The following is a 54,735-nucleotide window of genomic DNA, read 5'->3' on the forward strand; positions in this document are numbered from 1 at the left end:
TTTGTAATAAATAACAAATTTTGTTAAGTACAGAAACCTGGCCCATGCTCTATTAACCAGGGTCATAAGAGACAGCTAAATTGGAGATTCTGCATGCTTGGAATACATTAACTTTTGTGAGGGCTCCAGAAATAATTTGATTTCCAGCACATAATTCAAGTGAGGTGGGACACATTTTTCTATGTTAAGTCAATGTACATAGATTTCAGAGGCATTCCTTGGCATATCTTCCAGGATTCACCCAGTCTCTAACGATGCAGAGCCCAGAATATCTGGGCTGTTAAGTGATAGTCATGTCCCCCATTAACACAAATTTTGGAATTTTTCCTTCACTTTACTCTACCTTAACTACAACCAACTATTTTTTACCACGTAAAAAGATTGCAACAAAAAGAAAAGTATTTATTCAAATATACAATTCAATTGTATTAAAATAAAACAAAATAATATACAGAAGGTGAGACTTTTAAAAAACTCTTCCATATATACTCAAAGTTAGGAAACAATTCCAACTTATTAGTCCTCCAAATCTCAAACTTCAAAATTTCCTAGAAGCACAAACACTTGTAATTCTTTTGACAAGTTTTCTTTTTGCTGCTTTCTAAAATAACACATCTTTGTAAAACAGACAAGTTTTTTTTTGTTAGATTTACAGTCTAAAATACAGGGTCACTGAAATTTTCACAGATCACCTCAGTTAGTATAATACACTGGGGGCCTTTTACAACAGTCTGTTTTAGGCAGAATATTATTACAGTGGCTTCTTGTATCCCAAAGTTTTCATATAAATTTATCTCGACCAACAAGCAATTGAATAGAATAAAACGGTGCCAAACTTTTTCATTTCCAGTCACATTGAGAATCAACCATTACAATGGCAGCCCAGTGACAAATTTAATAGTTCAGCCAGGGAAGTGTTACCATTGTAATTGTAAGAGGTTTTCCTCTGTATAAATAAGTATTGGTCATATTTAGGATACAGCCATGTGTACTTGTACTGTCAGTCAGACGATTGGCCAGTATAACAGATCCAAATGTTCAAGACATTGAGTAAGCTGAAGCTGATTGTGATGATACCAAGACCAAACCTCTGGCCCCATCACATACAGTAATCCATGACATTGAGGAATCACAGAGCTGGTTGGAAACAAACCAGAAATCAATTGCTGCAACTTCAAAATATCCTACATCAGCAAAGGAAGAGGCAAGGAGTAAATGTACACAGTTGAAAATGATGGATTTTTTCAATAAATGGCCATATAGTGTAAAAATGTATTGATTTTGTTACTGTACACTTTAAACACAATTTTGTGTTAGCTGTAAAAGTTAGAACTCACCATCTGTGAATTTGAATTGCCTGATCATACGTGTATATTCACATTTTGACATCAGAGAAAATATTGGTAATTGAATAGGATTTCATTGACAATCAGATCCAATTGGTTTAAGGAGCTATTTTGTTCAACTTATCTGCAAATCTTCATCATTCTTTCTACTACTTTTGTGCTTTTAATGGCATTACCTGGTCTCATGATAGGTCTCCATGGATCACAACGTAGTGGTGCGCCAGTATATTTCCTCAAATATAGAGAACATTTATTCTTCATGTTTATAAACATCTATATATCTTTAGAGGTAAGCTGGAATTTCACATGAAGTGCTTTGTTTTTAAAAACATTGAGACAATTTTAAACTAGCACTTGACCATGAATCTTTATCGCCATAATTTGCCCATTCTAAAAATCAGCACAGATGACAAGTTTTGTCCGTCCCATGTAATTAGCTTCTGTTGCAAAATCACATCTCAAACATGTCTTAAAACCATATATAAATTGGCCTTTGGTTCCATCCTCAAATGTACATGATGAAAAGTTCTGCTTAAAAAGGAATGTCGCCATCTATGTTACAACCCACCCTGCAGATATGGAGTACAATGAGTGGAGATTTCTTCAGATCACTACACTTCTGCCGCTACGAGAACTGCCCCGATCCTGTCAATAAAAGAACATTAGACTTCAGTTTCATCTTTTTTGTGAGCAATACTAATGCTTATAGCTACCATTACATGCAGCCTCATTTTCACAAAATTAATAGTCATAGTATAGAACAGAACTTCAAATTGCAATACTGACAATAAGGAAATCATCTTACATCTCCAAACAATAACATAACAACTCTCAGGTGTATATTTGTCATTGTTTTGTGTAGCAAGATTTCTACTACTGCCTGGCTGGAATTTGATGTTGCTGATATTTTTGTTTAACTGATTTCATTAATTAAATGATATATTAAAAAGAACCTCAACACAAGTGCAAAATAATTTTACTGTAGGGGGTGATCCTATACATAGCCCAGTCAAGATCCAGAACACTTTAGGTAAGATTCAGAAGTGTTAACTTCTGTTCTCCAGACTGTACCCAAGAAACATAATATCACTTTCAAATGTACAATACACTAGAACATGAATCTGGTTTTCATTTTAAGAAAAAACATCGAAGTATAAATTACAATATTGCAACACCAAAATAATTTAAAAACTTACCGATTGTCGTCCATGATTGGATCTTCTTGCACTGCTTTCCTCTGAACCACCATCTACAGAATGGTAGCTTGGGGGCTTCTCATGATACTTAAATGGCTTCTTCAAGGTATCCAACCAGTCTGCCATTCGATCATCCGATCGCACCCTGTTATATCGAGAGCGATTATCATAATCATCCAGGGAGCTCCATGATCCTTGTCGTCTTCCACGAGGTGGAGGAGAATAGCTTCGGTCTCTGCGCCTATTTCTTCTTTCAGGTGAATAATCTTGATTGCTTCGGTGATGTGGTCGTCTGTTCTCCTCGTAACCTCTTCTGCCATGCCTCTGGTTTGAGCTGCTGTGTCTTGACCTGTCCTCATAATCAGAATTATCACTATAATCTTCAAAATGCTGTCTTCTTGAGAGCAACTGACCTCTCTGCCGGCCCTCTTCAAAGTCATCTCTGCTATTCCCTCGAGATCGATTAGTTCTTCGGTCTTGAGAGCTCCTACTGGACCTCGATCCTTCCTGAGACCTTTGACTTCTGGGAAGCCCCATATCCAAAATATCCTCATGACTTCTAGCCCTTCGTTGATTATTCCTCCGTGATGAGTTGCTAGTTCGTTGTGATGACGGAAGACTAGAGTCATGGATTGCCTCCATTATTGGAGGTAGGTGGATGATACGACGATCTATTTCTCGAACTCCAATTTCATTTAGTGATGAAAGCACACTGGGAGGTGCACTACCACTTGTACGGATTCCATTTTGAAGAGGCTGTACACTGTTCAAGTTTTTCACCTCATTCTCTATATAGTCCAGCATCTTAACAGAAGAATTTGGGTGACCACTGTAAGGGACCACAGACAATGGTATACTGTTCTTCGTGGAAAAATCTACACAATGGAAACAAAAGAGAAAGATTAAACTACATATACAAGCTTCTGAACTACTTTCAATGTGTGAGAATAAAGTAAAAGATGATATTGACAAAAGTGTACTTAGTAGAGTTACAAAATGAATGGAAATCTAAAAAGGTGGCTGAACATAAAGTGAGAAAAAAATCCCATTAAAAATAACAAAATGCAGTGTAGCAACATACAAAGAATCCAGGGGAGCTAGAGGCTAATCATGCTTTTAGAGTATTGAGATATGGTACCAAGAAAACTGGAAATTAAACACTGTAGAATGCAACATGTTTAGCAAACAAAGGAAGGGAAGAGAGGGTGGTGGAGAAACCTTCACCATAACAGAATTGTTGTAGATAAAGGGTTACAGTTATCAATGTGAAAACTAGAATCATATGTAGATAGAGATCATTTTTTTAAGAAAGTACTTAGTATACTAAGTGTAATCTACAGACCATGCAATAGTCGAAAAGAGGTGGGGTAAGAAATATGCAAACAAATTTGGGAATTGAGAAAATTAAATAATATTATGGAGATTTTGACAACCCTGAAATTATTTGGATTGAAGAGCTAGGTACAGGGGATAAGGAAACAGAGTTCCTACAATCTGCACAGATTCCTTTCTAATCCAATATGTAAAAAGCCCAAGAAGGATATTTTACTGTTGGATCTAGAATTGGATTTCCCACAGTCAATGACCAGCAAGTTACCATTGATCAGAAACTGAACTGGACCAGCCAAATAAATACTGTGGCTATAGGAACAGATCGGGGGTTTGGATTTTTTTTAAAAAGTTAATTTACTGGAAGACAGCATCACTGGCAGGGCCAGCATTTATTGCCCATCCCTAACTGCGCAGAGGACAAGTAAGAGTCAACCACATTGCAGTGGTCTGGAGTCACATGTATGTCAGACCAGGCAAAGATGCTAGTTTCCTTCCTTAAAGGGCATTACTGAACCAGATGGGTTTTTCTGACAATGGATTCACGGTCACCATTAGACTCTTGATTCCACATATATTGATTCCTCTCAGCCCCAGAATATTACCTGGGTCTCTGGATTATCAGTCTAGCAGCAATACCAGAGGCCATTGCCTCCCTTTGTCAACTATAACTCACCTTCTGACATTCCAAAGCCTTTCCACTATCTACAATACATAGTCAATGGTGTAAAAGAATACACTTCACTTTCCTGAATGAGCACAGCTCCAACAATATTCAAGAAGCTTGACACCATCCAGAACAAAATAGTCTCCTTGTTTGGCACCTCATCCACAAAAATTCATTCTTTCCACCACAGATGCACAGTTGTAACAGTATGGACCATCCACAAGATGCATTATAACAATGCACCAAGATTCCTTCAATAGCACCTTCCAAACTGGTGATAGCATAAGAAATGGGAAGGGCAGTAGACCCATAGCGAGCTCAATGAGAACAGCAACTAAACCTCAAATTGGAACCCTGTCGGAATTCGAAAAGGCTGGCAAAAGTGGCATCAGATCAAAGCTTTGAGCTGCTTAATAAGTAATGGTTAAGTTGTGTGTTTACTTTAAAGTTGTATGAGGAAAGGCAAGAATTCTCATTTCTTTTAAGAAACTTAATAAATTTTCTACTTGGCTCAAATGCCTTTTTTTTTAAAAAACTTGACCTAAAGGATACAGCAGCAAAGCTCAGACCCATGTGATACACAGCCTGGAGTACATGAGAAATACTAGAGGCTCCAGTAGCCTGGACCAATTCTACAGGAAGTGCAGCCTGTTTGATCAGCCTGACTGCCAGGCTTTGGAGATGAGCATCAGATGGAGGCACTGCAATGAATTCATGAGGCTGAAAATTATAAGGATAGGATGTTTTCAGATGTCATCCTCTTGCAGCCGAAAACAAAGGGATCAGGGAAGGAATGGATGACCATCTGTAAGGAAGGAAGCAGGCAGGCCCCAGAGTGCATGTCACTCAGGAGTAGTTTATTTTATGAATGGATTTAACATCCTCTCTGCATCTACCCTGTTAACAGAGAACTCAGGACTATATTAAGACAAGAGATTTCCCACTTAAGGTGATGAGGAATTTCTTCTCTAGATGGTTTACTGGCCTTTGAAATTCTTTTCCACAGATAATAATGGATGCTGGAAACTGAATATATTTGAGGCCAAGTTAGAACAAAATTTTGATTGACAAAGGAGTCAAGGATTCAGGGGGGTGGAGGCAGTAAAGTGAAGTTAAGACCACAATCAGATCAGTCATGATTGTATTGAATGGAAGATCAGACTTGATGGACCAAATGGCCTCGTCCTGCTCCTACTTCTATGATCTGAATTGAGTAGTTTATATGCATTTAAAGGGAAACCAGGCAAAAATATGGTGAAGGGAATAGATAATTCCAATGAAATATTTAAATGAGAAAAAAAATGGGAAGAGGTTCAAGTGGAGCATAAATACAGGTTTGGTCTGATTGGGCTAAATAGCCTGTTTCTGTGCGAAATAGTCCGATGTATATCTGTTAAATAGACCTCTAATCGTCCCAGTTAAAGAGAGTTTGAATTTGTTCGGAGACGTTGCATTTTTTGGATGAAGTTTTACAGTGGGATGGTTAACAATGTTCAATTATCCAGTTGGCTGCACGAACAGGCAAGTTTTAGAAATAGCAATAATGTTTTATTTTAAAAACCGATGGTTAGAAGTAGAAATGGAGCCCATATGTGAGTGAGTAAACATGAATACAGCTTTGTTTTTCTTTAAGTACAGCTTTTCCATAAAGCTGTGTCTAGTTCTTGCAAAATTGAAATGAACTTGAAGATTCTACATGACTAGTACTTGGTGTAGGACAACAAAACACAATCAAAACGTAATATCATCATAAAGTTTTCTTCAGTGCTTCATCAGCTTGAGATTACTGATGCATAGTGGTGAAAAGAAAATACTAGCATAGAATCCCAACTCATTTTTGTTGCCTTCTCAGTTATCATGGATTTTCAGTTCAAGTATACATTAGCACATGAATACTAGAGACTACATACCTCTTTGTGTCAGTCCATTCATGTAGGTTGAGTTTAGCTGAGAATTCCTTCCATCCTCTCCATACATGGGCCTGTTAAACATCCATGGTAACATACCCTGCTTTGCCTGTTTAACAAGTTCATGTCTTAGAAGAGCTAAATTTGAAACAAAAATGTGTCCTAGGTAAGTATTTTATGCAAAAACATTCATTGGCAAAACTTCCGGAAATATAAAGTTACTAATAAATATATTAATATTAAACAGTTGCTAGTATTTCATTTAGAAGCGAAAGATTATGTTAAACTGTAAAAGCAAAGCATGAAGATGCTGGCTATTTGGAAAACAGAAAACGCTGCAGCATTCAGCAAATCAGGTAGCATCTGTGGGGTAGCAGCTGAGTTAATCAGCTGAATATTTCAAGGAGTAGCTATCATAGTCAATTGCAAGCCACAGAGTTGTGTAAAAGCATGGAGAAATAGGAAATAATTACCAGCCTTCTCAATGATGACTGTGTCTAATGGACAAAGAAACTAAACTCAAACTCTCCATTTTTAGAAATGTACCACTACTGACTATTGCATGACACGAGCCAATTATTTATTGGATTGATCACAGCTTGGTTGGGTAAAAAGAAGCATTTTGGCAAAGCTTTCCATCTTATATTCAGCAGTAAAATTCACAAGGAAACCAATTCAAGATGAACACCAGTTCAAGGGCAAAACTAACATTTATACAGAGAGAGGAGAATCCTGATTGGGTAGCAAGTCACTCTGATTGGTAGAGGTGTTGCCATGGAAAATGCTTAAGTTAATGATAATTGATAGTAAACTGTCTGGCCTTGTAAGCAGGTTGACTGAACTGAACCAGTGAATGGCATTCACATGTCTGGCTGAGTTAAAACAGGCGCAGTGCATGTACATGTTCTTTTTACCTGCAAAGAACAGTGCCCTGTGTATTTTCTTCAGCAATACTTGAGTTTGGTACTAGCATTGTTTCTATGGATTGATGTTGCAAATTCTTCGACATAGTTAGCTACTTATTTAGGGAAGGCCTGGAAAGAGAGGTAATTAATTTTTAAAAAAAGGCTTTACCTTCCTCTGGGCAACAACAACGTTTTGGGCAGCAGACACATCGGAGATAACAGCAGCACCTTTGTGGGCAACACTGGCACCAACAGATACTAATCAGTATGAACAACAGCAAAATGCCCATGATAATCAATATCACTGTGAGCCAATCTGCAACAAAAAGGAAAAACAACAGGAATTAATAGCGCTGTCGGAGAATCTGTTGAAAAGGAGGACTCTCAGTGTTAGGCTTAATGCATTAACAAGTGCTCGTGTTACGTTAAGTGAGGGGTTGTATTTTCAATACACAGCTATCCCTTCATTTTATACATGCACTTTATCAAAACATTCTTATTGAGTTTGTATGCAGTGTATGTACATTCACAAGCACATGTTTGGAAAATCGTCAACTTAGGCACCCACTCTATCACCTACATTTCTACATATTGATATGCAGTCAGTATGATCAATATCCTCTGCACTGCTGCATTGTGCTAAAGAGAAATTCAGAATATTATAAATAAAATGTGCCTGAATGCTTCACTGATATTTTCACAAATTACAGCGTTCCAAACATATGCATGTTTCGGAAGCTAACAGATGGTTATAAGAATGCTCCAAAGACATTCCACTGAAGATGTTCTCATTACAGAAACAGAAAAATTCCTCTCAGATCTGCTGACAGCTGCAAGGTAGGCAGAAGAGAAGGGAAGTGAAACTCAAGGGAATTAAGGAGTGTGGTGTGGGGATCCTGATGGAGAATCAGAATGTGGGAGAGTGTGTTCATGGGAGACAGACCTTGGGGTAAGTTAGGGTTACCCAGTTAGGAAGAGATTCTTGAGGGAAGCGTCTGTTGTATTTACCTTTGAGGGGAGAGTAGGGTGCCCTGCTAGACTTCTCCTCCACCCTAAACTTGTTCTGCAAGCCTCAAAAATTGAAGTCAAGTAGGAAAGAGCCCTTGAAGGTCAGACCAGCTGCCTGTAAGCTGACCAGCAGTGCACATAAAACCCTGCCCAAAGTCATGTTTCCCAGAATTGTGATATTCATCTGTATTGATGTTATTTAAAATGTTGCCCTAGATTTTTCTATTGCATGGAATTGAAGGATGGTTGTTATTTCAACTTGCCCACCATCTTTCAACTCTAATTAATTCCTCCCACCAAGTTGTTGAAACTGCAAACAGTTGACAAAGTAGGCAGAGAAACACATCATCTGAACCAAGAAGATTTAAGAATTAAATAAACAGCATAAGGAGATGGAAGGAGTGTGAGTTGAGAGAGATAAATTTGATGTCAAATCAGCTGCAGATAACTATATAAACATCAGAAAGACTGTCTAGAGAAAAAGAAAAAAGGTAAGGAAAAGCAAAATTCTTTAAAGTTGACATTTTAAAAATCTCTTACATCAATACACAATACAAAAAGATGGAGGGTCTACTCTTAAATTTAAATTTCCATGCCATAGCTTTTGACTGGCAGTTGTGAACAGCTATTATATAGTATTAAAAGGGGACTCACACTTGTTAGTTCTAAATATCTCCTGCAGTTTTAGTTCATTTCTACCATAGAAATGCAGTAACAGTAACTTCAAGATGAGGCAAATAAAGTTATGAAAATCACTTTTAATTAACTATTTGGATATTCACATTTCTTCACTGGCCTCTTACTGAGGTTACTATACCATTTACACCAATAAAAAGGCAATACCATTATTCTTACAGAAAAATAAACCAGGGTCCACTGTTTTATCAGCTGAAGAGTTAGTTTTGAAAGGAAGGCAGATAGTTGTGGTTTGAGAGAAATATTAGACATTTGACTGCCTGCATTGATGTAAGTTACTGATTATAGATTGATAATGGTGTCATTTCATACCCATAATTGCAACTATCAAGAAAAGATGAGCAAATCAGTGATTAAAAATGACAGTCATTATGTAGCAGATATACTTCAGTGAAATGATTTAGTTCTAGAAAAGGGTAATTTAGAAAAAGCTTAACATGCAAACAAGTTTTAAAAAAACTTACGTAAAACAATAAGGCGAACTTCTTTGTCTGAATCTCCTGTTGTATCTCCTGGTGCCTCAACTGTACAGAAGTAAACACCATGGTCCCACCACATCACTTCACTAATCCACAGGTCAGCCCCTACAAAATAAATACACGTAGAGTGCATTACACAAAATTGATCTAGATTTTCAAATCAGTATTAACTAATGGCTAATTCAAAGCAATTTTCAGGAAATGAAATGATACAAAAAAAAGCACTTAATTTCATTCTGGATCTGTAATGATGCTGCAGTAATTTTGCATTGCTGCCAATGTAGTGTTTGAACTTGGTTTGTCCACAAAGTTCCACTCAGCATCCTAAAGCAGATACTCATCCACATTTGAGTAAAATGGACAATGGTTATCACTTTTCTCCAGATCACAGACCGGCAAATCTGCTAAGTTTGTTATGAAACTCTCAATAGCTACACAGGTGGTAAAAAGAAATCCAGAGCTCAACCTTTTCTGGTGCAGCCTATTATGATCATCACATCAGAATGACATAAAATATTGATGGGAATACCAAGGGGTGGATGACATAGAAAGAAGATGACAATGGGAATGCAATGAATGGTACTCAATGCAAGAGTCATGACATTTTATAAAACAGCTTTAGGTAATTTTGGGACACAAGTTAAACACCATTCACAACTCATCTATGGAAGCAGTCCATGTCCAAATGAAGCAAGACCTGGACAACGTCTAGGCTTGGGCTGACAAGTGACAAATAACATTCATGCCACAAGTGTCAGGCAATGACCATCTTCAACAAAAGAAAATCCATGATTCCATGATATTTAGTAGCGTTACGATTACTGAATCCCCATTAACATCATCCTGGGGTTAACACTGACCAGCAACTGACCTGGGCTGGCCATACAAATACAGTGGCTACAAGAGCAAGTCAAAGGCTAGGAGTGTTGCAGGGAGTAACTCACCTCCTGACTTCCCAAAGCCTGTCCATCACCCACAAGGCACAAATCAAGAGTGTGATGGAATATTCCCCCCTTGTCTAGACGGGTGAAGCTACAACAACTATCAAGAAGCTTGATACCATCCAGGACAAAGCAGCCCACTTAATTGTGATAGTTGCAATTCACAAACAAACATTCGCTCCGTCTCCAATGTGCAGCAGCAGCAGTGTTTGCCATCTATAAGACACACTGCAGAAATTCACCGAAGATCTTTAGACAGCACCTTCGAAACCCACCACCAATTCTATAATCGAAGGCCAAGGGTAACATATACATGGAAACACCACTTCCCAAAATTTCCCTCCAAGCTACTTACCATCCTGACTTGAATGTATATCACCACTGCCTCACTTTTGTAGGATCAACTGCCAGAACTATCTTCCTAACAACATTAATTGTACCTATACCCAGGACTGCAGCAGTCCAAGATGGTCACTTTGTCAAGGGAAATTAGAGATTGGCAACCATGCTGATCCAGACAGCAAAGCCCACATTCTATGAATGAATAACAAAATAAAGTTCAGCAAAGAATAGAATAGGAGGGACAAAACATGAAAGGTATATCAGGCATGTTGAGATCAGATTATATTTAAGTTTCTTTCCATGGGTATTTTTTAATAAAGGTTGAGTCCTTCACAGCCCGACTCCGGACAGTCAGGATTTAAAATTCTTGAAACCCTTTCCCCAAACCTCTGCTGATTTTCCAAAACAAATTCTGAAAGTATTGTCATGTAAACATTTTCCATAATTTTCATTTGTTAGTTTGTATTAAAACAACTGGTGGGCTTCCATCAGTATTGCTCACAGTCTTGTGCCTACAATGCTGTTTTAATGCTTAGATAGTGCTTTTATCAATAATATTTAAAGGAATTATATTTGATTGTTCGCTACTGAGATTGAAGACTTCAGGCAATGACAGATTTTCTTTTTAAAAAGAATTATAGGTTCCTGCAACAGTGAGAGGTTTTGAATTATAGTAGATCCAAGATTTAAATCTAGTACAGGTCATTCTGCTATAACATGCGTTTCATTAATGTAAATTCGCTACAACACAATTGACAAATTGGGGACACTGTTTCTACTGTGTGAACTTTTAAAGTGTGCATTGGTTATAATGCGATTTGGCCCCATTAGTTTAAATGGTGCTGCTATTACACGATTTTCTTATAACACTGGGTTGCACGAGAACACAACTACCGCGTTATTGCAGAATCAATTGTCTCATCTTATGGCATCAATTAGGCAGTAATTTTCAGTAAAGTGGGACTACATTGAATATCTTTTCTCTTATTAATAGATGACACACTTCCACATACCAAGGAACCTTTTCTTTAATAAGGACTCCCTGATTGCTATGAATATAAACATGCATCAGAATATCCCAAAGAGGCCAAGAATTTAACAACTGTTCAAACTGGCAAGGTCTTAGCTATGCTCAGTAAATCAGTCTCTCATGAGAGTACAACATAGGTGAAACTTTAGCCAGTTAAGAAAGTCATGAAAATGTTACGTGAAAATGTAAACAAATACATTACAATGATTGGTATAGCTTGCCCTCCCACTGATTGAAGTACAGTTATTCTCAATATGTGGCTTACTGTTCTGAATAGTAATCTTCCGTTGTCTATATTCATGCCCAAGAATTGGCTCATTCTGTCCCCGTTTCTGAATAACGATTCGCACAGTGCGTTGGTCGTCCTGGCAATCGTTGGTAGGATCTTGGCCCATACTCAACATAGCAATGTATGCTGGAAGAGAAAAGTAACATTTATAAAGATAATCACCTATTTCTTTTTTTCACCTCACCTAAAGTTAATGGTTAAATGGTTGCACAAGCCTCAGCAAACACTGGACTATGTAAATTCATTTAAGGCATATTCCAACTGTTTTATAGACCACAGAACTACAGTAATTGGAGGAGCAGCCATTTAGTATATCACATGTCTATGCCAACTCGCTTGACATCCAAAACGAAATCAAAATATCCTCCATGCTCCCCACCACTTTCAAATAATTTTCTAATTCCTCTCAAATGATTCACTGATCACTGTCCCAGCCCCTTATATCTTTAAATTTCTTCATAGGTTTTGCTTCACTGACTTTGTGTACATAAACAGATTTCTAAACTAGCTTGACAAATTCTGTAACTTACCTAGTAAATGTAATTAAAATACAATTACAATTTCTTATTTACATCTGCAAATTTTTAATCCCTGAAGTATTTCTAACATCCTATTAAAAAGAATCAATTAACCTTATTCCTTAGATAGTTCGCACCAATTTCATGCACAACTAAATATTGCTTTGATCTCATCAACAACCTGCCTTTTAATTTCTAACTTTATTACTCTCACGGCAGATTCTTTTATGACTTGCAGTCTGCACAAATTAAATCATTTAGAGTTCTTCTCATCACGTGGATAATTTCTGGTTTCTTTGTATGGTGAGTATTATCTAAACAGTGATAAGATTGAGAAATGTTGATGTACAATGAGACCTGGGTGCTAGACACTAGGTCACGGATAGCAAGCATGAAGGTGCAGCAAGTACTGAGGAAGGAAAATGATATATTGGCCTTTATAACAAGAGGCTTCGAGTACAGGAGCAAGAAATTCCTACTGCAGCTGTGCCAGGCCCTGATGAGACTACATCTGAAATAGTGCATATAGTTTTGAGCCCTTTACCCAAGAAAGGATATAATTGCAATAAAAAGAGTGTAGGGAAAGTTTTCTAAATGGACACCTGGATGGCAGGTTAGACTTACGGGAGAGGGAAGATATGGAGTAGATTGGGCCTAAATTGCTGATGTTTAGAATCAGAGTGGAACTCGTTGAAACATCTAAAATTCTAACAGGGCTGAACACACTGAATGCAGGGATGATATTTTCCCTGGCTGGGGGGCCAGAGCAAAGGGTCACAGTCTCAGGATATACAGTAAACCATTTTAGACTGAGATGAGGAGAAATATCTTAATCAGAACTTGTGGAATTAAATGACCACATGAGGCTGTGGATGTTAAGTTACTAAATACATTCAAGAAAAGAACAGATTTCTAGAGACAAATATGTCATGGAGTACGGCAGAGTTAGGAATATTGCATAGAGACAAGGGGATGCTGAGCTGAAAATGTGTTGCTGGAAAAGCGCAGCAGGTCAGGCAGCATCCAGGGAACAGGAGAATCGACGTTTCGGGCATAAGCCCTTCTTCAGGGCATAAGCCCTCCCTAGAGACAAGGGGATCACAAGGGTAAAGCAATGAACAAACAAGTGAGAACTGAAAGTGCAAGGCTTTCCCTTACAGTGCTGTTTTACTATGTGAATCAATGTTGTTAAGCAAGCATATTTAGCAGATCCTGAAACGTGATCAAAAGCCAGTTCTGGTAATTATACTGGTGACCCTTACACTCTATCTGCACATGAGCAATACACATGATCATGCTGAATGGGCTTATTCCTGCTCCTATTTTCTACGTTTCAATGTTTTCAAATATAGTTTAATTTTGCTATTCCTCAGAATCCAATTATCCACAGTATATTTTTAAACACCATTAAAATTTTGTTTTTATAATTCGCCCTTTTGGTCCCACTTAAATCTTCCTGCTTCGCTGGAAAATCTCTTGTTGCGTATTGCACATCGAAAATACTGCTGATCTTTGTGCTGATAGAGCAAAGGTCACCAATATAATTACTAGGTCTAGTTTTTTGATCACGTTTGAGGAACTGCTAAATATACTTACTTAACACACTGATTCACATGTTAAGATGGCACCTTTAGGAAAAGGCCTGCACTTTCAGTTCTTTACACTCTCCTTGCGATTCCATGTGACTATCACGTTTACTTCAGCTTTGAATGCATGCCCAACCAACAACTAGCTAGTTGCCCAGTTGTCTTGAACTGACTGAAATAAGCAATATCTCAAATACAGTTGTTAAAAACAAGTTTATCAAGCTGCAGTTTCTTTAGGTTCCTTTTTTTTTTAGAAAAAGCTGTTGTTGCATCATTGCATATCATAAATCCCCTTCGCAAGCCTTTCACATTTATCTTACTCCACTTGGTGTTTATATTTTACATCAGCAAATGTAAAATAAAATGTCTGTACCTCAAATGACAGCAAGTTATAATGGAAGACAGGTTTGCCAACTCTCATCCTAAAGTTTCCAGGAATTAAATACCTATTTTCAGTACATGGCTGAGAACAACCCGTGAGAAAAAATAACAAGAACAATAACTAATTGTCCTTAAAAACAAAAAGCTGTTGAACAGTTTTGTTCACTGGTTACAAAAACAAATCATCTAAATCATGTAGTGACATCAAAGTCACTTTCTAATTTTCACAGAAAGTTATTGCACCATGGGGTTAGGCATGGGCCAAGAGTAGAGATGAGATGGTTGGCACTGGGAGATTGCGTGACAAAATCTGTGGGAGTATGCCCAACAGGAATTGGAAACTTGAATCATGAGTCATTAAGGCACTCAGACATATTTCTACTTTGAGAGCAGATAATTAATAAAAAAAAGGCCCGCGCGACATTTATTTTAAAATCTAGTCCAAGGTTGCTGAGCAGTGCTTTTACGAATACCAGAAATCTCCTGTTCCTGTATTTTTCTACGATTATGCTAAGAATTAAAATGGGCACTGATTAGATCAGTGCAGCCACATCCAGTTATCCTCCAGCCCTCTAATCCCAAATTGTATCAAGTGCAACAACTTGAATTGATATAGTGCCTTTATGGAATGAAACATCCCGAGGTGCCTTTCCCCTGAAGACTACACTTAGTCTACACTCCCTCTGTGCAAATCCATTGGAAATGATTCTGTGTTTTTATTTTGTCCACATATCGGACGTCACAAAAGTTCACACACTGTTCTTTCTCCTGTTTGAGTTATGTAAACTTTTGAGTTTCAGGGTCTACCAGCTCGCATAATATTTTGCTCCAGTGAATTTAAAATATAAAATTTCCAAAAATCTATTTCATTGCAATGCACACGTTCATGACTCTTTTCAGTTTAATTATATTTCTATATATTTCTCCAACCCTGATTTTGCAACATAATCATCCCACCTGGCCATCCTTTTAAAGTAAATATGATTTCCAAAATAAAAAAGTGGAAAAGGAAAATATATTGCCAAAATATATTACTTTAAAAATTTTAAACTGATAACAAGACTGTAGGTCATATCAGGAACCTGCAGTGGAGCTCTTAAAACTCTCAAGTGAGCATAAGACTTCACTAATTTATTCTTTTTTGATAAAAATGGACAAACAGAACAGCTTGCATTTATATAGCATCCCGTTAATATACAAAAATGTCCCTAAATGTATTCATTATATAGTCTCCCATAGCAATTGTTTTACACAAACCAAATCATAAGATTAGTAACACCACAAAATAGCATTTGTTATGTTTAATGAGAAATGTTGATGAGAATCCTCCACCTATCCTCAGATAATATCACCCAACTTTAAATATCGATCTAAATGACTGGAAGAAGCTGCGTTTCATTGAGGTATGGCATCTCAACAATGAAGAACTCCTTTAATTATTGTAACTGAATAGGAGTCTGAACCACATGTCAAAATCCCAGAGTGAAATCTGAACTTTCTGATTCAGCAAGGACTGTTGTCAATTATGTCAAATTGTTAATAGAGTCTGTTAAGTTTTAGAATTATTGTAGATCAGAGATATGTAGGATTGTGTTCAAAGTGACTGAGATCGCTGAGTGGTGAAAATATCCTCTTTATTTGGCATCTGCAGTGGTGCATTTCAAGACGGCGATGGAATCCAAAGTACAGTTTTACAGTAGCCTCTTTTATGCAGTTTTTACATACGTTAAAATTTTAGCACTATGTTGTTACATAGTTGTATCTATTGTACACAAGTTTATGTGACATCTGTCCTGGGGAAGCAGAAGGTAGGTTAAGTACTTGCTAAATGCTGGCTGTTACTCCTGATGGGATTAGAATGTCTGTCCAGTCTAACTTGCATAATTAAGAGGTGTTAGCCCCTTTGTCTTTAAAGTTAGCAATGGTAGTAAAAAATATTAGACCTATATGATCTAAATAAGTGAGAAATTATACGTGTACTTAATTAAAGTACAGAAGGTATTAAACTGATCTCTTGCAAGTGGGTCATAAGATTTCATTTACTATTGCCAATTCCTACATGTTCATTCATGCTGTTTTGATAGCAAGTTTTTAAAAGGGGGTTGCGCACCTATCTAATATGTATTTAAAATGTATAAATCCATACGTTAGTACAAGATGGTAATCCTTAGTAAAAGTTAGAAATTGGTACTACGGTATTATAGAAATAGGTAGCATATAAGGAAATGTCAAAGTGATAAAAAGCAGCACACTGGAGGGACTTGCTGGTGGAGGAAACTGTTTGATTTCCTGAAGCCTGGGAGATGGTTACCAAGGGCTAATTAGTTTATAATCTTTCCATAATTTCGAGTGAGTTATGGAGCCAAGGTGGCATTATTTGAAGTAGATTACAATATTAACACTTATTTGGGGTAGCCTTTTATACAGAAACAGGTCTAAACACTGCTTGCAGCATGGAGCAGATAAGAATTGAAAGATATAAAGAAACAATAATGGGTTGGCAGCATAGGAAGGGATGCTTAATTTAGTTTATCTTGTAAAAGTAAAATGTACAACAAAAATACGGTTTTATGAATGAATGAATGAATGGAAATGTGGTAGAGTGAACAGAGCACTTGCAAGTGAGTTAGTAAAGAGAATCTTAATCCAATGTCTCTCAGATAATTACTTATATTCAATGTTCAGAGCAAAATATTACATTTCCATTTTCAATATCTCCTTTTGTTAAAACACAACATTTATGAAATAATGCCTGCAACTTAAATGTCTTATGTGTAAACACAGAAAAGCAAGCTGCAGGACAAACTGAATTGCTGTATATTCAATCTTATTCTTATTACTAAAAAGTAAAATTTAAAATTTCAAGAAAGATGCAAACCTTTGAAATTTATGTCTACTTGCAGTGATAAGTAGAAGCACTATTTCAGCATGAAGTACTGAAATAACGGAAGACAGGACATGCTTCTAATTAAGGAGTACTGTTTGTACATCTTTGTGGTGTAATTCCACTTTCTCACATTAGATGGTACTGTTGGTCAGTTTACCATATATTACAGCAGACAGCTTTTATTGTTACCAAGTGACCCACTTATTCAAGCAGGAGCAGGTTTCTTCAATAGTCATTTTGCAAGAATACAAAAAAAATGGTACTTGACCTGAATAAAACATATTGTAAACACAAACTATATAATAATGAGGATGATAATGCTCTCATATCACAAGACTATCAATAGGCCATTTATGTTTAGCTTGTGCCACCTCTTCCCGCTCTTAAACTGGACAGTTACAATATCTTAGAATTCAACAATGAGTGTTCTGATGGAAAGCATCAACTTGTTAAATGCCAGCCTTGTTTTAAGTCCACAGATACAGCATGACTTGCTGACCTGCAGCATTTCCAATTTTTATTTCTGATTTCCAATATCCAGAGTGCTTTGTATTTATTAATGAAATTTACTGCCTGGGCTCAAAAAGAATTGTCACTTAAAAGGTATCAGAGGTCACTGGTACCATGCAAAGCAAACAGTGCCAACATGAGAGAGGGGGAATAAGGTCTTAAATCTATTTTCCTGACATGGGGTCTTTAGTATGCTTTATTAGTTAGTATATGATACAGCAATAGGACTTTGTTTCAATACCTGTCACAAAATGAATTATAAAATGTGACATACCTAGTTTTGACAATTTATTCAATGCTTTAAAAAAATCACTATAGAATTATATTAAGTTGACAAAGTAAAGTATTACATATAAGGGTCACTGAACAATTCTCTCACAAAGTCCAGAGGCAGTAGAAATGCCAAAAGAACAATAGTAACACTTACATGACGAATAGTACTCCATGATGGGGTCTTTGCAAAATGACTTGAAACGCCAGGTGACAACGACATCCTGAGACTGAGAGGACGTTGAATAATCACACCTTAGAGCAATGGATGAGAAAAGCATTGTGACACGTTGGGTTTCCTGCACCGTCACCAACAATGCAAGGCATGCTGAAAGAAAAGGTTACAGATAGTCAACAGAATAGCTCGATGAAGACTAAAACATTAAATTGGTAGCTACTTTGGTTGGAAGGGAAGTACATTAAAATCATGCAAATGGTACAGAAATAAGATATTAACAATACACCCATTGGTTAATAACTCCCTAAGTGATGCTCCCATTAGTGTGCCTCAAAAACAACACTATCTTATAACTGGGTAATGGAGTTTTGCTCCCTGACTGGATACAGAATCTGCCAAGTCTTCAATTGATCACTAGCAGCAGATCAGAGATGCTATAGAGAGTGGATGCACAGGAACCCAGTCAGATGTAAGAGGTCAGAACTGTTTCATTAAGTGACTGGGCAGATATTTCAGAAATGCCTATTACAGGGATAATTCAGGGAATATCGTGTCATTGATTTTCAAATTGTATGGATTCCACTTTGAAAGAATGACTGTTGGATAATCTCAGAAGCTGAGTGTTTGCAACCTCTACAGAAGCAAAACATAATTAATATTTTTAAAACATATTTGGAGCGGTTACTTTTGAATTGTGCAAGGAAGGCTGACTTTCTAGAAATGTTACAATGCTGGATTGAAAACTAGAGACTGCTATATCACAAAGAAATTGGTAAGGGAGTAAATATGCCCGGTCCAACTTTGGGGTCATATTTAATAATCACTTTTGGTAAAAGAATAGTAATGTTAAAATTCAATTAAATGGAGATAATAGTATATAGATACATCTCTAATCCATCCTAGTTTAAGGGCACTCTTTATTGGTAAAATATTTGGGTAGGAATGTAATTGTAAACAGCTTTTTGATTAGAAAACCCATATATAAAAATGTACAAATCCATTCATTTGCTTACATATGAAAAGAAACATTAGGCAGGTCAGCCTTTGCTGTCCAGTTTTGAATTGTCAGGATTACTTGACAACCATCCACAAGCTAGTTGTGCTGTTACTATGGTATAGTGAGGATATCCTTTAGAAACCCAACATATCAGAGATAAGAAAGTAACTACATGCAGTGTAGTGCAGCAGATGTTACATAGTCATGATGATGTAAAACATGTACTATTGGTTTTCAAATTACATCATCTAATTTAATATCTAAAATTTCATGGACTTGAAATTGTTTAATCAAAAACTAAAAGCATTGACTTAAAATAGCATCATCTGATGTTTTTTTTAAACCTATACTGAGAATGTTTGTTTGTTGACAAAATTGCAATAACTAAACTTGGGCTTATGGTCAAAACGTCAATTCTCCTGCCCCTCGGATGCTGCCTGACTGGCTTTTCCAGACTCTGATTTCCAGCATTTGCAGTGCTCACCTTCTCCTTGGAGACAATTAACTCAGGAATGGAAATTCAGCTGCATGTGGCAGAAGAGAGAAAGTAGAGCTTTGATTGCAGAAATGAAACCAGCTGAGAAAAAAAAACACTCTCACAAGAAAACATGTTCGGCAACAATATGGATTTTAAAAAATCTGTTTGTGCTTCGGCTAAGGTGCATACGTAAAAGCAGTAACATTTCTGAAATAAATTGATTAAAAAAAACTTAAAATGGGAGTATATAGCTGGAGAAAAATGACTTCAAAAATACTTTTTAATTTTTAAAGATCTTTAAGCAATGCATGCATCCATGCATTTCCAAAATTAGAGGTCAGCACTAGAGTTGGATTTTAAAAGATATTTGAGCGCATGGGGCGTGTACAAATTGGGGATGTGTCTGCACGTGTTCATGTGTGCATCTGTGTATATGGGCATGCGGGATGTATTGTGGGTGTTTGACATCACATCCTTATTATTTTCATAGGGGTTAGGTTATAACATTGCTCTCTGTCCCAAGAAAACCTCGAGTGGGTCCTTACTGCGGTAGAAATTAGATACAGCAGGTCTTCAGTTAAAGTTGTAGTTGCATTCCTAAAAAGCATGATTAAACAAAATGACTTGTGTGAACGATGGCTTCCCACAGAAATCAAATGTTAAAGGCAGAGTGAAGTTCGCTTGGACATTGTTCACCCAAACATAAATTCCATCTAATAGTTGAAATATGTGTGCAATATTGCATTCCTTGCTGAAATAATTGATGCATCACTAAATACAGAAAAACATATTACAATGCTTAAAACTGCATACAAATTTAAATTTACCAGGTCCCATCCCAGAAACTACTTGTCTGACTGACACCTGCTACTAGATGAATGCCAGGGAATCGGTGTAAATTCTGGAATGAAATGAAGTTGACTTTGTTATATGGTATTGGGAGCTGGATTGTATTGGAGAACAGAGGTGTGCCTTTTAACCAGCCCTGTGCCATGTCATACTCTATCAAAGTCTCAAAATACATTGTGAAGCTGACCTCTACATAAAAAGGACACTAGTAGTCCTTGGCAATGATACACTTGGGTCAGGTGTACATTTTGAAAGACAAAAATGGGTGATGGTTGGGTTTTACAAATTCTGCATGAAATCCAGGCCATGCACTTACAAGGCAGTTTAATTAATCACTTATAAATTGCCCTTTGACTTCCATTCCAGATGCTACACTTGCAACACACTATAATCACTCAATAAACAGTCAACTAGAGTCAGACCCAGAGTCAAGGGTTGAATACTGGAATTCTACAAAAGAAATGTGCCTGATTTTGCTGCAGAATGCATTCTATGTGGAAGTTGTTTTCACTTTAAAGCTTAACTTATTGAATGCAAAATTGCAAGCTTTGAAACAAAGGACAAATTCACGGATGCATACAAAACCAAATCGAACCTTGTGTATTTTAAAAAGTATTATTCAAAGTGGCTGGTGAAAGGTACTTCAAGTTCCACTTTGTCACAAACAGAAATTTCAGCACAAATACAGGTCAGGTCTTGGTCAGGTGATATTCGCCCCAGATTTCATCAGGGTTCTATCAACATAAAACATATAAATAAAGGACAAAAGTAGAAAATCAACTACTGTCTACTTCTGGATATTTGCTGAGCACCTTTCCCCCAAAGAAAAATGCTACTTGGTAAAGGTAAAAAAAAGTCCTTTACAAAAGGAGACTGCCATCCTTACCAGGTCTGGCCGACATGAGACTCCAGGCCCATGGCAATGTGGTTGACTCTTAACTGCCCTCTGGGCAATTAGAAATGGCCAATGAATGCTGGCCTAGCCAGTGATGTCTTCATCCCATGAATGAACTTTTTTTTTTAAATTAAGAAGACCATAAGACATAGGAGCGGAAGTAAGGCCATTCAGCCACTCCGCCATTCAATCATGGCTGATGGGCATTTCAACTCCACTTACCCGCATTCTCCCCGGAGCCCTTAATTCCTTGTGACATCAAGAATTTATCAATCTCTGCCTTGAAGACATTTAGCGTCCCGGCATCCACTGCACTCTGCGGCAATGAATTCCACAGTCCCACCACTCTCTGGCTGAAGAAATGTCTCCGCATTTCTGTTCTGAATTTACCCCCTCTAATTCTAAGGCTGTGTCCACGGATCCTAGTCTCCTCGCCTAACGGAAACAATTTCCTAGCGTCCACCCTTTCCAAGACATTCAATTAAAGAGGAACAAAACTTCACCACTAGAACAGTCAAGTTTAACTGTTGAAGCCTGTTTACCTGGTCTGGTCTACATGACTTCAGACCCACAGTAACAGGTTAGATACTTAAATGCTCTCTCAAATGGCCTAGCAAGCCAGTCAATTGTAACAAACCACTCAATATTGACCTAGGCACTGGGAAATGACAATGGCTATGCCAACCCTGCAAAGTATTTCTTACTACTATCTTGAGACTTTTACTAAAACAGAAAACTGCAGCATAGACTAGTAAAGCAACAACCCATCAGCTACACTCACAAAGTCATACCTTACAGATAAATATCCCAGATACCACCATCATAGTTTCTAGGTGCAACCTGTCCTACCAACAAGACTAATCGACCAGGACTGGCAGCATGGTTGCATACAGTCAGGAGGAAGTTGCCTTCGGAGTCCAAAACATTGACTCTGGACCCCATGAAGTCTCATGGCATCAGGAGAAGAATGGACACGGAAGCTTGCTGCTGACCATCACCTCCACTCAACCTGCACTTGCCTCTTCCACCTCAGCTGGCAAATCAGTACACCTTCATATGTAACTCCAATTGGAAGCAGCACAGAAGATGACAAGGGCCCATAATGTATTCTGGATGGCCACGTTCACCACCAAGTGTTGCTCGGTAGCATCAATACTAATGGAGTCCAACTGCTTGACTGGCTCTGCAGGGAAGTGGGAAATGGTGTGAATCAAAAAGAGAAAAACCTATTTCACCTTATCCTCACTAAACTACTCGTTGCAAATGTTCACACAGTCTTTGTAAAGATCAAGTTCAAGCCTTGTCTTCACGCTGAGGATGCCTACCATCCTGTTGTGTGACACAATTCTGCTAAGTGGGATATACTTTGAACAGATCTAGTAGACCAAAACCAGGCATCCATAAAGGCACTGCAGCTCATCCACAGCAACAGACTTGTACTCAAGCACAATCTAAATCCTCATGGCATGGCACTTACCCTACTCTACCATTACCATCAAGCTGGAAAATTAACCCTGATGCAATGAGGAGTGCAGGGTGCTTGTTGAAGGTTCACAAAGCATACCTAAAAAAGGTGAGGGGTCAACCTGGTGAAGCTGCCACACAGACCATTCGCATGTTTACATTGGACGTATCACACAACAGGTGGAGCTAAGTTGATTCCACAATCACCAGATAATTTCAAAGCTCTGTAGGCCTGCTACCTTCATTCTTAAATAATGCTGGATAAATTACAAGAGAAGACAGTTCCATAAATCTCTCCAGCTCAACAATGGGAGTGGCAAGCATAACGGTGCAACAAGACAAGGTGAAGTATTTACATCCATCTTCAGCCAGAAGTGCTAAGTGGGTGCTTCATTTCAGTCTCTCAGATCCACAGCGACAGACACCACTGTCCAGCCAATTTTGTTTCACTCCACATAATATCATGAAATGGCTGAAGACACTGAATACTGCAAAGGCCACGGGCCCTGACAACATCCCAACAGTAGTAAAGAAAACTTGTACTCTTTTCAAAGATAGTGCATATCCACAAAACTTAAGTCAGGATGTGAAGAAGAGTACAACACCAATAACTACCGAGCAGCATGACAGCATCCATTTGATTGCCATTCTATCCATTATCTTCAACATTCACTCTGTGCACTATAATGCATGATAACAGCAGTAATGTATTATTTACAATCACTATGGCAAATCACCTAGGCTCCTTCAACAACACTTGAGCTTTATCACCTAGAGCAACAAGGGCATGGAAGTACTCCTGTATTCCAGATACCATTGCTGTAATTTGGTCAAAATCCTGGAACTTGTTTCCTAATAGCATTGTGGGTTTTACCTATAGTACAGGTAGCACTGCTGGCTCACAGCACCAGGAATCTAGGTTCGATTTCAGCCTTGGGTGACTGTGTGGAGTTCTACCCCGGTCTATGTGGGTTTCCACCTGGTGCACTGGTTTCCTCCCACAGTTCAAAGATATGCAGAATAGGTGGGTTGGCCATGGTAAACACCAGGTTATGGGGGTAGGGTGGGATGCTCGTCAGAGGGTCGGTGCAGACTTGATGGGCTCAATGGCCTCTATCTGCACTGTATGGATTCTATGATTCTCTAACGCCCGAAACTTCAGCACTTCAAGAAAGCAATTCATCACCATCTACATAAGGGCAATTAGTGATGTGCAATAAATGCTGGCCCAGCATGGGATGTTCACATCCCATAAATAAAAAGCAACCCAGTGAGGCAAAATATTTCAGTAAAGACCCAAGGATAAGGGCAGGCAAGCACAGATTTTGAGGGCAAGGAACATCAATTTCAGAACTAGATTCAGCACTGAATCAGTATGTCCTGAAGAAGGGTCACTGGACCCAAAAGATAACTCTGTTTTCTCTCCACAGATGCTGCTAGACCTGCTGAGATTTTCCTGCAATTTTTGTTTTTGTTTCATTACTGAAGTCAAAGTTCCATTGATTTCAAGAGTAAGGATTGCCATGGGTGATCATTCACCTTGCGTTTAAATAATAGAGGCTGCATGCTATCTACTCACTTCCATGATTATGGTATTCAGCCTAATGTTGAATATGCTGCTGAGTGACTGTATAGCTGCTTAACGTCCTAAGTTTCCACAAGGCTGCTATCAGTCAAAGCTAAATGCACTTTCTACTGTCAGACTGTACCACTTATGCAAAGTTGTGCTTTGGAAAGATCATGGAATGAAATTGTTTGAGCAACTTTGGAAGAGTACCTGAAAGGAACTAAAATGACACAATAGATCAAAAAAGAATAAGACTCCAGGTTGTTGGCTGACACGTTGAAGTTTCAGGGCAAGGAGGTGGACAAAAGGAGAGAGGGTTCTCTTCCCTCAGGGAGCCAGGAGACCCTCTGCAATTGTAATCAAAAAGGGAGTGGGAGTAGGTGGCCATGGAGATCCTCTGGGATAAACACCTAGTGTTGAAAGAGTTAAGGTCAGTTTCCTTAGATGCCAAATCCAACTGACTGCACCACCAGCATAGCTCTGGCTACAAGAACATCTTCATTTGCCTATTATCAACTATGACATCAATTTCACATTCAAATGCATTACCTCATTTTCACACATTTTATATAACCTGCACACCCTCATCTCAGTGTGTACACATTGCAATTCAATTCTGGCATGCATGCCCATCACTCAAACACATCGTGCCATACTTACTCACAAACATCTTTCTCATTTACTGTTCAAAGTGGCAGCTAATAGATATTCCCAGCAGCAGTCAGTCAATGGGATAGTGGTGGTGGTAGAGACCACATTGGAAGAGTGGATTGTGTCATGAATTTCAAAAAAAGAGAGACCATCAGTGATGCCTTCTATGGCTCGCAGTATCACTGAAGCCATTCAGGATGAGGACATTTTAACTACTGCATCTTATCAAATCTCATTTCATTCTTAGTTTTGTTTTACTAAAGGCAATAAATTGTGGGTTATTAATAGCCCACAAAAAGATGATGCAATCAAAATTTGCAAAATACAATATGCAGTTGAATTCTGAATTTTCATATGTGTATATGGTGTATAGTATTACAAGACAAACAAATTTCAAAGCTCAGAAAACATTTGATCAATGCTAACGCTTTGACTTCTTGTGGTGACAGTGTTATCTGAACCTTGATTTATTTGTAGCCTTAAATCAGGCACTCCTAGACACCAACTCTTCTAGATTATTTATTCTGTTTCAGTAGTATCAAGTGTAAACAAATAAACCTTCCATTCATTGCTGGGAAATCAGCATATAAATGTATGAAAGAAAGCCAAGGACCTTCTGTGTACCAATGAGTATGGAGGTTAATCACAACACCACTGCTTAGTTACTACTGTTCTTTCATCAGTGAGCTAAATAAAATATTACAGTTCAAGAGCTTTAGTACAAATTAGCATATTCAATGTGCTAAGCGCATTCAAATTAGATTTTTCAAAATATTCAAAACTGAACTTGTAACGGTTGAGCTTTAGCAAGTCATTTCAGGACTATTCCTGTGTCAGTCAATAATTACACAAGCGTAGCAAAGATTATATGTTGCAATAATGAGAAAAATAACTATTAAAAAAAGGTCATTGGTGAGGAAGAAGACCTTTTTAAATTGGAGGTAGTGATTTTTAGAAAAAAAAGAGTTGAGAATATCTGAAACAAACCATTGTTGAAACTGAGTCCATGATTGTTTTTCCTCTTTATAAGAAATTAAGTTTGTTTTTCAAATTGCATAGGAACCAATCCAAACAGGCAGTCTACCCTTAAGAAGTTTAACATCTGGCATTCTGGTGTAAACTGCTCAGTACAATGGAGTCAGCATGTGTTTTCAGTAATATTAGTAAGCACAGGATCCAACAGTGAGCAGGTCTATGATATTACAGCAACATAAATTACTGATATTATTATCGAACGTCAACATCTCCAGAGGTGGTGAGAGTGAGTGCCTTTGGCAGCAGTGTGTATGGCATCAAGAAACTCTAACAAAACTGGAATGGAACTGGTGGGGTTGCGGGGATGAGGAGAGACTTTCTACTAGATGGAGTTGTACCTAGCATGAAGAAAGATGATTTGTGGTTGCTGAAGGACAATGATCTCAGCTTCAGAATATTTCTGTAGGAGTTCTACAGAATAGTGTTTTAGACCCAACCATCTTCAGCTTCTTCATCAGTAACCTCCCCTCCATCATAAGGTCAGTGGTGGGGATGATTGCACAATGTTCAGCACCATGCCCATCTACATCAAGCGCTACAGGGCATCCTGGTTTGTGGCGACTGATGTTTGTGTCACACAAGTCCAAAGGTGTGCAGGGCAGGTGAATTGGCCATGCTAATTTGCCCATTGTGTTAGGTGCATTAGTCAGAGGGAAATGGGTCTAGGTGGGTTACTCTTTGGAGGGTCAATGTGGACTTGTTGAGCCGAAGGGCCTGTTTTCACACTGTAGGGAATCTAATCTAATCTAATCTAATCTGTCTCATCAGAACAGTCTTTGTGATATATGACACAAGTTAACATATAAAGTAGCACTCATAGTACAATGGCTGTGGTGTATGACCCAAGAAGTCATATCATAAGTTAACAGATGCTTTATAAACTAATATTAGAAGCCAAAACAAGAATGGTGAAGCAGAATGGAGCAATTAGTTTAGAACCCCAATATTAATTCAAGGTACGCATTCATGACCGGAGCAGTGATGTAGTGTACTTTGGATCATTTTAATCCCTTGGCCCAACTTGCAGTTGCAAGGATAATCCCCTGCTTAACCAACCCAGAAAGAAGAATCCTGAATCCTGGGTTATGAAGAAGGTCAGTGGACTTGAATTGTTAACTCTGTTCCACAGATAGTGCCAGACCTGCTGATTTTGTGTGTAATGAGACTCCTACCACTATTTTAAATACTCAACACCCAATTCTAGTTGGACAGGGTTGGTGAGGGCAAGTAAGAATCAAAGTAATAAAACCTGAATTGATGAGTTTGGTTGCATCATTCCTTGAATTGGTATAAGGCATTTAAGTGCAACATGCACCATGCCTTAAGCCACTGCTGTCAAGATTAGGGAACAGCAAAAAGTTTGTCAGATAATTATGATGCATTGGGTAAACAGTATAGATGGGTTTTAAAAAAGAGAACACAACAGTTTCATGAAACCAAGAAGTATTATTAGTTCATTGCCCTTAAAGGGTTAACAAAAACTATTGAGTTTCACATGAAACTTAAGTGTGATCGGAATGCAACAATTTGTTTTTGCACAACCAACATAGTTTGGCTTTGGGCCACCCTTGCTGTAATACAGTTTTACTCCATCTTGAGCTAGTTAACAATTATCCACAATAAATGCTTGGTGCAGTTTTATATTTCAGGATTGCTGCTAAGAGACAGCACACAGTGTGACAACCTTTGACAGTTTCAAAAGACTTTACAGACCAATAAATTGCTCACAAACTTACCATCAATTGGTATGCTAACTGTAATGTAACCAGTGGATTAATTAGAAAACCACAGAAATACTCTGATCTACATTTAAAAATCTGCAGAGTTCAGAGCTTTATATATAAAGGACAAAATGCAAATCGAGTACAGATCATGAAGGTCGTGACAGACTTTGTTCTAGAGGTCCTACTAAATCAAGTTTTAACTCATTGATTCCAATAGGATTAGACCAGAAAACCACAAGATAAGACCAGAATTAGGTCATTTGGTCCATCAAGTCTGCTCAACCATTTAATCATGGTTGACATGTTTCTTAACTGTTCTCACCCCATAATCCTAGATTTCCTCCCTCATGAAGAACCTTTGATTTAAATACACTCAATGACTTTAAAACTTAGTTTTAAAGAGTCACCCCTTCAGTCTGAAGATGTGCCCTCAGATCAAAATCCCTTCTACTAGTGGAAACATTTCCACCATGTCCAATCGACACAGGCCTCTCAGTATTTTAAGTTTCAATTAAATTCCCCTTCCACCTTTCTAAACTCCATTGAATACAAACCAGAAACCTTAATTGCTTCTTGTACTACAAACTCTTCATCCTGGGACCATTCTTGTAAACCTCTTTTGGACATCCTCCAAGCCAACACATCCTTCTTTGGATGCAGGATACAAAACTGCTCACAATATTCCAAATGCAATCTGATTAGAGCCTTATACAGCCTTGGCAGTACATTTCTGCTCTTGTATTCTAGTCCTCTTGAAATGAATGCTAACATTACACTTACCTTCCTAACTGCTAAATGAATTTGCATGTTAACCTTAGGAGTTCCACTTCAGGATTCTCTTAAGTCCCTCTGTGCTTCAGATTTCATAAACCTTTCCCAGTTTAGAAAATAATCCATGCCTCTATTCTTCCCACCAGAAGGTGCATCACTTCTTGCTTAACCACGCTGCATTCCATCTGACACTTCTTTGCCCACTCTCCTAGCCAGTCCAAGTCCCTCTGCAACCTCCACGCTTCTTTAACACTAGCTGCCCCTCCACCTAGTTGGATAGGCTCACACACCCAGATCTCAGAATCAAATCTGGGTGACAGTAGGGCCGTTACAATTAGTTACAACACCCTGAAATGGGAAGACAGGGCAAAACTGAAGGTACTTCAATACTTGCAGTTCTAGGTTTTATTAACCACATCGAAAAGTATTTGTGGACGGACTGCGGATGAGCAGAATCTAACTAACATTTATTTTGTTACTTACTAGTGGGCATCTGAAAGCAGGAACCACACTCAAGTGTTAAATAAAGAGAATGCCATAAAAATGGAAACAACTTTGGAGCAGAATGATTTGTTACAGCAAGGCCAGAAGAGAACAGAATTTTGATTTGGAGACAGGTACCACACCTTAATATTGCAACATTGTGGATTCATGTAGCTGCAACTTCGCTCTCCCTAGGTAACCTCATGTGCAAATGTCAGCTCTAAATTTACACTGTAAGCTTAATTTTCTGAAGTTTTTTTAGAAAGGCAGCAAAATGTTTCATTTTTATTCTTTAACTGAGTAGCTTGATAAACTTCAAAATGCATGACTCATTCATACATCAGGAAGCTCAGAATATTTCTATCCATAACAAACACAAAAGAAATTTTGAGAGAGGTGTTAAAGTCCATGAAGAGAACATGAATTTGTGTGGTTGTCATGTACATTCTGCATTAAAATGGCAGTTTGGAGAGTGGACTTTACATAAAAATATTGCCCATTATGTAAAATGCCTGGAGAACATTTTAATTAATCTACTAACGAAACCCTCAGCCAGGCATTCACTACCTCCACATAACTATTCAAATACTTTTCTGGCTGGCTTCCTGTTCTCCATTTTATGTAAACTTGTACATCGAAACTCTGCTGGCCTAAACCAGTCCTCCCATTCACCTTACACCATTGTGTTCAACTCAGAATCATAGAATCTCTACAGTGTGGAAGCAGGCCATTCAGACTATCAATTTTACATTGACCCTCCGAACAGCATCCCACCCAGACCTACCCCTAAGCCCTATCCGTGTAACCTGTATTTCCAATGGCCAATCCACCTATCCTACACATCTTTGGGCTGTGGGAGCATCCAGAGGAAACCCACACAGACACAGGGAGAATGTGCAAACTCCACACACAGTCGCCCGAGGGTAGAATTGAACCCGGATCCCTGGCACTGTGAGATAGCCGTGCTAACCACTAAACCACTGTGCCGCCAATTTGGATTGCCTCCTGGTCCATCTTCCTTCTTTTTTTAAGAACTTCTCAGCCTCATGGTTAAATCCCTTCAGAGGCAACCTCTAGAACCTACTCCAGCCACACAACTATCCAGTAAATCTTCAACCCTCCAAATCTAGATTCATATCACCCCACTCCCATTCTTCTGCATCAGTGGCCATGCCATCAGCCAAAGTCTTGTGGTATGAAAATCACCCCAAGAAGTCTCTTACTCACTCTCTTTCTTTACTGAAATCTCTATCCATTTAAAACATCTCATCTTGAGCAAGCCTTTAGTTATCAGCAATATTATTTTGATTTTCTTATAGTCAATGCTTGCTGGGACATTTTGGGGCTGTTCTCCTGTATTTAAAAAAAGTGCTTCATATACACCAGATAAAAATAGCAATTGAATAGTACAATTCCTTTAGCACCATCTAAAACTTGAAATGTTTTCAGATAGTTTTTTTTAATTTAACCAATTGTTCTAATCAACTTGTTCAGAGATATTGTTGTTACACACATCTGGAGCAGGTGGGACTTTAACCTGGGCCTCCTGGTCCCAGGAAATGGGACACTACCTCTGTGCCACACAAGGGGCCCTAAATATTAGGCTGATCATTTACTAGAGCCATAGGCACGATTGGGATTTGAACCCAGAAACAACATGTTTACAAGGCAAGTACTTAAACTAAGCCACTGCACCACTTTCAAATAATTATAAATAAATATTTAACTCAAGTTTGTTTCAACAATTCGTACACAACTGAAAATACATTTATAAAGTGCTCTTAGGGTATGGGTTATGCTGCTAAATCTGCAATTTTATTACCCATCTCTAGATGCCTTGCAGGCATTACCTGCAAGGTAGAACTGCTGTGGTCCTTGTATTGATGTTCTCCATGATGCTGAAATGCGAAGAATTCCAGGATTTTGACCGATGAATAGTAAGGTTACAGTAATGTGTGTCAAATCCAAGATGGTGTGATTGGAATTGACAGTGTCCACATGAAGTCCCTACTTTTATACTTGTGCTGCAAGTTTGGTGAGTGAGTTACTGCAGTACATCTAGTAGATTGGACATATTGCAGCCATGGTGATAGATTGGGTAAATGTGGATCATCTTGCCTGCAAAATTCAGGATTAAATGACAGCTTTTCAACTGAAGTCTAATCCAGAAATATAAAGCTTTTTGTAGCCTGCATCCCCAACTCTCATTTGTGGGTTGACAGAGAAGAAAAACAGCTTGGAAATCCAGACTTCCTTTCAAAAGGATCAACTTATCAGAATTCTGGCCACCATATTAAAAAGAAATTGATTTGAAAATCCAGAATCAGAAAGTAAAATGATGTTGGATAAAAATGATTACCTATGAGACAATCACTGCAATTTGTCGCAAAGAAATCTGTTTGAGGAACTTTTGGGATATGATGGATGTACAATAACAATGCAGCTTGGCTCAACAACTAGCAATTTTACATCTGGAGTCAAAGTTGTACATTCAATAACCCAACCTAACATGTAAACCATTGCAATAGAGAAACAACAGCTTAATGCAAAAGTCCCTTGTTGTTCAGATGGGCATAATATCCAATTAAAATTCAATTTGATTAAACAATCGTAATTTATTCCATTGCGTGTTATTGTTTTCTTCTGACAACACTATCTGACATATTTTACTAGATTAAAAACAAAATTAACTTTGAAGTTAGTTGAAAGTTAGTTACAGTGGCTCAGTGGTTAGCACTGCTGCCTCACAGCACCAGGGTCCCCAGTTCGATCCCAGCTTCAGGCGACTGTCTGTGTGGAGTTTGCATGTTCTTCCTGTGTCTGCGTGGGTTTCCTCCCGCAAGCCAGGTGAATTGGCCATGCTAAATTGCCCATATTGTTAGGTACATTAGTAGGAGGGTTACTCTTCGGAGGGTTGATGTGGACTTATTGGGCTGAAGAGCCTGTTTCCACACTGGAGGGAATCTAATCTAATCAATACATAAACCAAATGAGAAATTATAATGGAATTGCCCTTCTCCGCAAATCCTTCTCTTTTCTAAAAACGTGATCTTGGTCTAAAGGCACAATCAGTATTCTAACAGTGTCCCTTGACTATTCATTTTACTGGAGCCTAGACACTGAATTTTAATTATGCAATTTAATTATGAAAGGTGGAAATCATAGACTAGACAAAAAACATGCACAAATTCATTTTCAAATGTGTGCAACCAAATAGGCATCAAAATTAGACTTACAGATAACATTTTCACCCAGCCAATCTCAATGATTCTTGTATTTAATACTTAAAGTCAGATACCACAACATCCTTGAAACGTTTCCTGGGAGTTTCATGGTTTCTGTGGCACAACGCATAACACAATACCTCTCAAAGACATCAACTGTTTTGCTAGAACTGATGGCAGCTGTAACAGATTGTGTGATTTTAGTTTATTTCCTTTCCCTCAAGATGGTTTTGAATACCTCCAATGCATATTAAATATGCAACTTGCGCCCGATCACAGAACCCCAACAGTGTGGAAGCAGGCCAATGAAGTCCACACCAATCCTCTGAAGAGCATCCCACCCACACCAGCCCCAAACCTATCCCTGTAATCCTGCATTTCCCAAGGCTAATCCACCTAACCTACAATATGGGCAATTTAGCATGGCTAATCCATGTAATGTATACATCTTTGGAATTATCCTTGAAGTGAAACCAATCATATTAGTTATAAATTCAAGTTAAATTTGCAATTTTCAATATAATTCATGAAATAAAAAGGGAAAGCAATAACATTGATATGAAATTGGATGACAGGAAACCAAAAGCACTGGAAACATTGGATGTTTCTGGATTTAAGATTTGTAGCAGTTCCTCAGGGGACAGTATTGTGATCATTGCTCTTCCTGATACATATTGATGATATAGATGGATCTGTCTCAATGACTCTGACTCTAATGAATCCATGCCAACCATGTTCCTAAATTAAACTAGTCCCATTTGCCTGTGTTTGACCTATATCCCTTCAAATGTTTCCTATCTATGAACGTATTGAAATATCTTTTAAACATTGTAACTGTACTTGCATCCACCACTTCCTCTGGCAACTCATTCCACACATGAATCAGAGAGAGGGTAAGTTGCCTCTCTGGTCCCTTTTAAATCTTTCTCCCCTCAGTTTAAAAATATGCTCCCTCATCTTGACCACCCGAATCTAAGGAAAAAACCCTTACTATTCATCTTCTCTTTGCCCCTCATGACTTTATAAACCTCTAGAAAAAGGCCACCCCTCAACCTCCTATGCTCAATTAAAACATTTAACCCAATCATCTGATTAACTAATTGCTACATTAATATCCTCTCTTCAGGAAACTTTAGTTAAAGACACACAAACAATCCTTCAACATTCTATATCTCACTTTATAATACACCAATAACACTTGCTTTCATATTACATCTGAATAAGGGCGGCATTTCCAATTCTTTCGAGATTCCCAGCTCTTTCTGAACGGCATCCTCAATCAACTTGCCTTCTAGTTTGTTTACAGCCACTGCAACTTCTCAATCACAACACCGCTTCTAGTTGTATTTTCAGCCTGTTCTGAAGTCCATATTATCATCAAACCATGATTTATACTCACCCTCCCATCCTAGCCCATTCTGGATGGCTGCAACATACCCCACTTCTGTGATCAGAATTCCTTTTACAAGTTTGTGATCTTTTCCTTGGGCCACATTCACTTTCGGATTCATTTTCAGAATTTCAATGGCATTTTCTGAGCTTCCACATCTTTACTTCAGTTTACGAACCCATGGAATTTACCTTCTGTCCCTTTCCTTTCATATTTAGCCAATGTTTGTATTTGGTATTTGTTTTCTCTGCTCTCTCAATATTAGTGGAACTCCTCCATTCACTGGCATGTATGTTACTTTGGTGCCTAGTTTCAGTTGTTGTCCTCTGTAACAATTGTCCATGTTCAGTCAGCCCTCTATCTGCCATATTCTGATCCCCAAATTGTCCAACATGAATATGTGAAGATTATGGTGCCTCATCACTTTCTATGACTTGTTCATATTCTGCAAGTGTGTAATTACAAGATGATTAGGGGTTTAGACAGGGTCGACAGTGAGAATCTTTTTCCACGTATGGAGTCAGCCATTACAAGGGGGCATAGCTTTAAATTAAGGGGGGGTAGGTATAGGACAGATGTTAGGGGTAGGTTCTTTACTCAGCGAGTCGTGAGTTCATGGAATGCCCTGCCAGTAGCAGTGGTGGACTCTCCCTCATTATGGGCATTTAAGCGGGCATTGGATAGGCATATGGAGGATAGTGGGCTAGTGTAGGTTAGGTGCGCTTGGATCTTCTTCTATGTTCTCTGTTCTCTGTTTCCTGAAGAAGGGCTTATGCCCGAAACGTCGATTCTCCTGTTCCCTGGATGCTGCCTGACCTGCTGCGCTTTTCCAGCAACACATTTCCAGCTCTGATCTCCAGCATCTGCAGACCTCACTTTCTCCTGTTCTAATTAATGTCAATTAACCTAGAGGAATACAGTTTGGTTGCCACGCTGTAAAATTGTTTTTCACCACTATCATACCTAGACATTCTGCACTACTCTTTTGAAATACACAATGTCTCACAGATTGAAATTTATTTCTGTTAACCTTGATCTCAGTGGTGTCCTTTTATCCATACACAGGTGATTGAAGTGCTCAGTAAAAAAGTGAAGCTAAATTGTGGTCACTTTCCAGGCCAGGGGATGATCGCTCATTACCAAAGGAAGTTTTGGATTTCTCCCAAAAACCAATTGATATGGACTGCAGCGTACAACAATTTGCACAGAGCTCTTCACATTTCTAGTGCCAAAGCAGATGTCAATTTACATCGTGGTCATTGTTCACCAGGAGTTTAGGAAACATCTCATCTGTTTTCATGGTTCTTTTATTTGCTTTATAACAAAAGCTTTTCAACTGTTTTTTGCATTACCACAATGTTCATATTTTCACACATCTTCCTAAGTTCATGAGTAGTAAAACTTCTTCTATAGCCAGTTAGAGATTTAGCTGGTGTTCACTGTCCAGCTCGTAACTATTCCTCCATTATCCTGTTTGCTATATTCTCTGTACTAAACATTGTTGCTGACAGACACAACAACTAGATTTAGCCTAAGTGCAAGATGGGTTTCTTTCTCCACTTATGCAATAAAATCCATTGCTAAAATGTAAAGTCTCTTGTCAATGGGCTGTTATCTTTTTTGTATAGCATATGTTATTTTATTGTTGATTTGTTCTGTAAAGTATCATGTACACATCACCTCTTATTCCTGCATCCTAAGATTTTTATCCTAGGAGAAAAGGAATGGGCAAACTCTTTTTCCCTCAAAATTTCTTTCCCCTATACCAACAATACCTGCTCCACCGCAAGAAATCATGTCTTTTTTTCCCGAAGTTATTTCAGTATGACATCCTGAAACAGGTAGAACTCTAAAATTCAATAGCCTTACTTTGCTCATTATTTAAAGAATATAGGTAACATTTTAACCAATCCACTCCACATACTTTGATATGCATCCACTATCCAATGACACAATTGCATAAATTGGTAACCAAAGTATTCATTACTGGGCATCTTGTAACTCCTACTATTTCTGCTGCCTAACCAGTATCACCAGCTTCTCCTTCTGTGTCACATGTAACTTTGAAAACCCGATTGTGAATTGGTTTAAGTTGAACATGTTATTGAGTCAAATCTAAAACAGCTGTTGTCTATAGCCTAACCTTTGGGGCAGCACGGCAGCTCAGTGGTTAGCACTGCTGCGACAGGGTCCCAGGTTCGATTCTCCCTGTGTCTGCGTGGGTTTCCTCCGGGTGCTCTGGTTTCCTTCCACCATCCAAAGATGTGCAGGCCAGGTGAATTGGCCATGCTAAATTGCCCATAGTATTAGGTGCATTAGTTAGAGGGAAATGGGTCTGGGATGGACGGTGTGGACTTGTTGAGCCGAAGAGGCTGTTTCCACACTGTAAGGAATCTAGTCTAATCCTTGTCTGTTATAACTGCCAGAAGTATCTCCCTCCTCATCGTTTCAACAAGTTTTATTTTCCTTTCATATTAAGGCTTTTGGCCTGTACCAGTACTGCATTGCCATTACCACTGAATCTTCCAGTGCATTATTGCTAAGTGTCCCATTTGAGCCATTGAGTCTGCAGAGGTTTAATGCTTTCCTGAACACAACAGATAAGAAAAAATAAATTCCCATTGTTGCAACAATTGAGAACATGGGACACAGATTTAAGCTAATTGCCAGAAATATCCAACCAGATACTAGGAGAAATATTTTCATGCAATTGATGGTTAGAATCTGGAAAGCACTGCATGAAAACAAGTGCAGGCAAATTTGACTAAGGCATTTGGAAAAGGAATTGGGCAAGGCCCTCTTATGACAGTAATAGTGCCCCTACTCCTTCACCAAGAGGCCTGAGTTCAAGTTCCATCTGCTCTGGAGGTGTGTAGTAGTATCCCTGAACAGGCCGATTAGAAAAATAGGTTAAACAAAAAAAATTCAAATTTCAAAAGAGAATTGGCTTATTATCGGAAGAACGAACGAACATGCAGGTTTATGGGGAGAAGGCAGAGGAGTGGTAGTCAGTATCCATTCAGAAAGCCATGCAGAGAAAATGAATCAAATGACCTCCTTCTGTGTGCAATAACTCAATGATACCGTGAAGTAAATGTAAAATAATTAGTTTGAATTTACTATTATTAATTCTTGTTATATGGGAACTAGTACATTTTATTTGCTGAATATAGAAGACAGCTCAGACCCTCTACTTTCCCCCCAAAATAGGAAAGAAACTGCTTTCCAGCTTTTTAAACAGAATGTGTGCTATACGAAGGGTAGTAACATCCACTGCAATATATTAGGCTTTCATTCTAAAACTCTCTGTCCTCTTAAAAAAAACTTGCAGCCTTTTTCAAAATGTCTGTTGCCACAGCTGTCAGTTTATTGTTTGTAACACTGCCATTTATTTCCTCTCGAGGGTTTCAAAGTTCCTATTCCAGAAATTCTCAATTCCTCAAAATGAGAATTCTTCTATTATTATCATAGGCAAACCTGCCACTGAAAGATTTGGCTTGTAACAGCTTAGAAAAACACCACCAAGCAAGAAAGTGTCAAAAAAATTGATACAATGTTGAAGCCATAATTGAATCTGTCTCATACTTAAAACAAATGGCAATTTCTAAAGCATAAAAGGAAATCATAATCTAATGAAAAGCATTGCAAAACTAAATACAAAATACTAACTCCAACAACTCTGCCATTTAAAAATAAAGATGTAATGGAAGGTGTGGTTTTTTTTAATTCTAATTAGGAGTTAATTAAGTCCCAACCCAGACTATCTAAAATTGCATATATCATGATTTCATCCATAGAGTATGTGTAATTTCTGGTTGTTTAATTTCTAGTAGAATGACACAAAAAACATAATGTGAACGGAAGATTACAATTAATATGTTTCCCCAAAAAAGGACATTAAAAATGCCTTCAAACCAAAATCAGTTCTTGACTTCTATTGCCAAGATTTTAAAAGGTCTATTTTATGATACTTCAGGAAGCAGCCTGAATTGTTTAGTTGCCTGATTAAACAAAAGCAGCAGTGTGTGAGAGGGCATTGCAATAGTTTATCCCACAGTATGGTGAAACAACAGAAATGAGGTCAGACACAAATCTAACTCCAAACATTTCTCTCTTTGTTTGTTAGCTCAACTCATCTTTTCATCTACAGAACAGACAACTTGATTTAGCCTCCTTAACATTGTAAAACTTCAATGTACTTCTCAGAAGTATCCAGCAAACAAAATATGACACCAAGCCATGCACTTTGGGGAATGACCAGAAGCTTGACAAAGAGATAGGTTTTAAGGAATATCTTTTATTATATTTCCACTATATAAGAATGTGAGAAAGACAGGGCAGGCCAAAGGTGATGTAAATAAAAACTGTGAGACGCACAGAGGTCTTGGCAAACCTGGGGGGGCTGAAGCCACAAAGGGGTTCAAAAATCAAGGGTGACTGTTTCAAAACTGAGGTATTTCTTAGCTGTTGCTTTAAATAAAAAAAGGAGGAATAAATGATTTATTTAACAAAGTAATCTGAAATTTTGATAAGAGTTTGGAGAATTATCAGTGTCTTAAACTGATATTTAGTATTAGCAACTTTGGAGAAGGTTTGTATCACAGGTTGAGGTTCTGGATGAAAGCTTGCTTGCTGATGTTTGGTGTGCAAATATTTTAAAACAGCAGAGATCTTATCATCTGCAGCAAGCCCCATGTTGACTTTAGAATGAACAATAGCATTCTACCAGCCTGATACACCACAATTTTATAAGTGGGCCTCATCACACAACAAATGAACATAATGATACATTGTCCAAATCACAAATTGTTTAAGATAGGAAGATAAGAATATTAATATGATAGGAAAAAAATAAACTGGTCCACTAAGATAACCCATTCTATCATGTGTCAATTGTACTATAATCCAAAATCTCCCATTCACCACAGCCAAGTACAATATTTAGATATGATATCAAAGTAAAACTATGTGACACTTGCACAGGAATGTGCAATGTTACTGTGAAAGAATAATGTTTAAATGGAACACAAAGTAAGAACTAACTCCATACTCACTTGCAAAATCACTGAAATGATCAAAGATACAGGAAAAAAAGAGAATTATAGACACCATACTTGAATAGGTCTCAAGAAAGAATATTATATTTTGTTGATTTGTGTAAATTTCAGCACTTCATTGTCCTTTTATGCTGCCATTTTTAATATTTTGAATGGTGGAGAATGGCAATAGTATACTATCCACCAATATGTTAACACTTGATATTTCCTAGGATACATAATGTAGCAGATTGCTTGCAATGCTGTCATGCCATATGTACATTCCACAGTTTTATTATCAGGATCAGAGACAGAAGAAAGAGGAATCCATCTGACATCACAACATCTTAAATATAGTACATTGAACAAAATATTTTTTGAAAGTGTAGTCACTGTTGGAATGCAAGTAATGACAAGAGCCAATTGATGCATAGCTAGATTGCACAATGAATCAGTAATAAGCTAATTACCAGATAGTTAGTTGGCATCAGTTGTGGTATAAATATTAGCTAGAACACCCAAGGAACTCCTCAGCACTGCTTTAAATAGCATGTCACTCAATCAAGTTAATTCAAGACGTGAGTTTGTAAGCCAGCTGTTAAAAATGAAGAGATGGATGCATAATAGTTTTGAGAGCAAAACACTATGGTTAGGTCCTGGGCTCTTGTGACAGGGATGGGGGAAGATCACCACCTCTGGATAGAGAAATTTCACATTTCAGTGCTAAATGGTCTATCCTGTATTCTTAAACTGTGAGTTGAAAAATGTGGTGCTGGAAAAACACAGCAGGCTAAGATAATGACCTGGGGGGTGCAGTGAGAGAGGGACTCACTGAGATCCTTGTAGAGGGAGGAGGAACACAGTTGGATCTATGGATCACAGTTTTTTCTTAAACTGTGATCCATAGTCATTGCAACATTCTTCCTGAGTTTACCCTGTTAGTCCTATTAGAATGTCATACATTTCTATGCTGTCCCCGCCTGCTCTTCTAAACTTCAGTGAATATAGCCTTAATTGATTTAGTCTCTTTATATGTCAGTCCTGCCATTCATCTGGTAAACCGTTATTGTATTTCCTCCATAATCAGAACATCCCTCCTCAGATAAATGGGACTAAAACTACACACGATACTGCAGGTGTGGTCTCATCAAGGTCATTGCGACAAGATTGTGGGCGGCACGGTGGCACAGTGGTTAGCACTAATGCCTCACAGCGCCAGAGACCCGGGTTCAATTCCCGACTCAGGCGACTGACTGTGTGGAGTTTGCACATTCTCCCCGTGTCTGCGTGGGTTTTCTCCGGGTGCTCCGGTTTCCTCCCACAATCCAAAGATGTGCAGGTCAGGTGAATTGGCCATGCTAAATTGCCTGTAGTGTTAGGTAAAGGGGTAAATGTACGGGAATGGGTGGGTTACGGGTCGGTGTGGACTTTTTGGGCCGAAGGACCTGTTTCCAGGTAAGTACCTGTAAGTAATCTAATCTAATCTAAGATATTCCTGCTCCTTTACTCAAACATCATTTCATTGATTGTAAAGGTAAGAGTCTAGATTAGAGTGGTGCTGTAAAAGCACAGCAGTTCAGGTAGCATCCGAGGAGCAGGAAAATCAGGAAAATGTAAAGGGAAGAGGGAATGGCAAATGCACTTGAGTGGATGGTGACAAATCAAAGTTATAGAAAATCCTTGAGCAATGTGCTCTACACATATTCAAAGCCAAAAGGCCAAGCACTGTGGCTCAATGGTTAGCGCTGCTGCCTCACAGCACCAGGGTCCCAGGTTCGATTCCAGCCTCAGGCCACTATCTGCGTGGAGTTTGCACATTCTCCACGTGTCTGTGTGGGTTTCCTCCCACAGTCCAAAGATATGCAGGTCAGGTGAATTGCTCATAGTGCTAGGTGCATTAGTCAGAGGGAAACGGGTCTGGGTGGGTTACTCTTCGGAGGGTCGGTGTGGACTGGTTGGGCCAAAGGGCCTGTTTCCACACTATAGAGAATCTAATCTGCGCTTATTGGAGGAAATGCTGACTGGTTTATGGCTTCTAAAAGGTGGGATTATTTTTATTCTTCAGCATGATCCTAAACTGGTAAATAGTTTTGCTGGAGGAAAGAATGCCTTATTGTCTTATTATTCAGGTCTGGCGAGAGCGTATTCATCTGGTAAACCGTTATTGTACATTCACATACCTTCAGTTTACACTGTTTAGACACGAGCAGAGTGAAAATGGAGGAACCACCAGAATGGAACAAGCAAGGATTATAATCTCAGACAACATCAGATGAGCAGGTGAGAGATTACTTGCACAGTTTAGTAAAAACAATAATATCATGATTAAACTAGGAACAAAGACTAGACAGCTGGGAGTTTGAAAAAGTCATTGTCAGTGCCTCAAGAGAGCAATTTGTCCTCAGAGTGGACAAAGAAGAAAGCAGAATTAGAAAGTGGTCAGGCAATGAAGAAACACAGGAATAATTAGTGGTTGTAAATATCCAGGATTTCAAGAGAAAAACAATCAATCAATCATGTGAAAGGCAAAGTCAAAGGATCATCTATAAATTTGGGTCAAACTGTTTACATGGACAGAGAACATCAGGGTGGACTGGAAGGCATGAAATTAAGGCAAAATGAGTTCATCAAAAGAGTTGCCCAGTTTAGTGGTTGAGGAAGAAAGTGGGGAGAAATATGAAGTGGAACTTGAAAGACAGGGGAGAAAAGTGATTTTAAAGATGAAGTATAAAGGATTAGGGGAATAAAAAGTGAGGTGCCTGAAGGAAAAGATGCCAGAAGAGGAAGGGGTTTGGGCACGGTGGCTCAGTGGTTAGCACTGCTGCCTCACAGCACCAGGGTCCCAGGGTCGATTCCAGCCTCGGGCGACTGTCTGTGTGGTGTTTGCACATTCTCCCCATGTCTGCGTGGGTTTCCTCCAGGTGCTCCGGTTTCCTCCCATAATCCAAAGATGTGCCGGTAACGTGAATTGGCCATGCTAAATTGCCCATAGTGTTAAGTGCATTAGTCAGGGGTAAATGTAGGGGAATGGGTCTGGGTGGGTTGCTCTTCGGAGGGTCAGTGTGGACTTGTTGGGCCGAAGGGCCTGTTTCCATTCTGTAGGTAATCTAGTCTTAGGGAATCTAATCTAAAAAAAGACTAAGTGATTTGGTCATTTTGCAACTATGGTAGTTTGGGTGGGGCAGATAGAATCAGGAAGGAACAGCAAGGCAAAAAAAAGCATTCATGAGCCAGGTTTCACTTAGAACCATGACATCAATAACTGAAACTCTTAATATGGCCCTTTACTGCTAAAGCACAATGTATATCAACAGGTGAAATTATTTAAATTCATCATTTCCATAGATGCTGCCTTAACCACTTCCAATATTATTTGGAGCAAAAGTGCATATATACTTTTACCTAAATAGGTTATCACACTTACACTACAATGCTGGAGCACTGTAATACAATTGTACAGGTAGGAAGATACAAAAGCACCAATTTCAAAATGAACTGACAGCCTTGATCAGCAGGCACAATGCAAAGCAAGGAACTGCTGCGGATATCAGACAATGCTTTGTGTTTCCAGGACTATACTGAAATGTAATTGCAATGTGTTGTCTCTTGCTTTTCAGTACAATCGTGATCACGAGAGATGTGTCCCTTTGAAACCAGGCAATGATAGGTTACAGACCCAATAGAAAATTTAGGGGAATATCATCATTGCTATTTATTCAGGGTGAGATTAATAAAATGCCAAACGAAAGAGAGAGGAAAGTCAATTTACTCTGTAAAAGCATTTCATTTGGGAATGGTTTGTTCACTAAATAATTTGTTCACTTGTAGATCAATATGCAACATATAATGGGCTGAAAATGTGTTGCTGGAACAGCGCAGCAGGTCAGGCAGCATCCAGGGAACAGGAGAATCGACGTTTCGGGCATAAGCCCTTCTTCAGGGCTTATGCCCAAAACGTCAATTCTCCTGTTCCCTGGATGCTGCCTGACCTGCTGCGCTGTTCTAGCAACACATTTTCAGCTCTGATCTCCAGCATCTGCAGACCTCACTTTCTCCTCATGCAACATATAATATTTGACAAGAAAAGGTAGAAGGCCAAACCCAATAATTCACATTGGAGAAAATCCCTTCAGAAGGCAGCAATACTAAACAAGAACACTGCATCTACCCAAAAAGCAGGGGAAAATCTGATCCTAGTTTTACTAAACTTACATTTGCTTATCAAAGCAGGTAACAAAATCCAGAAAAACTTCTCAAACTAGTTTTATGGTCTTCACTAAAAGATTCTTTTAAAAATTAGAAGAGCTTGCAGTTAATAGATGGAAAGGATGATAAGATTTCAATTTTACTGTATAGTGACTGAACTCTATTGGCTAAACACTTTTTGCAGGCAACTTAGATTTTAAATTATACAAAAGTAGAGTTTGATATTAACCAATGGTACCTCTTGTAGCAACCAATCCTGGCTCCCAATGAGTTTGCAATACATTGGACTGAACAGTAACTTTGAAGGACCACGTTCAGGTGCTTGGTTTTGTTTCTGGTGTTTGCTATCCAACACAAGCCATACAATCCGTCCCACAAGGCTGAATCTCTCATAATCCATAATACAGAATGCATCTCTTCCACTAGCTTGTGTCCCTCTGACACCACCTGTGGTAGACTGTGAAGCCTAGTGGTCTATAGTTCTGCTGGCTATGTAAAGCTGCTGTCTGTTATGCAGTGATATTTCCGAAAAGCCTGTGACCTGATCTTCAGAGGGGCTGCAGAGTCAAAGAGATGTACAGCACAGAAACAGACCTTTCAGTCCAACTTGTTCAGATAGCCTAAATTAATCTAGTCCCATTTGCCATCACTTGGCCCATATCCCTCTAAATTGTTCCCATCCAGATGCCTTTGAAATGCTGTAAATGTACCAAGCTCCACCACTTCCTCTGGCAGCTGATTCCATACACGCACCACCCCCTGCATGAAAAAGTTGCCCCTTTAGGTCCCTTTTATATATCTTTCCCCTCTCACCTTAAACCTATACCCTCTAGTTCTGGGCTCCCCACCCTTGGGAAAAGAAGGTTGCCTATTTATCCTATCCATGCCCCTCATGATTTTATAAACCTCTACAAGATCATCCCTCAGTCTCTGATGTTCCAGGGAAAACAGCCCCATTCTATTCAGCCTCTCCCTATTGCTCAAACCCTCCAACCCTGGCAATATCCTTGTAAATCTTTTCTGAACCCTTTCAAGTTTCACAACATTCTTCCAAAGCAGGGAGACCAAAACTGGCTGAACCAACATCTTGTACAGCCACAACATGGCCTCCCAACTCCTATATTCAATATTCTGACCAATGAAGGAAAGCATACCAAACACCTTCTCCACTATCTTGTCTACTTGAGACTTCACTTTGAAAGAACTATGAACCTGCACTCCAACATCTCTTTGTTCAGCAACTATCCCCAGGACCTTACTATTAAGTGTACAAGTCCTACCTGGATTTGCCCTTCCAAATGCAGCACCTCATGTTTATCTAAATTAAACTCCATCTGCCACTCCTAAGCCTACCTGGTCAAATCCTGCTGTACTCTGAGGTAACCTTCTTCGCTGTCCACTACACCTTCAATTTTAGTGTCCAATTTTAGGAAGCTAAGGAATTGGTTGCTGGGCCCCTTGCTGAGAATTTTGGATCATCAAAAGTCACAGGTGATGTACCAGGAGACTGGAGGTTGGCTAAAGTGGTGCCACTATTTAAGAAAGGTGGTAAGGAAAAGCCAGGGAACTATTGACCGGTGAGCCTGACATCGGTGGTGTTCAAGTTGATGGAGGGAATCCTGAGGGACAGGATTTACATTTATTTGGAAAGGCAAGAACTGATTAGGGATAGTCAACATGGCTTTGCGTGTGGGAAATCACGTCTCACTAACTTGACTGAGTTTTTTGAACAAGTAACAAACAGGATTGATGATGGTAGAGCAGTGATCTACATGGACTTCAGTAAGGCGTTCGACAAGGTTTCTCATGGTAGACTGGTTAGATCACTTGCAATACTACCAAAGGTGGTGGTAGAGAGTTGCTTTTCAGACTGGAGGCCTGTGGCCAGCAGTGTGCCACAAGGATTGGTGCTGGGTCCATTACTTTTTGTCATTTATATAAATGATTTGGATGTGAGCATTGGAGGTATTGTTGCGAGGGAACAAATGTAAATCACACTGGCTTTGTATTGAGATAGAAATGCTGAATTAGCTATCTTTTACAGGCCAGCTATTTCATCTTGGAACTGAATGGATAGTGAAGCTATAACGTTTTACAACCTAACATCCTCAACACTTTCCTAGGCCTTGAGATTTTCAAGTTCCACTGCCAACACACAAGCACAAATAACTTGTTCTTTCTTTCCAGTAAAACAATCAAGCCTATTATCCTCAGGCAGACTTCAGAATAGGCACACAATTGTCTTCAGTTTTAGCCTAAATGTAAAAATGCAGTCCCAAAACATTAAAACTCCTGATTGTAAGTGTTCAGTGTAAAACAGTGGGGCAGGGGAGGGAGAGAAGACACGGGAGCCTATAATTAAAAGTGGCCACTTTTACCTGCCTGTACTTTAGCAAAAAGTGCATGAAATGAATGCTTTGGGGCATGCGATTAAGTATTGGAAACTGTTTTAGGAGGAATTGCATTCGAACTTCTCTTGCATAAGGGATTGCTTAAATGGATAAACAAGCCAACACGACAGTGCACCTCTGGTGGTAACCGTCTCTATAATACGTACTAAGTATAGGAGGAGCAATGAAGAAGGCGAGTCCACTCTGCTCCAACAACACCTGCCATATTGGACCAGTTCAAGAGACTCCCAGAACCAACAAAAGGAAATTATTTTGTGAAACTTTGCTCGCATTTAATTTTTTTTTAAAAGGCAAGAAATTCATTAAGTACTCTTCAAACAGAGTGTTTGAGATTTATAACATCCTTTAGTTTTTGGCTCCAGATTGTAGCATATCCAGTAAACGCCACACAAACAAATAAATTCTCGGAATCCATCTAATGAATACGATCAGGGTCAACTTTATCCTCCACTCACACGATGTTAGAATCCTCCTGGGTGCATATAAAACTGGGACAGTCTCGCTCACTGAGGGCCGATGGTAACCTTTGAATAGTCTCGAGGTTTAACATTGGATCAATCCCCACTCACCTGTTGTCCGTCCCCAGCAGGCAAAGATTATTTCTGAGCTTTGAAACACTGAAGTTACGAGGTTTGCACAACATATTTGTTGGCAGAGAGAACACAATCATACAACATATTTATTGACAAAGGATGTGAATCGTTTCCACATCATCCAGGGAGGCTCATTCTCAGATAGCCTCCCCATCGCTGTTCCTACCTGTTTGAGTGAGGGAGAAAACGATATAGGCGCCGAGTTTCTTCATTGTTGTTTTCAGTCCCTTCTTTAATTCGTTGCCGATTGCTTCACTTTTCCAAAGTCATCACAGGTACAAGGCCTGGCGATTTTAGGGCAGAGTTCCGGTAATAAACTTGGCTGGCAGTTTCTCTGCCCTCCTATTGTGTTTCCTTCATCCCGGTGGAACCGGTTCGTTGTGTTCCGGGACAAGGCTGACTGCTTGCTTGTTTTCACAATAAAAGTCCTCACCCTCCCCACTCGCCAAACAGGTAAGGCACATGACCTCACGGGCACACCGCTTCAAAACATGTGGCCAAACCAGATATCTTAATAAAAATACACCCGTTGTAACGTAATTAGTGGTTGTTATATAAAACTTATTGGAGGTGAATGTTTCTGGTTAAAAAGTGAGGACTGCAGACTCTGAAGATCAGAGTTAAAAAGTATGGTGCTGGAAAAGCACAGCATCCTGACAAAGGGCTTATGCTCCAAATGTCGACTCTCCTGCTCCTCGGATGCTGCCTGACCCGCTGTGCTTTTCCAGCACCACACTTTTTGACAACGTTGCTGGTAAGACAAGCATGTATTACACATGCTAAATGGTCAGAGGATGAAGTTTGTTTTCTCAGCTGACTCTACTGGTTCTGATCTAAGTAAGCTGCCCGGTAGGGTATTTCAGAGGCAGTTGTGTCAAGCCACATGTACACGCCTTTTCATGGGGCTGGAGTTACATATAAACCCAAATGGGCAAGGACAACAGGGTTCCTTCCCTAAAAGGTATGAGTGAACTATAATTAGTTTGAAAAACAAGTCAAACTTGGAAATGATGGTTTTGGTCCAAAATAGAGTTTCACTTTCAGGTGTGCAAGATTCATTCAGTCTAGTCTCAGCAGCTGTGTTGGATTTTGTACTAATCCAGAAATATTATGGTTACTGTTACTGAAATGGCAACAACTTGTTTCACATCTTTTAATATCTCAATGTGCTTTGTATAACAAAGTGCAACACCAAGCCACATAAGGAGATACAATGTATTAGGACAAATGACCAAAAGCTTAGACAAAAGGTTAACTTTTAAGAGATGTTTTAAAGGAGGAAAGTGAGGTAGGGAGGCAGAGAGGTGTTAGGGAAGTTATCCCAGAGTTTACAGCCTACAGCCATCAAAGATGGAGCAATTAAAACTGACGATACACTAGAGATCGGAATGCAAATATAGATAACTTGAAGGGTAGTAGAGGTGGAAAATGGATGGTGCTCTGAATAGATTTGAAAACAAAGATGAGAATTTTAAAATTTGAATTTGCTTGATTGGGAACAAATGCAGATCAAAGAGCACAGGAAAGATTGGGGAATGTACTTGTTGCAAGCTTATGCACAAGTATTAGAATTTTGGGTGGCCTCCAAGACCAACCAGGAGTGCATTGGAATGGTTGAATTTTAAAGGTATGAATCAGAGTTTCTGCAGCAGATGAGGTAATACAGGTGGAGTTTAGCAATGTGATGCAGGTGGAAATAGACTGTTGAAGTACTTCCCCGAAGCTCCACCCCCCCACCCCCAATTATCTCTCAACCCCTTGGCCCACAAGCCTCATTCCTGATGACAGGCTTATGTTTGATACATAGATTTTCCTGCTGCTCAGATGCTGCCTGACCAGCTATGCTTTTCCAGCCACTCTCGATAGTTGAAGTTAAAGCCCATTTCAGGATCATGTATGTGACCAAGGTTGCAAAGAGATAAATGTAATCTCAGACTATTACCAAGAACACAAAATTGATATAGATTGGAGTTTAGAGCAGGCATGAATATGTTCAGTCTTACAAATATTAGAGAAAATGTTTGATCATCTACTGGATGTTGGATAATCAGTCTGATAACTTAGAAGAAGAGTTGAAAATGGGAGGTAGAGTCGGGTGATCAAGGTGCACAGACGCACCAACGCCATGTTTGGATGATGCTGGCTGGGGGCATAATGTATGTGAGAAGCAGAAAGCACCCATAGATAGATCCTTGGAAGAGGAGGGTGAGGTCAACCTTGTTAAAGGCTGCTGACAGGTTGAGATTGAGAAGGAAAAGTTTATCTTCATCTCCATCAAATAGGATTAAATTTATGATTTTTCATGAGAGCTGTTTTGGTACTGTGGTAGGGGTTGAAACCTGACTGGGACAGATATAATCATGGAATTTAGAACATATTACATAGAACAGTACAGCTCAGAACAGGCCCTTCCGCCCTTGAGGTTACACCGACCTGTGAACTGTGACCTGTGAACCTGTAAGCTCATCACCCTACACTATCCCATCATCCATGTGCTTATCCAAGGATTGTTTAAATCTCCCTAATGTGGCTGAGTTAACTACATTGGCAGGCAGGGCATTCCACGCCATTACCACTCTCTGAGTAAAGAACCTGCCTCTGACATCTGTCTTAAATCTATCACCCCTAAATTTGTAGTTATGCCCCCTCATACAAGCTGATGTCATCATCCTAGGAAAAAGACTTTCACTGTCTACCCTATCTAATCCTCTGATCATCTTGTATGTCTCTATCAAATGCCCACTTAGCCTTCTTCTTTCCAATGAGAACAGACCCAAGTCTCTCAGCCTTTCCTCATAAGACCTTCCTTCCAGACCAGGCAACATCCTGGTAAATCTCCTCTGCATCTTTTCCAATGCTTCCACGTCCTTCCTGTAATGTGGCAACCAGAACTGTACACAATATTCCAAGTGCGGCCACACTAGCATTTTGTATAGTTATAGCATCACATTGCGGCTCCGGAACTCAATCTCTCTACCAATGAAACCTAACACACCGTATGCCTTCTTCACAGCACTATCAACCTGGCAGGCAACTTTCAGGGATCTATGTACATGGACTTCAAGATCTTCTGCACATCCACACTACCAAGAATCTTTCCATTGACCCAGTACTCTGCCTTTCTGCTATTCATCTCAAAGTGAATCACCTCACATTTAGCTGCATTGAACTCCATTTGCTACCTCTCAACCCAATACTGCAGTTTATCCAAGTCCCTCTGCAACCTGCAACATTCTTCCGCACTGTCCACCACTCCACTGACTTTAGTGTCATCGGCAAACTTACTAACCCATCCACCTTTGCCTGAGTCTAAGTCATTTATAAAAATGACAAACAGCAGTCATCCCAAAACAGATCCTTGTGGCACACCACTAGTAACCGGACTCCAGGCTGAATATTTTCCATCAACCACCACTCGCTGCCTTCTTTCGGAAAGCCAATTTCTAATCCAAAATGCTAAATCACCCTCAATCCCATGCCTCTGCATTTTCTCCAATAGCCTACCATGTGGAACCTTAACAAAGGCTTTCCTGAAATCCATGTATATATCAACTGCTCTACCCTCATCAATGTGCTTGGTCACCTTCTCAAAAAAACTCAATGAGGTTTGTGATGCATGACCTGCCCTTGATGAAACCATGTTGATTATCTGAAGTCAAATTATTGCTTGCTAGATGATTATAAATCCTATCTCTTATAATCCTTTCCAAAACCTTTCCTACAACAGAAATAAGGCTTATTGGTCTATAATCACCTGGGCCATCTCTACTGCCCTTCTTGAACAAGGGCACAACATTTGCAATCCTCCAGTCCTCTGGTGCTAAACCTGTAGACAATGACGACTCAAATATCAAAGCCAAAGGCTCCGCTATTTCCTCCCTAGCTTACCAGAGAATCCTCGGATAAATCCCATCTGGCCCAAGGGACTTGTCTATTTTCACTCCTTCTAGAATTGATAACACCTCTTCGTAACTAACCTCGATCCTTTCTAGTCTAATATCTCATATCTCATTCTTCTCCTCTACAATATTCTCCTTTTGCCGAGTGAAAACCGATGAGAAGTGTTTGTTTAGCACCTCTCTGATCTCCACAGGGTCCACACTCAACTTTCCACTTCTGTCTTTGACTGGCCCTATTCGTACCCTAGTCATCCTTTTATTTTCACATACCTATAGAAAGCATTACGGTTCTCCTTTATTCTACCTGCTAAAAGCTGCTCATGTCCTCCCTTTGCTCTTCTTAACTCTTTTTAAATCCTTCCTAGCTAATCTGTATCTCTCTATTGCCTCATTTGAACCATCTTGTCTCATCAATACATAAGGAGGAGAAAGTGAGGTCTGCAGATGCTGGAGATCAAAGCTGAAACTTTATTGCTGGAACAGCACAGCAGGTCAGGCAGCATCTAGGGAACAGAAGATTCGACGTTTCGGGCACATGCCCTTCTTCAGGAATGAGCAGAGAGTGTTCAGCAGGAGAAGATAAAAGGTAGGGAGGAGGGACTTGGAGGAGGGGCGTTGGAAATGTGATAGGTGGAAAGAGGTCAAGGTGAGGGTGATAGGTCGGAGTAGGGTGGAGGCGGAGAGGTCAAGAAGAAGAGTGCAGGTCAGGAAGGCGGTGCCGGGCTGGAGGGATTCGGCTGAGACAAGGTGGGGGGAGGGGGGATGAAGAAACTGGTGAAGTCCAAGTTCATCCCCTGTGGTTGGAGGGTTCCCAGTCGGAAGATAAGACGCTCCTCCTCCGACCGTCGCGTTGTTGTGGTTTGGCGGTGGATAAGTCCAATGACCTGCATATCCTCGGTGGAGTGGGAGGGGGAGTTGAAATGCTGTGCTACAGGGTGATTGGGTTGGTTCGTCCGGGTGGCCCAGAGGTGCTCTCTGAATCGCTCCGCAAGTAGGCGGCCTGTCTCCCCAATATAGAGGAGGCCACACCGGCTGCAGCGGATGCAGTAGATAATGTGGGTGGAGGTGCAGGTGAATCTGTGGCGGATATGGAAGTTTCCTTTGGGGCCTTGGAGAGAAGTGAGGGGGGAGGTGTGGGCGCAAGTGTTGCACCTCCTGCGGTTGCAAGGGAAGGTGCCGGGAGTGGAGGTTGGGTTGGTGGGGGGTATGGATCTGACAAGGGAGTCGCGGAGGGAGTGGTCTCTACGGAAAGCTGATAGAGGAGGGGAGGGAAATATATCCTTGGTGGTGGGGTCCGTTTGGAGGTGGCGGAAGTGACGGCGGATGATGCGCTGTACATGGAGATTGGTGGGGTGGTAGGTGAGGACCAGTGGGGTTCTGTCCTGGTGGCGGTTGGAGGGGCGGGGCTCAAGGGCGGAGGAGCGGGAAGTGGAGGAGATGCGGTGGAGGGCATCGTCGATCACGTCGGGGGGGATATTGCGGTCCTTGAAGAAGGAGGCCGTCTGTGTTGTGCGTCATCAACACATAAGCCTCCTTCTTCCGCTTAACAAACGATACAATTTCTGTAGTAAACCACAGTTCCCTTACTTTATCACTTCCTCCCTGCTGGGACATACCTATCAAGGACATGCAATATCTGTTCCTTAAACCAGCTCCACATTTCCATTGTCCCCATCCCCTGCATTTTGCTACCCCATTCTATGCATCCTAAGTCTTGCTAATCGTATTATAATTGCCCTTGCCCCATTGATAGCTCTTGACCTGTGGCATGTACCTATCCTTTTCCATCGCTAAACTAAACATAATTATGATCACTCTCTCCAAAGTGCTCACCTGCAGCTAAATCAAACACCTGGCCTGGTTCATTACCAAACACTAGATCTAATGGCCTCCCCTCTTGTCGGCCCCTTGACATACTGTGTCAGGAAACCCTCCTGTACACATTGGATAAAAACTGATCCATCCAATGTACTAGAGTTATAACATTTCCAGTCAATGTTGGGAAAGTTAAAGACCATAATGACCACTCTGAGCCTTTCACTCCTACCCAAAATCAATTTGCCAGTCCTCTCCTCCACCTCCCTGGAGGCCTATAAAAAACTCCAAGCTGTGTGACCTCTCCTGTCCTGTTTCTAACCTCAGCCCACACTACCTCAGTAGACGCGTCCTTGTCAAACGTTTTTTCAGCCACCATTATGCTATCCTTGACTAACAAGACCACACATCCCCCTCTTTTACCGCCTTGCCCGTTCTTAATGAAAGATCTGAACCCTGGAGAAAATGGGCGGATTTGGTGAAGATGGGCTGAATTTAGGAGGAAATAACATATTTGTGGAAACATAGAAAATAACAGTGGCACAGTGTTGTGGGCGGCACGGTGGCACAGTGGTTAGCACTGCTGCCTCACAGCGCCAGAGACCCGGGTTCAATTCCCGCCTCAGGCGACTAACTGTGTGGAGTTTGCACGTTCTCCCCGTGTCTGCGTGGGTTTCCTCCGGGTGCTCCGGTTTCCTCCCACAGTCCAACAATGTGCAGGTCAGGTGAATTGGCCATGCTAAATTGCCCGTAGTGTTAGGTAAGGGGTAAATGTAGGGGTATGGGTGGGTTGAGCTTCGGCGGGTCGGTGTGGACTTGTTGGGCCGAAGGGTCTGTTTCCACACTGTAAGTAATCTAATCTAATCTAACAGCATGAGTAGCCATTTGGCCTTTCAAGCCTGCTCCACCATTCATTATGATCATGACTAATCATCCAACTCAACAACCTGTTCCTGCTTTTCCCCCAGCAAGGACTTCTTAATGAAATGAGTGGGGTGTGGTAGTAGTGTTGGAGCTGGAAATGTAGTTTGCAAAAGTGCAGGGATCAAAAGTTGATTTTTGTTTTGAGGAGAGAGATGAAGATAGCAGATTTAAAGGGGGACAGGAACAACAGCTAGAGAGAGAACCACTTATACTGAGTAATGTGCGGGCTAGTATGGCCAACTGGCTGGTCAACAGTTTAGTGCGAATAAGAAATGGGTCTCATGGACATGAGAGGGTATGAGTGAAATAGGATAGAAACCAGAGCAAGTTGAGAATTCAGGGTTAGGGCAGGGGGAGCATGAAAGGATGCTTGCTCAAGTGGGGTAGAGAAAAGGATGGACATGGCAGAGGCAATTAATTAAATTGTCTTGATCTTAGTAACAAAGAAGTCTAAATTCCTAGTATTATTTTGGGAGGTAGGGTGGAGGGAACAGATGAAGAAAGCTATAGTAAAGATATGAATCCTAAAGTTATCTTTGCATTTAAGGATGATCCTAGTGTAGTGAGTAGATTTGGCATATAAAAGCAATATCCAGCTAATGCTTTCAACAGTCTGGACAGATCTGATGCTGCATGGCTAAACCAATTTTCTACCATATCCTTTTTAAGCTTTCGTGCCTTGGATTTAAGAGAGTGAAGCTAAGTACAGTGCAAAGGGGAACAACTGAGTAAGAGTCATGGTTTTACTGAGGTCAACGAGATCAAGGCAGTAAACTCCCCACAAGCCTTCATTTTTTTTTCTTCTTTACATTCCCTGTCAACCCCATCAGATTTGGGCTCTGCCATATTTCCAGCTAACTCTTTATTTAATTCTTCATCGCCACACTTTACTATCTGAACCCCAGGCATACAGCTTAGCTCTGACAAATGTTATGCACTGTCACCATCTATAATACATGCACTACCATGTATCTTCCAATGCTCTACATCTTGAATTGTCCCTTCACAAATTATTGACCACTTAGCAAACCAGCATGCTCTTTCCAATCACCTCAATTCATTTTCCAAACAGGCCCACCACATTAGCGGTCTTTGATAACTCACTTTGACGTTCAGTGACCCCCCCCCCCCCCCCTCCCCGGACCAACCATGGCCCACCTCCTGACTAATTTGAAAGGACAAGCCCAGCTGATTTCTGTGCAGCTCCCTAACTATCTCTTGAATTTGCATTGGACATAAGGACTAGACTCTATGACAGACTCCCAGGACTGTAATGATATGGACCCCTGATCCTGACTGCTCCAAGTGGCTAACTAACCCTAAACTGAGATTGGATACTGCCCTTGATTGACTGTGGCAGAACCCCTAAGTGACAATAGCCCCCCTTTAGTTGATAGAGGATTGCTCCCCTTAGCTTTTGAGATACGGTCATTTGGTTGTAGGTGTGGCAATGATATTCTTCAGTTGCTGCTAATCATAACAAGATTCCTAGCTTTGTTTGCACACTAAAAGGCATGACAGAATTACCTTAAGTCTTCAAGTTCTGAATGATCTGTAAAAAGGCAAGGCAAAGAAGCATCCAAGTAGATGCAAAGAGAGTGAACCTTCAGAAAGCAAGCTAAAAGCAGGAAAATACACTCTTTTTTCCAGTGCCTGAGAAGTTGCCTGCCCCTGTGCTCAAAATGACCTGGCAGCAACATTGCAATGAAAGGTTTGGTGAGCTGCAAAGTGCAACATTGAAATGGTGAACTGTATTCTAAGGGAGTTGAAGATGTTCTGTGATGATTTAGTGAAGCTGGTGCTTGTGCGATGCCAGCCTCCATGGAGGGTGCAGGTGGTCACTGCCCATGGAGTATGC

The 54,735-nt window shown here is 39.7% G+C and overlaps 1 protein-coding gene across 1 annotated transcript; it reads right to left on the reverse strand.

The window, feature by feature from the left end:
- Window positions 1–377: 377 nt before the first annotated feature.
- Window positions 378–46,625, reverse strand: ildr1a (immunoglobulin-like domain containing receptor 1a). Its single transcript, XM_043701026.2, has 8 exons — window positions 46,406–46,625; window positions 18,445–18,615; window positions 12,112–12,261; window positions 9,519–9,638; window positions 7,520–7,666; window positions 6,449–6,583; window positions 2,543–3,417; window positions 378–1,991 (listed from the first exon to the last, which is right to left on the reverse strand). The coding sequence occupies exons 1-8, from the start codon at window positions 46,449–46,451 to the stop codon at window positions 1,950–1,952; spliced, it is 1,686 nt and encodes a 561-aa protein (XP_043556961.2). The 5' UTR covers window positions 46,452–46,625; the 3' UTR covers window positions 378–1,949.
- Between the last annotated feature and the right edge of the window lie 8,110 nt (window positions 46,626–54,735).

The sequence above is a fragment of the Chiloscyllium plagiosum genome, unplaced genomic scaffold, assembly GCF_037043375.1.
Source record: "Chiloscyllium plagiosum isolate Xiang-an unplaced genomic scaffold, Cpla_swu_hap1 HiC_scaffold_12, whole genome shotgun sequence".
Classification (NCBI taxonomy): domain Eukaryota; kingdom Metazoa; phylum Chordata; class Chondrichthyes; order Orectolobiformes; family Hemiscylliidae; genus Chiloscyllium; species Chiloscyllium plagiosum.

Excerpts from the sequence above, each read along its gene's own strand:
- ildr1a (XM_043701026.2), bottom strand. The coding sequence starts at position 46,451 with ATGAAGAAACTCGGCGCCTATATCGTTTTCTCCCTCACTCAAACAG. Across the intron at positions 18,616-46,405 it reads TTTCTCCCTCACTCAAACAG|CATGCCTTGCATTGTTGGTG; the intron begins GTAGGAACAGCG and ends CTTTTCTTTCAG. Across the intron at positions 1,992-2,542 it reads CCAATCATGGACGACAATCG|GATCGGGGCAGTTCTCGTAG; the intron begins GTAAGTTTTTAA and ends TTTTATTGACAG.